The following is a 60,948-nucleotide window of genomic DNA, read 5'->3' as shown; positions in this document are numbered from 1 at the left end:
TTTCATTTATTTCCTTGTGTTTTATACATTGTTTATCATTATAGGCTTGATAGTGAGTATACCACGATAGAAACAATAATAATGGCTAGCTATTGTACAGTTATAAACATATGCTGTAGACCATCATAACAAAGTATTAAGATTTAACTCCATTACTGAATACCATACCTAATCTGCTTCAACTGTTGGTAAGTACATGTATCATCGACACCATCACACATGAGTAACTGTATTATTGTTATACATGTGGATACAAAAGGAATGTATACGTTTCTAATGAATTGTCTACTTTTCTTTCCTAGATTGCGAAAGTTTCCGGAATAAGAGTAGCTATAGTTACGCAATTATATATATGTACTCTTTTTTTAATTGTATAATCATTGTCCGCTTATCAAATGTTGTAACTCCCATTGCCATTCAACCCTTTTATTTAAGTATAAGTTCTAGCTTGATTAAATATACCATATATATCGGGCAAATTATATATCCGTCAAATATTCTGCCACTAAGCACTTGAATGTTTATTCTAAGTTTAAAGCGCGGTAGTGAGATATATGGGTCTCATATGAACAAAGATGGCGACTTTGACTGTTGCGCAGATCAACGAGTACGGACTGAGACGTTTCCAAGCTTTAATTAGGCAATTTTCATGTGATTGGAAGGTATTGAAGGAGTCACCGTCGGTAATCAATGCAAGTCGCGTCCAGGTCAAACCTCATACTTGTGATCTCCATTTGAAGAACGCATTGGATTTTGGGAAAATCAATGTTTATCAACACAAATGTCGCACATGCGCAGCGCGACGACTACCGCGCTTTAAATAATTACTTTTTTAATTAAAAAAAATTTTCTTGCAAAACTAACCAATACAAACTTGTATACTTGACTGTATTTTACGCCCATCCCAATTCATTCGCTTCATAATCTAATAATGCATTAACCGTCCTCAAAATTGTTATTGACTTTTAACAGGGTAATATATTCGATTAGTCTAACTGAACTGATTATGTGACCCTCAGCAGACTATAATTTGCTAGAATCGTATTTTACTTTACTATTTTCTGAAAACTGTTATTATGGCATTTCGAATCGTGTGTACTTAATAGGTAATTTATGTATTTAGTGAAATAGTTGCAAGTAGTTTGAAAAAACAAATGCACAATTAGGCGCAAATTCACAACTGATGACTTTGATGAATGACATATGAAGTTGTATGTATTAGTGTGCAATGATATAGTTTGTATTACGTGTTTTGCCTTCATTTTGTTTTCAGTTATGGTTTTCTTGAAAATTCATACATTATGTTCATTTTTTGTTATTTAAATGCAATTGAGATTTAGTTTTATTGGTGGAATCAATAATAGTAATATATCGTGTGTATGTCGGTATAACGATAATGACTTCAAGTAGTGTAGTTTATTTGATGTTTCCAGTATCACAAATGTCCGTCTTCACTCTGTATTGTTCACTAATGATGCAAACATACCACCATCCTTCCTAAGCAATTTTTGTGGTGTACCATATTCCACAACTCTGCCTTCACTTAGTACCAGTACAGTATCAGAGTCAAGTATGGTAGATATGCGATGCTGAAAAAATAGCATTATATTACTAAACAACCAATCACATTGTGGATGCAAAATAAATATGAACAAGTCATTCTTAATGGCCTAGCTTCTGCCAATAAAACAAGTTTCATTGACACTCCGATATCATGTCTTGTTGAAATAACAATAATATAAGCAACAGTCAATTACATATAACCTTGGATATAGTGGATATTGCCTTCATGTCCAAGAAACAGTAGATGGCTGGTTTACATTTTGTTCGGCCACCTTGAATCGAATCGTGGTTGATGATACGTTGAAATGTTATTTTAGAATTTGTGAAACAAAAATGACAGTCAATAAGTATCAAAAAGTAAATTGATGCGCATCCAATTACGTTTTGTCTTTATATTAACTCATTTGGAAGGGTTCAGTGCATTTTATAAACAACTCCAACAACTCCCACTTGAGCTGTGTGTATGTTATATTATTCACTTGTCTCTTACCGCTATTGTTAGAACTGTTTTATCCGAAAATGCTGTGGCAATAACGGCCTGTAGTGTAGCGTCCTGTTATGAATAAACAAATCGTCACAAAAACAACATATTTTCATAACATACATTGATGGTTAATTTCTGTATAATTTACATACGGAAAGTTACTCAGGACAAAATTAATTTTGTTACATATTATATTTATCCACACATGTTTCGGCCGCCAATTCAAATCAGTGACCTATATGAAATACGCGCTGGCAATAAACTGTAATGGTCGACGAATAAATAGTACTATTTGATATTGTTGTTGTTGTTATTATAGAGTATAATTTATGAAAAACGAAAACATGAAGTCATATTATATACATTTGCCATGACATTTGCCGACAAATAGTATTTTATGGACGACCATAATCACATTCGCCTGGACGTAGTATGTAGAGTCAAAACTCACTGTTTCCAAATCAACAGATGCAGTGGCTTCGTCCATGATAAGGATTCGGCTTTTTCGCAGGAAAGCCCTCGCCAGGCAAATTAATTGTCTCTGTCCAGTGCTTATGTTGTCTCCTCCGTCAGTAACAATTGTATCTGAAATCATTTTGAAACAGTATAAATGATTTCACCAAATACATGGCGCTATATTGAATACAAATACCGATACATAACTTGAAAACTCGTATCGTTTCTGGAAGAATATTTCAAAAAATCTAACCTAATTGTTCATTCATTTCAAGCACACAGTCTTTCAATTGTGCGATTTCAAGAGCATTCCATAAATCCTGGTCCCCGTACTTTTCTTCAGGATCTAAATTAAACCTATAATATATAACAATATTATTACCTTACCAAATATATTCATTTATTACTCACCGTAACGTATGTTTTTATAATATGTTTTTTTTTTCTTAACACATTTTAAGTTCAAACACGACTCTCCTGAATAGTTCTATGGGCGTGGCGATTCATCAGTGTGTGGCAGCGCCCTCTACTGTTACAATAGTACATTCAGCACAAGTTATGAAAGTATTGTCTTAGTCTGCTGCTGTTATTGCCTCTGTTGACGTAATCACCTCTGATTGAATACTGCATGAGATATTCAAAAGGCAACATATATTTACGCACTATTTGCAATTTTCATATGTATGTCTTTATGCATAAAATTAAAGACCTGAGCTGAATAACAGTTGGCTGAGTTTTATTGTAAAAACATTTATGGATGTTACAGCGAAAAATAACATGAAGTATGTGCTCTATTTTACGTGAGAGATCATGTGATCATAAGTTCAAAACAAGGGTTCTTATAGCCACAGCAACTTTAAGGTTACCATACTCATTAAAATAAATTAATGAATTGTACGGAAATAGTGAAACATAGTATTGGAATAAATAGCATTAGTTGAATATTTGGCATTATTTGTATCTTACCGTAGAGTGCCACAAAAGAGAACAGGATCCTGTGGGATAATAGACATTCTACGACGAAGTGTCAATACAGGAATAGTTGATATATCGATACCATCAATTACGATACGACCTGATATTGTAATACAAATTTATTATTATCAATTAGACATTCTGTTTGTTTCAAAACTCCAGGCATTTTTAAAAGATACAAATATCATGTGTAAAGTTTACCTTCAATGATATCTATCATCCTCAATAATGTGAGAGTGAGGGACGATTTTCCACTGCCAGTTCGACCACATATTCCAACCTTTAGAATGTGAAGGAAAACTATATCTGTAACTTACATCAATATGTTCACATGTTTTGTAACATAATCTGTGGTCGTTAAAATATTACCTGGATAGAAACGTTATATCTACAATGTAGGGTGCATCCATCTTTAAACATTACTCAAATTAACTGAAACCTGCAACTACAGGTACATAGAACGACATACATGTAGTCGAAACTACATACCCGTCCTTTAGGTCGAATATTATAATTCAGAATCCAAGTCTCTACGTTCTATTAAGCAATTATATTTACAAATAGTTCAGCCGCACATATACTAGTAAAGATTTATTTTTCCCATGCGTAAATTTCCACTATGATAGAAAATGTTATTTCTATTGTTGTTAAAAAGTACCTTTTCTCCAGGTATGATCTTGACGCTCACATTTGATAACACTGGGTCCAAACTAATAGCATAACGAGCCGTAATATTGTGTATGTTGATGGATCCTCTGCTTGGCCAATTATTAGGCGGAGAAACAGTACCTGATCACATGGTCACATATGGAACAGATAATTTGATGGTCAATCGTATGATATACATTGGTTGTGTTGTAAATCATGTATACAAATATTAGCTGAAAATGAGTATTTTCTACCTTCTAGTTTTTCCGGAACCATGCTGGCATACTCTAAAACACGTTCAATACCGTTGAAGTAGCTTAACGAGTCGATTATAAATATCAGTATCAAATTTAGCAGGTTTGTCCCCTGTAAGTACACAAGTATGGTGTGTTATATTATGTGACTTATGTGATCATTCCGGGTAGTTTCGATTGAGCCATCGCACCGTGAACAATGTGATTAGTGTGAGTGTCACACACAACACAGTCATTGGCTACATTTTGGTAGAAAACAGGTGTAACAAAAACAACTTACAATAGTCAACAGGTAAGCCATATACTAAAATGCCCATAACAGGAAAATAATTTAAACAAAGCAACACCCAGGATAGGTAACATAGTATCAGAAATCAAGATCTTCAAACGTTTAGTTGTGTGTGATTTGCTCCCTGTTCACAGCAGATTATATTATTATATTCAACCCCCAATTAAGAGAGATAATACTATATTATTGAACTAAATGAATGCTGTATTTCAACGTATGAATTTTGATCTTTTTAGTTTTTGGTGGATACCTCAACAAGGTACGAAAACTCTGACCTAACTGACGTTTTTAAGATGGCTCATCATCATAAACATGAGAAGAATCGACTTAGTACATAATCTCCCGTATGCATGCCAAGAGCTAGTACGTGTTTTCAAAGGCAGTGCAGTTAAGATCACAATGTCACAATGTCACTGACACAAAATACATAAAACCAGTTTCCGCCCTCAATATAAGTTCCATCAAGTGCATCATGTTCCAAAGCTCAGACATGTGGCACTTGCCATATATGACACGTGTGTATACTCACTATCAATCCAGTGGTGACTGCCATACCAACCGCACTAGGACTGATATTCATATTGATGCATGTTAATAAAGCACCAATTCCAAAAATTAAAAACAAGAATGCGCCAATAGTGTTCTATGAAAACAAAAATTAAAGATTAAATTGGTTTAATGTTTTTCTCAATCAATCTAAAACGTGATAAACGTAATATAATACCACAGAATATAAGGGTTGGGTAAGGTACTAAAAAATATAACACATTCAAAACATGTTGATGTAAGATAACACGAGTATCAACACTAGTTTGTATAAACAAAGAAACTGTAGTACTTACAACCCTCAAATTGAACCAATTCATTGCGGCAGCATAGTATAATCTGCATAAATTATTTATATTTATTGTTTCTAACATATGCTCCGTGAATCTCTTGTTCGCCCTATAAATAGTATATAACAAACATTTAGACATTTCATGAATAAATTGTGTGAACACATCACATATGCTGGCTGATTGCTGCAACCATTTTTTTCATTTGCATATATTAGCCCTCCTGACACATCCGCTTTATCGACATTAAGTGAAGTCATGATACATTACTTATTATTATTATTATGACTGAGAATAAGTAGGTTAAAGGGAAAATTGATTTCATTTGATTCAATCCACGAAAAATGAATACTAAACTATTTCATCAGCCCGAATTTGTTATGCTTAGTTTGGTCAAAATTACACATATTTTGCATTTAGTTTATGATATTAATAATTGCATATTGTTAAATACTTGAAAATCGGTCTTAATTTTGAAGCCCAGGATTTGTTTTTCGAATGTACCAGTTGCCAATTTCCAACAAGATGTGACAAGTTGTTGGTAAACTGAGCTCAATTTATGAACAACAAATCAGATAAAATAATCCAAGAATCTTTGAGACGAGCACAGAATGACAACCGATGTCTGTGTTTCTCGAATAAATGCGATATCACTTTCTCACTCAATTAATAACAACTATATACTGCTGTATGATTAAAATATACTATATATTTACCTGATTGCTCTTATCGTAGACAGACCTGTACACGTTTCACCAAATAATGACAAAACTGGTGATAAAGTGATGTTCTCCAATCGTTTCAGGTCTCTGAAAAAGTATATTGCCCCACCCGGCATTACGAGCAAATTATTCATAAATGAATCATCTTATTGGTGGATTAAAACATTTGACTGAAACGTTATGACGGGAAATTGTGGTTCGCTATATTGCCACCCCAGCAACACGAGTATTGTTTATAGATTAATCAAATACTGAATTTGTTTATTTCTCTGAAATCCATTTGACGGGGAAAAGTTATATATACATACTGACCGTGGTAAGCGGGAGCAGATGATAATATATACTACTGATATCACTCCAACGGGTATCATTAGAAGAATGGAATAGGGAGATATAATAGCATTGACTACATATGTCCCAGCAAGTACTGTAATAGCACCCAATAAGATATGTAGACATTCCCAAAATGACTAGAAGAAAAACAAATAAAAGTACAAGTTATAATTTTTAATGTCTTTGTAATATGGCAGTGATTTAATATTACTCTATTTTCCTTTCTCTTATTGTTTTGTAAGTTATTTTTATATGGACCCTGTCTGTAATCAAATAAATAATAATATTAATAGTCAGCATAGTGTTTAGATCTTGGGATGAGACCGACCCTTTTTGAGGTAGGTGAAATTTAAATTTGAACATCATACAACGCGGGGGTAACCACAATAGCACAACATGCAAAAATGTATGCGATACTTACTTGATCTACTGAACGCACATCAGCAGAGAATCTATTGAGAAGACGACCCACAGGTGTTGTTTCAAAGAATCTTATTGGTGAATATATAACATTATATAACAATTGATTAAATAACCTCTTTGCCGCTGATATGCAGAATATAAATAAACATGCATTCGTTATGGCGTTCATCATGATGTATAGACATATGACGATACTACATCGTGGCAGATAATATGTAACCACCATCTCTTGTTCAACCTTTAAAGAAATCAATAAATTGTTGATATGGTTGTCACATTGAATTACATTAAATAAATGGCATAAACATTATATGATCGTTAAAGGACGGTTATGAGGACGCTGAGGGTAGTTAATGGCCTGAGGTCGAGGGTAGAATAAACTTTCAATAAAGACTCCAAAACAGACCCCAAAAGATGGTACATTGTACAAATGTGAGTCGTTCAAGTATTGAAGGCCACAAATCCAAAGGAAAATTCAATATCTGATCATGAACGATGACTACGAGTGCATTGTCCGGCATACAATATATCAAATCATGGGATTTGAATAATTTTATTTCTTTTTCTCGTTTCTTTTTACGGAGAAACAAACCATGCAAATTCTGACCCACTTCCTGTCGGGGGAAAACTGGAGTTTGTGCTGACAAAACATGTTCGAATAATTGTGTCGGGCTTTGTTTCAAATATTTATTCATTAAGTTATTACAGGTGGATAATTCACAGTGCATAATCAGCTGATAAATATTTATTGCTACACTGTGAATGTGACACGGTATAAAATTCCTAGTAAGCCAATAACGGATGTGTACTTTCGAAATTAGGCAGTGATTTGAGTACTGTCACATCTACTGTCGAACGATTTTTTTCAGAATCGGTCAGTTTCTTTGTTACAAGCTATCCGCGTTTATTTGTTACATCAGCCGCATATGACCGTTTTTCTATCATAATGTGCGTTCGGTTCTCTAACGTCTGTGAGAGTGTCCTGTGACCTGTGATTACACATGCATTATGTCAAGTACATCGTAGGTTTGTAAACAATTCACGAAACTTTGGTGAAATCGACTACACAAACTAGTGAAACTCACTAAATTTGTGGTGTAATATAACCAACGGTCAATGTTATTTTCCCTTGAAATAAAGCTATGTAATCCCGTAAGCTTTTGCAAGCACGATCTTGTTCCCATATGGCCCTAAATTCAAACAGATTCCAAAATTAACCGTCTGTGTGAAGGAATTGTCACTCTACCCCACGATGGGGCCACAGTAGACACTGAACAAAAGCTCTTTTCTAATGAAAGTTAGCGGACTTATCAAACAATACAGATGAACCAAAAAGTAGTATTACAGTATTTTATAGTGAAAAGTGATGAGCATATAATAGAAATAACAAATATTCAAGAAGTTTTCAAAATATACAATAAAGAAGGAAGGACGACTAAGTCCAATAGAACAAGGAGAGGTTTATTTGGAAGCGACACTTCGATGGCCGACATTAAAATAATATTCACTAATAATAGTTAGATTACATAATGTTTTGTGACAGATCTTTTCATGTGTTATGGCATGTTTTAGGGATAATTACACACCTTGGTCTTATTGAGACTGTCCTGGCCAGCTTGTGACCAGTTGGATATCCACATATTAAGGAATACGTAAGTGACAATTTTCAGGAGTATCACAAGCACAAGAACGCCTACACGTGGTAATTTCAGAGCCCGGAGATACAAATAGACCATATACCATCCAACACCAACTGGTGAGCTTTCATCTTCAACAAGAGTGGCTTGAAAAAAAAAGACATACTAGATAGTTATTTGCGTATACGTTAATGAATTATATGATCATTGAACACTTGTATGGGCTTGGTTCATGTTTCACAGGATGGGTGCAATGTATATTAGTCACTAAGAGGGCGTTGACTCAGGGTTACTCACTCTCGCTATTTTAATCTGTGTTATATGACAGTGCTGTTAGATTTTCCTTTTCGTTTCAGTTTATATATGTCGATTAGAATATATCAACACGAGAAGCGATCATACTGCTATGAAAGGATCGTAATTCTGTGTGTGTGTGTGTGTGTGTGTGTGTGTGTGTGTGTGTGAGGGGTCTCGCTTGGCAGATATCGACCAATGGCTGCAGCCGTTGTCAGGAACACGTGAATGAATGTATCTTATATGTTAAACCATTGCGAGATTGCCATTACTGAGCACAATTAGTAAACAATGTATTCACAACTTCCTGTAATATTTTTAAAATATATATCTACCTTAAACATGCAACTTGTTGATCATAATAAAATAATGCACGTCGTGTGAACCAAATATTCGTACTTCTAATAATTTGTGTATCAATACTGTAGTGGTTAATTTAAACGTGTACCAATGATACGAACATTCTTGGTTGTCTGTTCTGTATTTATGATGATATAACATTACTTTAAGTACTCATGACTTATCCCCACTTGCAATTTTTCTATTGAAAATACACTTACGATGTTTGGATGCTTTAAGATCCTCTGAATATAAGTCTTGGTCCCTTTTTGTAACCAGTTCATTCTCATTTTCATATTCAGAAATAGTTGAAATTAATTCTTCCCATTGTCTGTACATCTCAATGTTATGCCTTCGTATTTCACATAAATTCCCTTTCTTTATTATTTGACCATTTTCCATGACCAAAACCTGGGAAACCACAATATAGTTATAAAAAGAACCACGACATTAAATTGGAGATTTGACACTAAATATTTAGCGGTTATTTGTGGGCAACTAAAAAATATTGCGTTGTGTAACCGGTTTTGGTGTTCAATAATTTCACAAGCAACGAGTGAGAATGTAAATTTTGAAACGTCATAACAAATCAAGCGTGGTATTAATAGTTTACCGCAAATACCCTATTTACCATATATAAACAGCTTCATTTGAAACACAAATTTCGACTTGGAACTGCGGCCGAGTGAACGGAATAACTTGTGGGATATATAATGTTTGTCTTATCCGTTTACTAGTACACACAAACGGGAACGACCGTTGCAACAGTATTTGTATGGTAACTTGGCATATATTGGTAAATGTGGTTATTCAGTTTGAATCGTTTGAACATAGTTGTTTATTGTTTAACTCGAATGAAAACATTGCTTTAAAATGGTGAAAAGGTTATGTTTCCAATGTTTCTGCTGCACTTAGTATGGATTAGGAATACAACGGGGGGGGGGGGGTACTTTTCATTAAAGAAAATAATAAGGAGAGGAAAGCTGGCGACCAAAAGACGATTACAAGTTTTGCCGCAGGAGATCAACATGTCGAAGGAAGCGAATCGCGCGATGACGCAATGGCGGGCAATGTTTTGCCCATTAAAGATCTAACATGAGAGCGATTTCAAGATTTGGTAAATTCATCAGAGAATATAATCCGAATGCAAGTAATGATGATCTCATCCTAAGTTAGTTCATGCAAATGTAATTTGGGCATTGATGACTTCCTGTCACTATCTTTGTTTCAGATGTCATTGCTGCCTTTGTTTTTTTACGATGCACATTGAGATCTTCACATTGAGAGCTATTTTTGCTGCTCGATCTGATCTGTGTTTCAGTTCAACTAGGCATTCTGACCAGCAAGCAAGCAGTTGTTCACCAACCCTTTTTTGAGTTTTAGGTTTTCTTTGTAGGTTTCGGTTTTGAGGTATTTCACACGAGGAAAGCTTTTTGCTGATGGGTGTTTTTTTTTTAAATAAATACTGACAGTTCCTGATTCCCAAATGGGATTGAATCATCATGCGACTTTCACAAAATGTATTGTTTAATATCATCTTTAACCATGAAGTCACTGAGTGATGATATAATTTGACAAGAGATTTTCTATTATCAAAAATAGAACTGAGTAAATATTGTGTGAGCTTCGAAAACAAATATAAGTTAGGGAAACGTGTTGTGGCTGGGGTTACTCGTAATAATTACTATGTTTGATTTTTAATTTTATTTTAATTTATGGAAAGTGGTTATAATAAATTTTAATCATCCTCATTCTGGTTACTCTTGCAATAATTTTTATAATGTATTTACTTAAAAATTGACTACAACACACAAGTCAAGTAAGTCTATAGTATGTCTATAGATTTTTCTGAAGTTCATTATAGATTTGTTGTGAATATTTCTTATTCATTCTACTTCTATTGAAAACTGTATGTATCTTTACAGTATTATGACAAAATGATTTTCATTATTCTTTATTCCAAAAATGATTCGAAATTCCAAGTCTATAGTTTTTTCAATAGACTTTCTAAAGTTCTTTATAAACATTTTGGATTGTAGATTGAATGAACTTTATACATCCTATTTCAATTGTAAAATGGATGTTTCATTATTTGAAAATGCCACTGAATCAAAATTGTACATACAATTATCGGTAATGGGAAATCCTAAACTTGATGTAGCACTTCTTGTTTGGCAATCATACATCACTTCAAAATTAAGATATACCTATTGAATCTGTGCATCAGTCCAGATTATCTATGTACGAAGTTTCATCAAAATCCAATGAGTGGTTCTTCAAATGTCAGTGGAACAGTCATGGAACAACTAAAACTTAGCCAATTTTCACGCTAATTATGTAACTAAAATGCACAGAATTTAACCAAAACGCACACCTGCTCAACAGGTTTCATCGAAAACTAACATATGGTTCTTGAGAAATCAGTGGAACAGACGGATACACTCACACGCATGCACACATACAGAGTGATTGAGTGATTCGCACACGGGAGTAAAAATGCGTAACTATGAAATAAAAAGTTGTTTAATCAAGTCACTTTATAATTGGTATATGTTAGTGAGAAAATATAAATACTTTTTCCACATTTTGTGAAATATTGGGGAAAAAGGTAAAGATAGACAATTTATAAAGTACCGGGGGCTAATTAACAAAATATAGATCAAAATTGGTACCAAATGCTTAGTAAAACGCATGGAATAAGTGATAGCATTTATAATTCATGAGAGCCAATCTGCTTTTGTAAAAATAAGTGGGAATATTGGTGAGATTGTGCGACTAGGTTAGCTTCAATCAAACACGAGCAAGATTCACAATGTAGTCTTATGTTTCACCCTCGAACTGAAATTGTTTGTGATAATGATAATGTGAAATATAATGCCCTCTTTTAATTATAGACATTTGAGAATTGGAATGCATTCAATTGACATTGTATTAAGTTGCATCTTCTCAGTGTGGAACAAGCTCGGTTATTAAACATCCGTGCGTGTGTAGGTGTCGGTTGGCAGAATGGACGCCACACTGGGGCATGTGGTAATTTTTAATATATAACATATAACCATATATCGTCGGTACATCGCGTAGTTCATGTATTTGATAAGTGAATCGTACGTTTGCGAGAACCACAGTATAAACATTTTCACAAACTCGCATTACCAGTGAACATTTAATTTAAAAGGCGGTAGTCGTGGCGCCACGCATGCGCGAGATTTATGGGTATCAAATAAACAAAGATGGCGATTTAGACTCTTGCGCAGATCAACAAGTACAAACTGAGCCGTTACAAAGCCTTAATTAGGTATTTTTTTAGGTGATTGGAGGGTATCGAGAGATTCACCGGCGGTAATTAGTGAAAGTCGTGCCAAGGTCAAAACTCATATTTGTGATTTCCTTCAGAAGAGGGCATTGGAAATATCACACATGCGCAGCGCGACTACCACCACCCTTAAAAACACTGCCTACTATAACTTCTCAATTCTCCGTCATTTATTTTTGTTTAAATTACTTACTTGATTAGCATGTTCTAGATACTGAATCTTGTGAGTTACAAGTATAACTGTACGCTGTTGCTCACGAAGGTATCCTAATATTGCATTCTCCATTACATGAGCACTCACGTGAACATCTAATGCTGATAAAGGGTCGTCCTATAAAAAAGATTATTCATCAGTTTCATTTTCAGTTGACAACAATGTCTTTCTCATTAAGGTGTTCATTAGTACAACATACATATTAACCTTGATATTGTATTGTTCAAAAACATAACAGATATTTTTCTATTTTCCGTTGCCATGGAACTACCGTGGAGCATACATATTAGGTGTAATGTATTTCGTGATGATCTTCAATAATGATTTGTAAAAGTTATATGCCAATTGCCAATTTAACAAAATAAATGGAATACCCACCAATATGACTACATCTGTATTGCTGTACAAAGCTCTCGCCAAACAGATTCTGTGTTTCTGACCCCCACTTACGTTGATACCTCTCTCGCCGATTTCTGTCATATCTCCTCCCGGGAAACTACGTAAATCTGCATTCAATGCACATACCTGAAGTACAGTGTTGTATCTAGAATGCACGAGTTATATTTCATAAGCTTTCACACAGCGTGTGTTTTTTTTCTTAGTTAGTTGGAAATACTTATACACATGCGCAGACATGGAGAACATTATTTCCCCCAAAACAACAATGTGTTGTATACTTTGAAATACGTGCAATGCGACCATGGGATGCGTGCAGTTTTCATGATATAAAATATCTTACCTCTCTCGAACATACGTCTCTCCAAATAATATATTGTCTCGTAGTGACGCATTCTGTAACCAAGCCTTCTGGGCAACATATGCTATTCGATTATCTCTCCTGTATAAATAAAACTCTTATTTAGCATGTGACTAAATACAGTGTAAATCTGATTTGAATTTCCCGCCTTGTATTATTTCTCGCAGTACGTAAAATGTGAGCGCTCTGCTGCATATTTTGTATATAATAATATATATAATGTGCCCGGGTCCACTTGGCTGGTATGGACAGGACATACAAATTCTTTTCACAGTAAATACACATTTACTCTCTATAAAATGCATTTGGAAAAATTAAATAAATCTTATTTTAATGAAACTTCCGGCAGATAGACTGTTTTCTCGTTCAGTTCGGAATTTTTGTGCATTTGATGTGTACAGTAGGGAAGTGGAACTTCCAAGACAAAAATATTTTTGTTTTTCGTGAATTCTTTTCTTGTCTGCAGGGAAGCCGTCATATCTGTTTGAGTGATATTAAACCTTGTTATGTTAACATACAATATCATTTATATAATTTTGTTTAGAAATCATGTATTATTAATCATATTTATTAAAACAAATATGTTTGGGTTTTTCACGCATGAAAGATGTCAATACGTAAAGCCAATATGTTAACACGTATCTTGTCAAAACTACAGATAATAACCTCATATTATATGATATGTGTGTGTTCATTACAACGTTCAAACGATTATAATGGTATATTTTTTTTACTTTTTTTCGTTGAGGTAAATCCAGAAGTGCCACTTAGATGCAATATTTTTCACTTTCACGGTCAAACATTTTTAGTCGCAACCGGCCATTCATTGATTTCTTGGTTATGACATGGCATTGTATTGCTTTCATTATTCATCACTAAGAACACATACAATAATACTAGAATTATTATTCAACTGTACATACCCATTAAATGTTACACTTCCTGATATTGTATTCATTTCCCCAAGAATTGCAGACACTAAAGATGATTTACCAGTACCAATTTTTCCAACCACAATTGTCAATGTTCCTACATTAAATACACGACAAAAAATGAAACTCTACAAATATATTTACAACTAACTAAATTGCCATTTATTGTTGATAGTCCGATTGTAATCACTGTTCTGTTAGTCAAAAGCAATCAGGTCTTACTGTTGAAAAATACTAATCTTAGGGTCGTAGACGTTATAATAGTGACCATGCTTATAAATTGTACGCACTACACATGATAATGATTATCAACATTCTCAATAAAAATAAGCCATTTTCACCGGAGATGGAGAGGGTGTGATTATTGATCGACATATTTGTCAAGTTAATAGGCATCCGTTCCAAATAAACTAAATTTAATCATTATATTTAATCATTAATTGATCCAAACCGTTATGTACGCATTCCCCCCGAGTCTAGTGCAATACTCCATATTAGATAATAGCTAATTGCGGTAGTATAAATAAAATCCAAGAACGCAAAGCAGTGGACGGACAAACAATTTGCACTACTGACATTCTGTCCACGCGACATGCACTTTAATTTATGTTTACAATGAACTGTTAACGTTGAAGTGTGAAGTATAATAATTATAATATATTACCTGTTTTAATTTTGACATTAATATTATTCAAAACAGCTTCATAAGTACTTCTCCCCCAGGAAAAATATCCATTAACTATCTAAACACAAACACATGAATTATGGTTTTATTTTAAACTGTTGGAAAATGATATATATCGCTTCTCAGTGCGTGCGATTATATGTTATTTCGTGTGGTTATAGCTAATTCATGATATCAAGTTTCCGACCATGACTGTGTCAATATTTGTATTATATACAAAATAAAACAAACTGTTTCAAAAAGGCTGAAATTCAAGATTCCTGTCTTCCATGACAACATCCAAAATTGTCTCCATTCACAAGTATTTTTCAACACAATTACCCGGTTGTTTTATATTCAATATTGTTTATCAAAATTATTGTCACATTTATGATACTTAGTTATAGGGATACTAGGACCTAAATACAACACTATTGAACAAGTATGATGTCTTTGACTGCTGAGAAGTTAAAGGGCGGTGGTCGTCGTGCAGCTGGTGTTCGAATTTCATGTAAATAAACAATGTATTTTACACGCGTTGTATACGTCGCTATGAGTCCCATATCGAACAGGACGCGGCGTGACGACCACCGTCCTTTTACATACTGGTCACTAAATTAGCAAATTTGATTGACTGATTGTGGCGTATTATAAAAAAAATACATACAATGTATGACATATAAAAGTATATCACTCACTTCTATTGCAACATCTGTTGCTATGTGTCCAGCAGTAGCAGTGGTTGGCAGTTGATTGATTTCATGTGTTGTCTGATAATTGTGCTGCTGTACACGTTGCACTAATGGAGTGGTTGGCTTCATTTCAATTGTATTCATTTCATATTCCTGTAAAATTAAATTAAATTACATTGAATAACAGTAATGAAACATATTTATATGTCTAACTTTACGATATTTGGAATAAATGCTATTCAAATTTGGTATTCACAATTATCTTCAGTTATACATTGATAACTTTAATGTACCGGATCAAATCAGTTAAAATTAAATTCATACCTCTGATAGTTCATGAAGGCAACCGCTATCCATACAACCGTCCGCTATAGACCTGTGCTCAGCATATCTTTCTATTTCCTCCACTGACAGAAAATGTGCAAGCCTTTTAGTAGCAGTTACCACTTCAATTGCGTATTTAGCAAACGGTGGCATGACAGAGAGTGGTTGAATTAGTAAGTTTGTCAGTGCTAGTGCCGTAAAAACTACGTCTGGTGTTAGAGGTTCTGTGTTGAGTCGTGAGTATACAGCAAACATCTGTTAATACAGAAAAACTGATATATTATATTATGGTCAATTGCTATATCGTGTTGTCACATTCGATGTATGTAGTTCATCTTTAATTTATGGCATTCTATCCAATTATTTTTTTTAGAAACAGGCTGAAGTGCCTTACCTCGAAATAAAATAAACTTTGTCATTCACTTTATTATGTTTATTATTATGGAGGCCATAAACTTACTGTCAATGTTATAACCCATGGTAGTCCCTGCGACAATACCCCTTAATAAAAATAAAAATTTAGATTAGTGAGATTGTTACTACGCCGGGCAATGAATGGAATTTTTTAAAACTTAGTATCACATGTGAGTATCGAGTGAGTGTGGTATATGTCATACAAACAATTAAAAAACGTGGCGAATGTTTGTATTTTCTTATATAATATTAGGTTCAGCTTTGTTTTGAATGCCTTCTAATTATATTATTTTCATTTGTGCTTAGCTGAGTAAGGCGTAATTAAGCTATGTGGTTTGGCCATCTCATAATGTGGACAAAATAATTCTCATTCAATGAGCTGGAAGAATACATCATGGACAATTGATGAAATAGGAACTTAGTTTGTAATTTTGTGCTGTTTACTAACTATGGAAATTTATGAAATTATTACCAGAGAGAAGAAAGTACATGGCTACTTTTGATGTAAGCTTCATTTCTTCACTCCGGGTATTTGTAATGTTAGAAGCGAACAATTCCTCCCACCCACTTAACTTCAGCAACTTAATGCCCTGTAATAACTCATTTGTTTTTTTCATACGAATATCAGAATGATGCTGATGAAGAAAAATTGTGCATGTATGTACTTGTGAATTTTCGAAACTCGGGGTCACTTACTTTTTTGGCAATGATTTACTTATGTTTCTATACATTACCAAAATATACATGATTGTATTATCATTACAGTTATAATTATTTTGTTACTATTATTATTAAAACAAAAAAATATTCACAACACAATATAATATATATCTTGTGCACGTACTTACCATTTTAAGATGCTGTAATTTGTGTTGCATCCGGCCTGCTTTCAATGCAAGTGGCATTATCAAAAGTCCAACACAAATACCAACAACCCCTGCTATTCCCATTAAATGAAGTAGCCAAATTAACACAATAGAAATCTAGGTAATTATAATATAAAAATATCGAGTTTGAGACATCATTGAGCCCGTACATTGCAAATTTAAGAAATGTGAACCTTTGAAACGTTTGCCAAACCAAAACATACATTTCATATCTAGCACGTAGTATCCTGTATATATCTGGGTCCTTGGAGATTTTTAAATTAAGGTAATTCAAGAATCAACGAATCAGGTATCAATATAGACGAAATGTGTGTGGATTACTAATAAACTAAATATAACAATAAACTAATTTAATTAATTAAGAAATAGAGAAATTGGAGTAAAATAGGTTTGCAATAGTAATCCCCTGTATCAAACCAATCAATCTCATATCACAAAAAATGAGTCTTTTTATATGTAGATAATTTTTGGTAAAATTTGACCTATCCGTATCAAATTCAAGACGACCTATGGCTCATACCAATGAGCATTTGGGCTTTTCCTTAGTAGTTCAGACATATATTTCACATTTATGCCTTATTGACAATGTTGACTCAAAATCAACTAAAATCAATTCATCAATCCTAATCTGAATGAAGTAGTTCTGAAACGGCTATATTAGTTTATATGTGACCGATCGCGAAAACTTTAACATACACAAGTGTAAATTGGATATACTTACTTGAATCGGATTTGACAACACAAAACCAAGAAACAATGTAACAAAATGTTGTATTACAGTTACATCAACAGACATGTGATTAATAGTTTTTCCGACAGTTGTATCGTCTGCTGACTGCTGTGGTAATCGTAGGGATTTTTCATAAACCAGATTCTGTTTTAAAAAAATATCCAATGAATTAGAATTAGATTCATTCGAATATGATAAGTGCATTCGTCTATACGTATAAATCAAGTCTGAACAATAAAATGAATTGTATAAGTTACACGCTTACCTGAAGTGCTGTTTTTAGTTGCAGGCCAATAATCGTAGATATACCATACAGGTATATATATAGTGTGTTTCTTATCACGAGAATAGTGAAGATCACAAAAACAAGTATAAAACCATTCGAGAAAAATTCTTCAACCGTAACAAAAGGAGAACTCTATTTAAAAAATTGTAAGAATTGTTATTCATTTTGAAAGTCAATTATGCCAGATTAATAACGAGTATTCCAGAATTCATCGATTCTAAATTGACTATTTATTAATAATTAATGATATTGCATCATAATTTTTTTTTATTATGTTGATTTCCCTTTGATACTAACATACTCTTCCACATAATAAATATTGTGTATACAAAGAATGAATAAAAAAAACCATGCCAAAAATATTCTACATTACTAATTCTTCACAAAAGAAATCAAAACGGGAATACCCACATCAAATATCAAAAGCCGTTTTTCAATATTAAAATACAAATCTTGAACACTTTATCACTTTATGCTAAACACAAAACAAATTCGAATACTAGTACCTCTGAAAATCAAACAATTATACATGTTTCAACATGCTTGACTGAGCTGTTCGTAGAATTGCCAATTTAAACATCTATATACTGAAGCTTTTACTGGGCTTGTGAACAGACAGAATTGCGATTGTGACTATAGCGTGAAAAGGGAAAATGGTAGGTTATCGTTCAGTTTTTGTTGGTTTTGGAACATACATTGGTGATGAAGTGTCAAATTACAAGATAATATTTCAATAACAAACATTTTGTGTCCAATTTAAACTTTTTGTTGGGGGGGGGGGGCGACCATCGAAAAATGTTGGGGGCGCCGCCTCTCCAAAATCAAGCTGAAAATGCAGGAAAAGGCGTTTCAGAGGGTATACATTTAAAGCAAGGTCGCGCATACGGTGTAAGTTTGGTGAGCAGATCTCGCCCCCCCCCCCGTGCAAAATTTCAGGCCGTCGTCTCTGTTTATGCAAAAATAAAATGAATAGAAAAAATCGCAAACCTTTGGACTAAAATGATTATATCTTAAAAAGTATAAATCTCATATATAATTTCATCCGATGTATTAAAAAATATAAACCCACATTTTTCCATTTCCCACGTGTGGCGATTAACTAATTCTAAAGCCAGACTAACATTGATTGGCGATTTAATTACGCGCTGAGTGCCGAGGTAAGGCACGAAAGGTTGCCTAGTAATGACACACGCTAACTATTACTACAATTATACTGATTAATGGGTTGGGTTTATGCCTTCAAGCATAAAGATGTGTCCAAAACGCATGCGCAAATAGTCGGGGACACAAGTGTTATCTGAAAAGTTTCTTTTGAAATTTGAATAACAAGCGTTATGGATTGTTTTTCAAAACTATAGGTTTCGTGAAGAAATTGTAAAGAAAGTTAGAAATTGCCATTTAGAAAATGCGTGTATGAAGTCTTGCCTGGCCACACCGAATTCACACTTTCACAGTTATGTTGACAATTGCAAAGTCATCGTTTCTTCGCTAAATCGATTTGGTTTACAAGGGAACATATTAGAAGCTTAGTATAGAAGTCTTTAGCATACTATTAAATAATACTAGATATGTGGAACAACTTACATATATCTTGATATCATTAGCGTAGTATTCTGTAGCATACATCACTATTTTGCCAATACAAGCTGGACCGATAAATGCTAGTGCAGAATAAATAGATCGTAACACACACACACTAATTATCATGGTATAGTGAGTTCGCCAGTACACCTTCCAAAGTGAAGGTACCCGTTTGCCACAATTTTGCTGTAACGAACAATTACATTTTAGGAAAATTGAACACGTACAAAAGTAGAATGTTTCGTTACTATTAATATTGTATATACAATTACAAGGTTTAATGGTTCTCAATATATTATGAATAGGTGTAGAATTAGAAAATGTCGACCAACTTATTCAATCAGGTTTCACGTGGCCATTTGTGGACTATAACATGCCATTTTTGAACTGATATCTTGACATAAATGCATTGCAAACAATAACGTATCAGGCAGATTACACGCTAAATATTAGGCTTGAACATTCCTACCTGTTCATATCTGTAAACTTTGTTAAATGCTTCTATCATACGTTTTCCTTCAAACTCTCCAGGCAAGCATCCCAGGTCGTCCAACACAATTGTTTGTCGACGCGATAGAGACACTAACCAGTTTAACCACCATATAGTTGCATTTGATAGAATGTTTACATATGACTGCATGTAATATAAATTTGTTTTCACGAAATCCTTCGGAAATCTTTTTTCTTCTGAGAATGGGCAAACAATCTGTGTACACAAAGTAAGTGTATCAAATACAGTGAATTGGTGAAGACGGAGTAGTTGTATTCAATTTTAGTTCCAATAAATCAGTTAAGGTTAGACTTATTGTGTTATAGCAATGTACTGTTTCGATGAACTAAGTGTACCAACATGCCAGTTGTAACAAATATGTTATCACTTATGTTATCGGCACTACTACATTTCCGATAACGCTGTGCTTCTTCCATCCATGTTATACCAGGATAGATTAACAAAAGCTCAACACTGGATGTACATATATGTGAAAAATAGCAATATTATTTATATGTAAATAATGAACTAAATGAAATATAACAAATAACATTATATATATATATGAATCGTATTACTAAACACAACAGGGTAGCATTAAACATCTGCTATATCACAATATATATTCAACTAATTAACGCAGCAGAAGTTCAGTGACATAACGTCACTAACTACCCGTTCTTTTATCCACGGTTACTGAAAAAGATTTAAACATACACTTCTTCTTTGGTAACCCAATACAAAGCTTTAGCCGATTGAAAAACAATGTTACGTATTGTTTCAACAATACATACGGTTGCTAACATTGCCTTTTAGTATGGTAATATGATTGTACATTCATTTTATAATTCCTTGTGTAACCACTGATTACACAGATAAAATATGAAATAAATTAAAATAATAGTAACCCAAGTTTAAGTAATACATTCAGCAATCAATTAGTATGCCAATATTTGAAAATTTTGATTTTACTTACAAAACAAATGTTCAGTACTTGAAGAAAATACAACTAATCATAACAAATTATTCCTTTCAAATATTTAAACTAAATCAAACTTTAGTCTGGTGTTTACAAATACTAGATGTGATCCAAACCAAAATAGAATTGTGATATATGTTCATATATTTGTTAGATATATTTGGGTGAAAACATACAAGACCCCCTTTAATAACCAGGGAACTCTCATAATAATCTTAATACTTGTGTAATATTGACAACACAATTTTGTTATTGTTGTTTTTATGAATTTTAAAACATTTTTTAAAACAAGTTTGCCTCCAGTTAGACTATACATGTTATATTATACATTTAAACAGCCATATTGCTTTCAATTACGTGTTTTTGTTTAATTAAAATACTTAAGACCAGATTATATATTATTGACATGCTTTCCCCTTTCATAATATTTTGGCTTGAATAAAATAATATTTACATGTTTGCCCAAGCTCATTAATATTTATTCTCGAAGCGTGGCGTGGTTGAGGGTTCTGAATCAGTATCCGCCACAGAAGAAATTTTTCAAATATGTTATATTAATCAGATATAAATGCCAAAACTCCGCAAATGTGATACGTAGCTATGAAAACGGACCAAAATATTTACAAACAAAATCAATCAAAGAAAGCTTAGAAAGAACTCCCGTGTGCTGAGAGTATTGAAGACACATTAAAAATTAATTCAAAATTACTTGTACATGAGATATTGATGGAAAAGCTGAAAACTAATTATGTAAATCGGGTAACTAATATGAACAGAACAGAACAAAATTATGAATTATTATGCTAATTAGAGAATTAATATTAATCAAAATTAATCATGCCTGTCTATTGTCCTAGAGCATTTATGTACCAAATTTTATTCAAATGTGATGATCAGTAATTGAGATATCAGTGTTAATTAATTATGTTAATTAGGTGATTAATAAGCATAAATATTTACCAAAAACTAATCGGGTTTCTGCATAGTTCTCTTTAAAAGTTTCATTAAAATTCAATTTGTGGTTCTTTATATATCAGTGGAACATTATGCAAATTAGGTATTTAATATCCAATTAAAACTAATCAGGTGTCTGCATAATCCTAGAAGATCTATGTAGCAAGTCTCATTGAAATATGATGATTACTCCTTGATATATCAAAAGCTGAAAATTAATTAATTATGCAAATTAGGTAATTAATATGTACTCATATTACCCTAAAAACTATCAGGTCTGTGCAGTGTCCTATGACATCTATGTACCAAGTTTTATTGAAATGTGATGATTACTACTTGAAATATCAAAAGCTGATAATTAATTAATTATGAAAATTAGCTAATTAATATATACTGATATTACCCTAAAAATATCAGGTCTGTGCAGTGGCCTATGACATCTATGTACCAAATTTCATTGAATTGTGATTACTACTTGAAATATCAAAAGCTGAAAATTAATTAATTATACAAATTAGGTAATTAATATGTACTCATATTACCCTAAAAACTATCAGGTCTGTGCAGTGGCCTATGACATCTATGTACCAAATTTCATTGAATTGTGATTACTACTTGAAATATCAAAAGCTGAAAATTAATTAATTATACAAATTAGGTAATTAATATGTACTCATATTACCCTAAAAACTATCAGGTCTGTGCAGTGTCCTATGACATCTATGTACCAAGTGTCATTGAAATGTGATGATTACTACTTGAAATATCAAAAGCTGAAAATTAATTAATTATGCAAATTAGCTAATTAATATATACTGATATTACCCTAAAAACTATCAGGTTTGTGCAGTGTCCTATGACATCTATGTACCAAATTCCATTGAAATGTGATGATTACTACTTGAAATATTAAAAGCTGAAAAATAATTAATTATGCTAATTAGGTAATTAATATGTACTCGTATTACCCTAACAACTACTAGTATCAGGTCTGTGCAGTGTCCTATGACATCTATATACCAAGTGTCATTGTAATGTGATGATTACTACTTGAAATATCAAAAGCTGATAATTAATTAATTATGCAAATTAGCTAATTAATATATACTGATATTACCCTAAAAACTATCAGGTTTGTGCAGTGTCCTATGACATCTATGTACCAAGTGTTATTGAAATGTGATGATTAGTACTTGAGATATCAGTGGAAAAGCCGAAAATTGATTAATCATTATGCAAATTAAGTAATTAATATTGCACAGATTTTTACCCAAAACTAATCAAATCTGCGCATTAGTTTGGAGCATCTGTGTGCCAAGTTTCATCAAAATCCAATGAGTGAGTTCCTTAGATATCAGTGGAACAGTCATATAACAGCTAAAAATCAGCTAATTATCATGCAAATTAGGTAATTAATATCCATGGATTTTTACCAAAATCTAATCAAATCTGCCCAGAGCATCTATGCATCAAGTTTCATCAAAAACTGATGTATGGTTCTTGAGATATCAGTGGAACAGACGGACACACACTAACTGCAAAGACTCCCAATTTGTGCTTCGCACACGGCAGTCAAAAAAGCTATTTGAGATCTGCTATTGAGATGCACAACACGAAAACAATGTGACTCACATTATCAACATTTATAATACATACAGAAAATACATTTGATTTTTCATGCGTGGTTTTTAGTCTAATTGATTCCAGAGCACCTCTATGATGAATTCAATTTAAATCTGATTTTTTTAAATATCAGAAATTGGCTATAATCGATAATCAATATTCATGTCTGTGGTTTACCCCGATGAATCAAATGGGATATTATAGAAATTAAGCAATTATTCTGCATACATGTAGGTCTGTATATTGTATATATAACGCAAAACTAATTGGATCATCACTTTGTGTTAGAGTATATATGTATCGAGAATCAGTGAATATGTACCTAGTTTAATTGAAATAAGATAATTAATACTTGCGATATCAGTGTAAAACCCGAAAATTAATTAATTATGGAAAGTAGGCGACTAATACGTAAAATATACCCTATTAGTAATCAGGTCTCTGCATAGTACTTTAAATATAAAAAGCCGAAATTGATTAATTTTTGTCTGTTCTCGAATGAATGGTCGTTGTCATGAAATTAATAATTCCATAGAATTACAACCGTCTTAACCAAAGCATTCTGTCCCATATACTGATACGGAGAGCGAAAAGCGGGAGACTGTTAAAATAAAGTTATATGTGAAGTTCAAATGATTGTCAACCTCACATTATGCGAACAGTCATTATTCATGATTAACCATAAGCTATTAACCATGTCAGACTATGGCCTAATAATACAAGATTCGTGTGTGTTATATTGAAGTACATAATTCAATATCCTTTGTAGTGATCATAAACGAATGCATACCTTTTTATGAAGCACATTAATTTCAACTGCTGCACAACAAGAATATAGAATAGTAGTAATAATCCCAATATCTAATCGCAAAATACTGTAATTAAAACCAATCGACTGTGACACTCTAAATATTGCTAATACTTCTCCAATAATAGCCATGATCCAGTAAAGTAACAACAACCAGACAAGATGAGGTCGATCCCAGTACTCCATATGATGGTAATACATTAAACTTATCATCAGTCCCAATAAAGACAACATTTGTGGAATATACAAGTATGGGTTGGTGACGTCATTTCTTGATAAATCAGTAAGGATTCCTTCTGCCACACTAAAGAATGATACCACTATAAGTATTCCTGATATTGACCATTTGAACGCGTGTCCTGGATAACGTAGTAAAAACTTGTAGTCATAGTAACGTAATTCAGTGAAGTGCCTCATAACGATCAATATACCAGAAGCTATTATTATGAATAAGATGTGTAGTACAATTCGAAGCTGCTGGACGTGAACCTGAGTATCGCAGCATATAGATGTAGAATTCATTAGATCTGCAAATAAAAATATTAATTTATTTATCAAATTTATTTTAATATTTTGATTCCATAAATCCCTCCAAAATATTATTACTTTTATTATTTTGGTAAACCCATTTATTTTCACTGGAATTTAATTTAACTATTTTGATGTTTCGAACAATTTCACTAGCTTTTAAGTTCACGAATGTGGCAAATACATTTTGTTATCATTTTACATGTTCAGGTGTTTTGAATTCAGCTAATTGTGCTTATCAAAGAAAATCAAACAGACCTAGCTCGAGCTGTCGTCGCGATCAGGTGACCATGCCATGTGATCAACACAGCGTAAACGATAAAACGCCAGATTTCCCTGGGTTTAGCGACTTTACTAACTGTAGATTTGCTCGTTCTATTTTCAATAGTTGCGATGATATTTTCAATAGTTGTGACGGTCGAAAACTAGTTTCCGTAATCCAACGTAAGACGTGTTTTTATATTTGGCCGTGGATGCACTGATAATCAATTACAAAATGTTTACCATTTCAGCCATACTGTATACATATACAAGTATCTGATATACGAAGACTGTTTCAACATGAACAATTCAGTAGATGGCTTTTTGCACAACTAATTTATTCAAATCCTCTTGTTTTTAAACAGCTATAACAACACACTCGTGATAGCATTCGTTTACTGACGGGATATAAAAAATGCACGTACCGTTGGCTATGTTAAACAGAGATTCACGTGTTGTTTTGTAAACGTAAGACACTACTTGTGTGTGTTATATCGTAGTCCCTCACCACTGAAGGGAGGGTCGTTACATGAATTATGTTTGTGCATATATTCACAGTTCTCCAACTCTGATACATGTATACGATACCACTGTAACGATTCCATTTTTGAAATTGTCATTTAACATTGTCGCTTCATTTCGAACTTTCTGTATTCACGTTTCTCTGTCTTTGTCGCACCTTGAAACAGAATATGTGTATCAACATCGATACGACATATTATGTCAACGTCCGACATATTATGTCAACAAGCCAATTTGTTATGCAAATACTGCCAGTGAGGTATCACCCAGCACTATACTTTATGTTATGAACAAACACATGGACATGGTTACCTGATCGCTAAAACCGTTCTCTAATGGAACGAGCGCGCTCTAGTGCAATGGCTCGACCCAGGTCACGAAAATAATAACCAGTGAACAATTGATGACCATGTTAAACATTACAGATAATTTTTACAAAATGGGAAAATGTACATGGACAAAAACTGGGCATATGGTGAATATACATAAATAACACATTCATAAAGTATATAGAGATGTACTCACTATCTTGAAATCTTGTGAAATTCGGTTGTTGGGATGGAAGCATTGCTAACATTTTAAATTGTCGGAGTAGCATCTGGTGAGTTAGTGCAGATGGTACATAAAGAGAGTGATATATGGCTACAGCCAACAACCAGCATATAAAAATAACTTTAAAAATACCAGAAGCATATTTAAAAATAAAACAATTGAAACTCTTCATGCTAAAATAAATGAACACCTTAGTAAAAATTGTATGCGCCGAAAATATCTGAATATTGTTTTATATAGTGAGTCTTTATTCACTTATTCGAGGCCATAGGCCCCTAAAAAGTTGTACAGCTTGCTTATTTGAAAACAAAATAATACTACATATGTACATTTACAATCATCATATTAATATTACAACAATTCTGTAATATCGCTCCTTAACTATAGGGCTTGAAATACAAAAGCTGCAAGCCGCATCAAAATATTGTTATTTTCTGATTTCATTAAGTCAATGAACTTATTAAAAGTAGGTGGGTTTTAACAGAAATACGGTAAGTACTTGTCTTTGGGATTTCTAAAACATGTACAGACTAAAAGAAAATGATATTCATTTTCAATTTGGTTCAAGTCACAGAGAGTACTATTGAATATTGAAGCAACTCGAAAACAATACAACCTACGACTCGAGCATGAATTACAAATCGATATAAATGTTCAATTGAATTCAACTTAAATAAATATTGGACGCATGATGCAGTGTGGTGTTTAATTGGAAGTGGTAAGTCTGTTGAGCCACTGTATATTGGCGATCCGCTCCGCTAGGATTGCCCTTATAATCACTTTTGTCGTTTTGTGTGTGTGTCTGTGTGTGTACATTTCCAGTGTTTTCACGTATGATTTCTTCTGTGATTTTTTTGGCTTGGCCGATTTCGTTCATATTTGGCAGGTAGGTCACACCTTCACCCTAGTTATTAGGAAAAATCTGGAAAAAAATTTTGGTCCACCGTTGCCATAGCAACAGCCAAAAAACTGATTTTTGGATAGCTTCGCGCCAAATGTATCTCCTCCTACAAATTTTAGATAAAACACTTCAGACATAGCTCATTCTACTCAGCTTGAGTGTGGGCACAAAGTTACTATTTGAATTTTTGATATCTGTTTTCATTACCGAGAAATTTGACCCCAAAGTTGGGGCAACTTTTCACCAACAACGGCTTTTAACTCCTCTGTGATTTTTTCGGCTCGGCTGGTTTTGTGCATACTTCACAGGTAGGCCGTGCCGTCACTAATTGGAAAACAATCCTGGCCCACCACTGTCATTGCAACATCCAAAAACTGATTTTTGAATACTTTCGCCCCAAATGTATTACCTCCTACCAGTTTTGTACACAGTCAGCTGGCATCGGTGTCGCTGGGTGTATATGATAAAGGGAAGTTGTGCAACCAAATTTGCCGAGTTCGCAGTTTTTCGCCAATAAAAAAATAACTAAGGCAACAACTCACGGTTTTTCAGCATTTTTGTAATAAAGACATTATTCTCCATCAATAATCCGCCCAAAACAGAAACATTTCTACTAATTCTTGTGTTTTTTCGACGTTTTTCGAAAAACCTACGATTAGGCTGCGAAAGTAGAACATTCCGGAGGGGGCGAAACGGAAGAGCCAAATTTAACGAGTAAAAATAGAACGCGTATTTTGACCTCTATGCGGTCATTGCCAAAAAGCCCTGCGTCCATGGCGTGGCGATGCTCTTCCGTTTCACCAGTTGCGTTTTTTTGACTAAAATTTGGGCAGTACTGTCAGTCACAAAAATTGATGAATAAATTAATAAACATAAAATATGAATCACGGGCTAATTCAATGGTCACCGAACACTCCACTGCTAAACAATCTGTGGCAAGATAGTAGCGTACTGTGTATTTGACCCAGATTTGACAAGCGTGGTACAGTTTTTTGCGCGTGTCCGTAATAACGCGCACAAAGGATTGTGGACAGAGTCCTTTATTTGCTGGCATGCTTGACTTTTGACTGCAGTTCTTTTTTATATTTGAGAGTAAATGCTTCTGATATGCTCTTAGGTTGCTTAATATCCGTCTGAAATTCTGGACTGGTCATATTTTTCGATTAGGAGTCGTATATGTAAATAACTCACCGTGACCAGTGTTTTGCATTATGAAGTATATTGTTATGAAGGTCAACACACTGCAATTTAGGTAAATATTTACCATTTCATTATTTCGCTTTCCAGCATTTACAGAAAAACGCTTCATTCTAGAAAATCCTATCGCAAAACGGTTGGAAATAATAAATGTAACAGCAGAATACGTCCTAGCACAGTCATTCTACAAGTAGAGTGACTGTGGTCCTAGTAATAAACTAAGTGACTTTTAAAGACTGAATGGTGTTTGCGAACCTCGTATTAGTTAGTTATAAACCGACGTTAGCTTCAAGTGTATGTCACACCATGGAAACAACCAAAAACATGTTGCTTGTTTTTGAGCGGAGCGGATCGCCAACCAGCCTACCGGCTTGTTTTGGAGTTTCCTACTATTTTGGTACCCGTGAACGGTAAAACCAAGGGTGTGTTTAAACCGAAGAACACAGACAGAATATTCACACTATTTAATCATAACATATATATTCTTTGTTTTTTAGTTTAAAGAAAACCCTCCCCAAACTTTAAAACAGAGAACAAAGACCACACGTAGATATTTAAATCTCTGCTTTAAATTCCAAGGATTTTAGCACACATAGCATTAACAATGACGACAAAATAATTGCCATTTAAATCATAATTTATTCATTTGCCACTTTACAACGAACATTGTCCTTTTTACTCACTCGTATGCGTCATTATACACAAAAATAGGTTACGGGACGATTGACTTTAGTAATCGGAATTTCCGAGAACACGATCAGAAATGTTACTAATGAAAATGTTTAATATGGATTTGCACGTATCTCTGAAATATGCACCAATTAAAACCGTTCAATCATAATATATCTGCTTTTAGTTATCAAAGGAGTCTTCGTTTTACATAAGACTACCACATACAAATATCACCAATGGAAATGTATTATACTACTAATGAATAATATGGACACAACATTAGGCTAGAAACTTCATATCAATAAATTGCTCATCACCATAAGTAGTCCAATTTGTATCATTTTATATTTAGGACATTGGTAGTTTAGGTCGTATTATAGGTACGATTTGGATGATGACTTCACGATGGGATATTGTGAATAAATTAGCATAACTGAAATATGTTCGAGGGAGTAACAAGGTCGTCGTGAATAAATTAGCATACATTACTTTTTTTTTTAAAAACTAGCATTGAAATCACGAAGGATTTTTATGAATTTATCGTAGAGGGCACTCACGTACACATACACAACCATTCACGCTGCTTACGCTAATAAATGCACTGCATTTTGAAAACTAAAGGAGTTTATTACACAAAGGAAAGGTAAATCTAGTAAGATACATGGAATATAACATTTTTTTTGATTGAGTAAATAATCGAAATGGATTAAAAACTGAATATTACATTTTTCTAATGAGTATAATTATAATTATATCTCGTAAAGTTTTTGATATATTCACATGGTTCAAATGTCTATCACGTGTGAAAGAGTCTACTACAGACTTCATAGGTTCCCTCGACATCTGCGCAGCAAGTAATACAAGACATATTGACCACACACACTATAGAGAATGGGGCTTGAATTATTTGATGATTGTAGAACTACGATTGTAAATTCTCCGTGGTATGGATCTTTCATATAAAAAGCACCCAAATGTGTCCGCCCCCGCTACTGTCATCTGTGTTTGTTATGAACGCTACAGGATACACTATCTAAGGCATTTGATCTCTAACACAAACGCTGAAGTACACATTTCTCGTGTACGGATCAGCCAACAGAATACGATCCAGTTGATTCGTGTTTATCACAGCTTGAAATCGGTCAATACATTTCTGTCTCTGTCAATCTTAATAACGTTGTCGTATTTAGCATGAATCAAAGCGAACACAGTCTTAGTCAATACTTGACTGAACTGAATCTCAAGACCAATCTTACCTTCTTGTATCAAATTGAGGTGATAATTGCTGACCGATTCGTCAAGAGTGAGGTTAAATGCGAAGATTGTGTACCCTTTGAGATACTCATCTCGAGTGTTGCCGTTGCCTTGGTCTTGCAATTGACCAATTGTATTTGTATCTGTAAACAGAGTGTAATAATCGATGATGCAACTTCTACTATCATCAGCTTTGCAGGAACTTGCTTGCCTCTAACGTTGGGGATGAGTGATGTGATACCGTAATTCTGGAAGTTGAATGGATTGGTTTCCGATTCGATGAAAGACACATTGGAAACCAGACCCAGGATGATCCTTTTGGGCAACTGACCGAGGAATATCAAATCTTTGTTTAATGAAATTATACCAGCAAGGATGGAAGCGATTTTCATAACGCAACGATCGATGGGGTATTTTGCCGTACCCTGTTTCAACTTTTCGGTTGAGCTGATCAAGCAGCACTGATTTTCACTTCAATGTAATTTTCAGTTTAACTTCCACCCCGTTGAGTAAATACTTTGGTTTGAGTTCCACGTTAGCATCATCATCATCAGCCCTCAGGTTTGCGACATTCATTTTTCAAGCGATGTCCTTCTCAAATATCACCGCACCGATCTCCATATTCCAATAGCGTTTTGATCATGGCTCTGTAAGAATAGGTGGGAGATGTGTCCGTAATCTGCTTTCCATTCAGGTAAACATCATTGATTGTTGGAGGAATAGTAGAGAGATCAAGTTTTATCTTTTCGCATTCACAGGAGTGTTCGTGTACAAAAGACACGATGTGCAGTCAAATATATCCAGAGAACTTCTCTTTTTACCTTGGAAGAAATGACACATCTCATTGGTATTCTTCTTATTTTTGATGGTGCGTCATTGCCTCGATCTTCCAAATAAATTGCTCAATACCAAAGAAGTAATTTGATGACCTACAGTCTTTGCTCTTCTTGAAGCCGCTTTTTTGAAGTTTTCCACTTGTACAACATCACCTAGAATACCCAAACCGGCATCGAGTGCTGGTTTTGCCACGGCTTTCAGACACTGTGTTAATAGAGGCTTGCCAATTGAGAAAACATACTTCAGATTCAATATCTGCGTTGCAGTCTTGCAACAGAAAATACAGATCCTCGTCCAATTTGATTCATGTAGTAATTTCTATAAACCCCAACGTGTGGAGTGTAAGGTCGATGTCTGTTCATTTTTTTTCCTCCTCACTAGCGAAGGACGAGCTTTGCAAAATGACACCATCTCCCCCGTATCTGACCTTATATCAATCTCCACAGTCTTGAATGTTGATGTTCGAATCAGGAGAAAGTATTGTTTGTTCTAAGTGTGATTGATGCTATCTCCGTGGGTTCCTTCAACGTTGACTATTCTTAAGAGAGGTACAGAGATGTCACCGACCATTTGATGTATGATTATATTGCAATGCATGTAGAGGGAATACGAACTTCTAACATCGGCAAGGTAGGGACTAGTGCGTCTTTCGTTCGTAATTGTTGTATTTGAAGAAAATCCTATCAGTTCGGCTAATCGACCCATCAAGATTAAACAAGCTCCTTCTTCGACCGCTATGGACACTCTTTGACCTTGAATTATATGTCATCAATATATCATCTGGCAAATCATTTCGATCAAGTTGTAGTAGGCTGCATTCAATTTCAATTCTCTGTGATCTCTCAGATTAGGTGAGGCATCGTAAAAGATCATATTTTCTTCATGTACGACGTTTTACTACAAATTTAGGTAGTGGATGTTAGCCAACCCTACTCCCCAGTTGCCATTTTGTCCAGGAAAACTTCAAGTGAGGCATTACTATGGAGCATAATACATGCAGATAAGTCAACGTATTGTTCTTCTGGGACATAATATCACCAACTATGTCTATGTATGACAACCATAAAGCTGACATGCTGCCATTATGCAGATATTGATCGTATTGATTCCAGAGTAGCATGAACCTTTTCATATTTTCTTGCTCTAGCATTGCATCAAAATTATTGTGACACATTTCATTATGTAGAACATCAACTTGCTGAATTAGCAAATGGATATGATGTATCGTGTCTGGGTTAGTTATTTCAATCCAAGGAATGAAACCTTTCCATGCAATACAGAGTAATGTTTCATATATATATTTGTGTATTTTGACTGCTCTATTTTACATCTTTCCATAAAGCACACCAGGATCTGAAATCTCTAGCATATAACGCCTGATCAAATACTATAACCATGTTTCCAGGTGTAGTTCATTTCTCATGATGTCTAACTGGTTCCGTTTTCCAAAAACTGTAGACATTTCAGTTGCAGGTACATTATTCGTTGGTATAAATCAAGTATAACATTATATCAAGAATGACACACATGTACAGTGACACTGATGATGTAAGTGACGGTATGCACGTGACAAAGAAGATACTATACTACACTATTCAGATTATCCAGGAGACAGGTGGGTACTTGGTACTGAATACATGTATAGATATCTTGTTCGATCACCAACGTCCAAGCTGTTAAGTTATTCCCTTTCTATTGATCCTACTTTCAATAGGGGCCAGTTTGAGGTGACCCCAATAGTTTATAAATTTTAGAGAATCGAAGAACGCACAACAGTACTATATTTTTAGGGCCAACAATGATCCATCAAGTAAATCATATTATGCTTATCGCAAACTGACTTCAATCTGTGTTTCAAAGTGTGAAGGTATCAATAAGATGAAAGGATTTGTGACTGACGGCGAAGCAGCACTTCAGCAAGCTTTCCAAGACCAATTGAAAGACTCACAGAGTTTAAGATAACTGTAACATAAAACTGTAACATAAAACTGGGAGATATTGGAATTAAACCCAGAAAAGATCAGCAGTACTTTATGTTCATAGCATTGGGTATTAAAGGAAAGAAGGATGGAATCCTTGATGCAATAAATTCTAGTGATTTACGAAAGCGCCTTGATTGTTTCGGAGTGGAAGTTGGAGGCCCATGAAAAAAAAAGATGTTGAATAAAGATTCCTCATACAAGCCACATTATTGGCCTTATGTAAACAGCCATTACAACATATGTTAGACGAGGTGAGAAAGCAGGCGGGACTGGCTCTTGACGTTAATGCTAAGCCCAAACGATGCTACACTAATACTTCAATGAATAGCGTTATTAACTAAATGCTCGTTTCTGGAAGACAATCCAAGCGTTCCAATACGCAGATTCACTGTGTTAAATTGTGCTCAAGTTTTATAGCTATTTTGTTGGCTAATTTTCTGTGTGTTGTCTTTAATTTACCAAACCCTTATGACGACATTAGCAAAGTAATAACGGTTATTATTATAATCATATGCAAGGCAGTATGAACATGTGATCACCAGACTTTGATGCGATACTATGGAAATAAAAGGATCATCATTCAGAAACACATACATAAATTGTATTTGACGTAATAGTCTGTGAGGTTGTGGAACCCATATGCATTTTTGGGTATAATCTTAGGAATTTTCAGGAAACATTCATTTTGTATCATCGAATTCCAAAGCAATTTTTTTCAACCGCATTGTGGGTGGCCATTTTGAATTGTATATTGTACTGTAACAGGATTTGTCTGCGTCTGTCACCTTGTGCCCATCAACATGATCGCCTTTTCACAAAAGAATGGTGTATGCCTTAGTGCAAGTAGGAAAACATCCAGACTGTAAATGTGAACAGTAAATCTATCTTTTGCTGCTTCTACTGCATGTAAGATCATTAATGTTTCAGCTTCTTCCTGTGAGCTTACACTGGGAGTAATAGTCTAACAGGAGAATTGGATTCCCATGCACCCCATAAAACTGAAAGCACCCCAGAGATATATACTTAAGGAATTTTGATGTTACCAGTGACAACAAATGTCATATATTAATCACTGCGTCGCCATGAAAATTGAGAAAAGTATGTATTATTCCAATTAACAAAAAATATCGGCATCATTAGTAACGTTCAAACAAAATCTAAGATTCATCCTGTTCATCCATGAGTAGATCCTCAGTTGTCTCTTCCTCTTCAATCAGATCAGCATCTTGTTGGTTGTAACAACTGTCAGCCCCATCATTGTCCAGAAGGTCAAGGAGTAATGGGGGAAAGATAGGACCTATTGACCATACAGGCTCAATCACCCCATCTTCTGTTTTCAGCCACCCTTTGTCTTTCGTCATATTGGTTTGGACGCTCAACGAACATGCTCAGCAGGCCACCCAGTGGTAAATGAGCGAGTCCTGGCAAGGAGGCAAGCAAACCATGTCTACTTTTGACTTAGAGTTCAAAGTTTGGTCCTCTCCCACCATCTTCTTGAGGAGTTTGCTCCTCACCACATTGACAGAAGTGTCACATGCTTGACCATACATTGCACAGGTGAAGACATCCAACTGTTTCAGCATCACTATATATATATATATATACAATATGATTACTACTGTAATTAATTTGAAACAGCACTTCTTTGTAAACATGAAATTGTTGACTTGCTAATAGAATTTACCTGAAAGCATTATGAAACTTTTTTTCTGGAGGTTCTTCACCTTGCCCTTGAAGAAACTTGTTCAAACCTCTGCTGAGAACACATAGAAGCCAAGTATAGTGGAACACCAATCCCTACCAAGTTCAACTCCCAGCTCACTGATGTTGATGATCTTTCGGTGTTTGCCTGTCCCGTTAAGGTATATTTTGTCAGAATGAGGTCATTTGCATGAAAATAGAGAATGAAAAAGATCTCTGTGTCAGGTGTACGCAGAACTGCAGACTTGAAACCAAGCTTCTCATCATAATGAAGATATATTACAATGCGAGTGTCTGTCTCTTCTTGATGTGATTGCAAAGATGGGATCTCCAATACTATGACCTGATTGTACTGAGCTATTGTATAAAACTAAACATTAACTTTCCCCTCTACAACAATGCCAGCTGTCTAGCACTTCTGCAGTCGTGTTGTAGCCTTACTGCTTCCCCTTACCTCCAGCATCAGCTGACATAGTAGCATCTTGTAGCAGATGTTACCAAATGTAGGGGGCAAGTTGATCAGGGCACGAAAGAGTGCGTTTCCATCTTGAGTGAAGAAGGCATCTTTGGGATATGGAACTCCATCTGTTCTATCCTTCATAACATAGTGCATCATGGTTGCCTTGTTCGTCTTGGCAAAGAACCCATCTGAAGTGCCAAGGCAGAGAGGTACAGGTGAGAGACAGTATTGCATCAGCTCATCCAAGTCAATTGGCTCATCAAGAAACTGTGACTTAGCCAGTAGTGTGAACGCCAGGTTACTCTGCTCTTGATACTGGATTAGCTGTGACAATAACATTTAAATACACAAACATAGTTTTTTTGTGCACATTTTATACCACTATACCCCATAAGACAACTAAAAATGAAAGACACAGTATTTAGTTTTAAATATTATCTTGTTCAAAATAACACCAATTCAAGACAGAAATGCTGAATAAACTTCAAATTTTCCTGCTCACCCAGTGCATCAGCACGCATCACATCTACCTCCACCTCAAGTGAAAAAGGAGCACCAGAATGCAATGTATAGAGCCTGTCATCCGCTGGGTCTTCAGGGACAGGTATTTTGAAGGGATTCAGAAAGCTTAGTATTGCAGCCCCAGTTTGCTACACTGCCCCTTCACTCTTTTTGATGTTAGTCTTCTCCAGGTCCCAGTGCTTGCCAGCATGTGGGCATTCAGGATCATCCACCATGTTACACATCACCAAGAACTTCTCAAAGTACTGGGTACGGGTTGATGTAGTGCGGCACCAGTGCTGGTATGAACGAAACATCTGGAAGATACCAAGGAGACCACCTGCAACTTTGACAGAACATGCTTATTCATAACAAGTTGTTGCATGTAATTAGTAGTAAATTTTACACATAATACTACTCTTCAGTTTTACCTGAGGATTTGGTAAACTTCATTAATGTTTCCTCCATTGTCTTGTCCACTGCACACAATGACCCTGGGATGAGAGACCTAGCAATCCATGGCTCCACTGTCTATGAGCTCCATGGCATTGGGATAACTGAGCTCCAAGTTGGTCATGAAAGCCTCAAACCATGACAGGTACCTGTGTATTTTTCAGAATCAAGTTATCAAACAAAATCATTAAATACCTGGAGTAGTTATGTCTGTCATATGCGAAAAAACAGGTTGGCCTTCTTCCCATTGCACACATGGAAGAGCGTCCTATTGCCATCAGACTAGCCGCTGATGGTCCATGACCGACACCCAGAAGACTGCAGTTTTCCCAAGGGGCCCTTTACGAACTTTGTCCTGGTAATCTAGATACTGCTGGATTATGCCAAGTGTTGAGGCATCCTGTAAAACAAGACTGAGGTTCTGGCGTGTGCAGAACTTGAACTTGAACTTGTTGAAGAGAGCTGCAGGAGAGAGCTGGATGTGCATTATCCCAATAAAAATCTCAGACAGCAACCTCTCTAGTGCCTCACAAACAGTCTTTATGCAGAACAAGGTCTTGGCATATGATTTTCCAGAGAGGACGCTTTTCACACAGCCACTGGTCACCAATTGAGCCTTCAACCGAACTTCAGCATACCCTGAACCTCCTGTGGTTGGTGATCATACCAATGTAATTCATGGATTTGTGAAATGGTCCAAGGAGGATAACATGATCCTTGAACTTGTCAGGATATTTTGACACCAGTGGGAGTGCCTTCATACAGACACCAAGATCAAAAGTATTAATGATGTACTTCTGACCCACTTCTCGTTTAGCCTCCTCTGATCTCAGTAGTAGTTTGTGCACTGTCTCGCACTGGGTGATGGGCTGGTTAATGGGTGTGTAATGGTAGATTATGGTAATCTAGTCAATGGTAGATTTTCTATCAGGTTTCATACCAGTTGCTGAGATGAAGCCATCCAGGTCAGGTATCTCCTGTTTACCCTTGCTTGAGATCATCCTGTAAAAACACAAAAACAGTTATAAAAAGCAGGTTTATAATGAGTGCATAATTATTGAATATGCACACTAAGCTTAATGTGAATGTCTCACCTACATAGAAGCCATGCAGTGTATTCACGGAAACTTCATCATCAGGAGGCAAAAAAAGATGCATTCTTTGGGAACTTTGGACCCTCCCCGTTTTAAATGGTGACATGGGGAAGAGTCTCTGGAGTATCTGACTTTAGATTCCTCTTCTTACTTCTGTCATAGAGAGGAAGAGTTCGTTCTGTGCTTGGTGTAGCACCAGGCATTATCTCCTGGTTTGAGCCAAGGATGTTTGTTGTAATCTTGCATTTCCATCACCACATATTATATGTTAGGAATAAGGTAAGTCGAATTAACATCTAATGCCTTTGCCATAGCAGTCTCCAGCTCTAATCCAAAGTCATAAGACTCACAGTGACCTAGTCTGTTCAAGATTGTTGTTAACTGCTTACTGCGGTATAGATGACGAATGGTTGTGCACAAGAACACATGTTTTGACAACTTCCACTGCCCATTAGTCACCGCGCTACAGACATCTACTCCAATAGAGTACACAAGTCGTTGCATCCTTTCAGACTTCTCCACCACAGAACCACAACCAGAAAACACCAGGCTGAGCAACCCATTAAAGTCATCAGGCAACTCCTAACTGCCTCAAGTACAAAGCTGTTTCCAATTGATAGTCACATGTTATTGCATCACTGAGGGTCATGCTAGAACTGTATACTAATCAGAATGAGATGCAACCTCGCTCCTTAAGAGCCACTGTTGAGAAGGAAAGCTTTTCCCCTAGTTCTTCATCCTTCTCAAGCCTTGCTTTAAGCTATAAAGACCTATACTCTGAGCAGCAGTGTTTCAAGCTTGTTCTGTGTCAGTATCCCTGTTGTACATTTTCTAAGTGTGGTTATATAATCACAAAAGAAGCGATGATAACAAACATCATGGAAGTGACCTGCAGCTGCAAATAGATCAATATCTTTGACTTTACGATACAGACAACTGGTTCCTATTGCTCCTGCCATTGATTCAATTTCCATTCTAACTCTTTTTTCTTCCAAGCTGTAAACATGCGGGTTGGCCTCTGAGTCTTTCCATCAACCTTGATTTCAATCTTATCACGGAAAATGCATTCATTTGATAGAAATTTGACATGATCAGCATTTGTTGACATTTGCTTGCGAGGAGAGTGATGTCTCTGTGATGTTGATGGTTCAGTTGAAGCATAAGCAGATTGATTCTTAAATCGATCTAAGTGCACTGTAAAGCTCTGGCAACAGCGCCATTGGTAACCAGTTGTATTCAAATAGAGACCCTCTAGACTATTCGCAGCAGGTCACATATATCTTTCATAAGATGCGGAGAATAAAATGGCTCAGCCAGTCTTGTGTCTTGAATCTTTTGTATATATGACAATTTCTCTGATGGCATACATTTTACAGAACTAAAAAAGGTGAAAGGATAACATCTGGTACCTTTGGGTTGTGTAGCACACATGTGAATGCAAAACATTTCTGTTTCATAGAAGGTTCAGACGCATCAACACTTAGTTTGCCTTTTTCTTTTAACCATGGTTAATAAAACCTGACTACCTACCACCACTCGTGCTAAACTACTATTAGTTTCTATTTAATAGTGCTAAACTGGTATTAGTCTCCATTTGCTAGAAATAAAATATGTATTAGTCTCTGGTTAAACTGGTATTTGTCTGGCTGAACTGGTTATATATTCATATAATACGAGAATAACAGTTTTGGAGACAATAAATCAGCAAGGTCAACAATGCATATGGGAAAGATAACAAAATTGCCTTAACTTTCGCCTAAATGATGTGAGCTTGACCTCCAATTGCTTTGGGGACTTTGTCATTCTATTCAGCACCCCAGAAAATCGATAGCAACGATATCGATAGCAACATCCTCGAAGTCAGCCTTGTAGGAACTAGGATGTGATACCCAGTGTTTTAATGAGTGCGGGTGGCAGCCATCTTGAAAATATGCCAATTAGGACCCCATTGGGAAATTTGTTTTCCCTGGTAACATCAAAATTCCTTAAGTATATATCCCTGGAGTGCTTTCAGTAATATTAGAATTTAGTTTTTAGGGGAGGGGGGGGGGTGCATGAGAACCCATTTCTCGTAAGTAAAACAGGACAGAGTGAGGGAATTTTTTGTAACAGTACTTCCCAGAAATGATTTGGTATCTTTGATTTTGGAACTATATTCTACTTTATATTCCATCAACTATGAGACATTTAGATATAGTGGGACAATTTATTGGCAGATTGTCCTGGGAGGTGCTCTAAAATAGTGATGATTTTACTCTTCCATTAAAACACTAAAACACATCTATACATTTCTGGGTTGGTATGCCACTCCGGCAGCACCCTCGGCTTTATTCAGGAAAAAAAAATATATAAACTGGATAAATACACCAAGTTAACAAGGGTAATTAATAAAAGAAATGATCAAGTAGGCAAGACTGGTTAATTAACAAATGGAAAGAAAATGTTTGTGCTGCTGTCAGTGGAGACAGTGCTGCCTGTTATACCCACATCCAAGGTCCTCATTAGCATAGTAGCAGAACCAGGTGCTACTGGCAAAAAATAAACAACGGAAAGACATTTTCGTTCTATTTTGCTTCGCTCAACCGAACTAAAATTGCAATTATCTAAAGTTGGAATGACAGAACCATCTGCTTTCATCAGTACACGATTAATTGTTGAAAATTCATTCTTTCCAATTATGTCTTCCAATTCAACTTCACGAGCTGATCTTGCAACAATAAGCAATTGTGACAATATCCCATATGTGCATGAAGTGCAAGAATATCGGATTTGGCTTGGAGTTTAATTTCTTAATTCCAAGAAAGTGTTTTACATTTAGTCATTCTGTCCCACAGATTGGTTTTTCCAAGTATCCTTTCTTCTATAAAGGTATTCAATGCAGACAATCCACGTTCACTAGTATAACAAATGTTTTCCTTTAGCGGTGTTGGTACTATTTCTTTAGTTATGAGATTGAATATGTTACAAGGTCTCAAAACTTGGGTCAGGTTTGTGATCACTACCTCTTGCCGTTTGAGTGTTGCCCGACTGAGGCAGTGATGTAAAGCTTGGTTTTGGTTGGAGGCTCCTACCATTGTCTCAAACTCATTTGAAATTCAGAAGCACATATGCAGAATTTTATCAGGGTTGATGTAATGCCGCTTATGGGTACTTGGCCTTTCAGCCTTTTGTTGGCCTGATCTATTCCAAGACGAGTGAAGGGAATATGGTTTGATGTATTCACTGTAAATCCATGTTACAAAAAAAATCAAGCCATGTGTGTTTCAGCACGTGTCATTTGTTTCTTTGTCTTACATTCCTGCATCATGGTTTGAGAGATAATTAAACATGATCTATGTAATTCCCGTCTCGTTTATTAGTTGTAGCCACTTTAGAAACCGGTAATATCCACTTTATCAATGTCATCAGTTCTACTGGCACACCACATTCACTGGTGCCAACAAGCGACCCTGTAAATACCTAAGGACACTCTTTCTTTGCATCGGTAATCAACCTTCTGATGATTTTTCCACACTTGAAGGTCGCAGTAAAATTAACAAATACATCGTGTTCTTCTCTGGTTATATCCACTGCCTCACGACCACTTTTCTTGGAAATGTAAAACACCAGGTAAATTACCTCTGTTTGCAGATATCACAACATTCGGTACATTCTCTGTAACTTTCACCATTAAAGCTCTGCGTGTATTTGATGTGCTAACTACATTGTGACCACGCATCATGTCTTCATATAGTGTTTCAACCTAAACTATAGTAATGTACTCCATATCAGCAGCTATGAATCTTATTGTGTCTTCCATATTCCTGACAGAAGCACTGCGTCTTTCCGGGCCTTGCACAAACTTGTGTAGTTTTACAGCTGGTATGGTAAACTATGTCTCATGCAAGAAAGTCACCCTCTGCAATGATATCAGCTAACTGCACTTTCCATATTTTATTGTTACTCGTCTCTACAATTTCTTGTATTTATTTACCACTGCGTTCACTCTGGCAGGCATGTAGAACTTAATTCACTTTGCTTGAATCTCACGGTTGAATTGTTCAGCTGTGGATAGCAAACATCTGTTATCAGTTAAACTTGATGTAGCAGAATGTTTCCCCTTTGCTTTTACTAGTCGTTTCACTATAACAGCTGCGATGCCACTGTGCTCTCCTGTCACTGAGACCTTCTTCTGTAAATCCTTTCAATCACTGTGCCACACTAATATATTCAGGATTACCTAGCTCAGCTCTCATAGTCACGCAGTGCAGAAATGTTTTGTATGTTGATACGTCCCTTACATTCTTAGTGTTTTTTTTCATTGTTTTTGCAATCTTGACATTTTATACTTAGACTGAAATCTGTTGGCTTGCACGTCGGTTGGAACTTCCCTTTCTGACTCCATTATATTTCTGTAATAAAATGCTACAGCTGTACAGCTACTAATTATGCAAGCGGAGATTCATGTCATGTGATGTGATAAGGTAGAATATGATTTTTTGAATATTCAGTGCTTCTCTGAATGAGCACATATGTTAGTATATATGCATCGCAATCATTCAATATCAGTGCAAAAAGAAATCAATTTAATACTAAATATATGATATTGTACTTGAACTACCTACCTTCACTAAAAAACAGAATGTAATATTTAGCATAGGTCAAAGGTAACTACACTTACTCTCAATATAGATGGGGCGATCTCTTCATTCAGGCTACTTTACTGATTGACTCTTTATTAGGCCCAAGAACTGTCGACAGTCTCTGATTTTCAAACGCCATAGGCGTTATAACGAAATGCCGAAGGCATTTTTCAAGAGAGGGCCGTAAGGCCTAAGATTATTATAGCATGTAAACGCCCTCATGCGGCATTACGTGGAAATTGCCCGGTGACGTTAAGTTCCTACTGAGACTCAAACTACTACTACTTCCTGTTTATTGGTGACCAGTTTCGCATCATTCATAAATACTTGAACGGCGTCTGTGATGTCTTCACTGTCACTCTTCGAATCACTGTCTTCGCCAAAAAAATCAGATTCGTCATCTTCTCCTCCTTCAGAGTTAGCTTCCCCAGCTAACACCTCTTGAAGTTTGTTGTTCAGTGATTGACTTTCAATTACTCCACCATCATTTGCGGAGTGGTATTCACAGCAGTTTTCGTTTCTTCAACCAGGGGGCGGAAGGGTGCAAAGCATGATGGGAAATACAAGGCTCGCGATTGACCATTCATACATGAGACGTCGTGAGCAGAGCTCCAGCTATAGTCAGCCATCTTTTTCAGATCTTTGTTTTTTCTCGTTTCTGGTCCTGATCACAACCCTGTGTCTCAATTTTTTAGGTAAAACATCTTTTTCTTACCGCTGCATTGTTTTTTTCTAACTTTAATGTTGGCTGCATTACGCAGATATAAATGTCTTTATCCGCTGTTGTCTCAAAATGATGTTCAAATAGTTATCTGACAATTTTTTTTCTGTCGTATCGTGCGTCCCAGAACCCCAGTACTTTTGTGTTACAAATGACAAGCAATTTATAATTATTACATACTTTTATTTTTACCATAATTGTTTGGCACGATGTCTTTTTGAGGCCACAAATTTGGAGGAAAACGCTGACGCGTAAACAAGGCAGAAGTGACTTGTGTTACTTTAGCTTTGTTGACATGAATTGGCACTGTTACTTTACTCTCCTACTCTTAGTTCTTGGAATTCCAAGACCTTATTCTCGATTGACTGCCAGAAGATTGAACACAAACATAAGTTTCACCATGGAGCTATCTTTTTTTAGCTCCATGGTTTCACACGCATATTAATTGATGTGTAATCGCAAATTTGTTAATTTAACGGAATTATGAGCATAGATGGATTACTTCCATATTTACGGAATTCCGAAAGTACAGTGACAATCAGTGATATCAAAGGATGTACAGTTGGCGTAGATGCTTCGTGTTGGCTCTACCATGGGTCTATGGCTTGTGCAGAAGAATTGTGCACCAACCAGCTAACAAATAGGTAATGATTAATAATAAAATAATATTCTCAACATGGTCTGTTTACATTGTGAAACAAGTTTTAAAAACATAAACATGTACAATAAATAATTATTTTATTCATCATTATAAAATATAAAATCTTGAGGGACAAGTTTTTCACAGGCTGTGAATACATGTATACAATAGAGTTTTAAGGATATTTGTTGAAGGACTGTAATTAACAGCTGTTGTTTGATTAAAGATAGACAGTACTAGTGTCTTTGATAAAACATTGTTTAAATATGTTATAGCAAGCAGAGCACTTCCTGTTGTCCAGCCATTTTATCCCTTATAACAGCTTACTTTTTGAACCAACACAAAAAACAGCATACCTATAAGCTATGGGATATACTCATAGATATTTAAAGAGGAAGATTTTCACATATTTAATCATCTACCCTGAATTATAAGACAAAAACTAACATTTTGCAAAGCTTGATGGGTGAAATCCAGACTAGACCGAGCCCTGGTTTGGTGATTACAATCTACATTAAGACCAAACATAAACACAAGCTACATTAAGACCAAACATAAACAGGGTCTAACACCTCCACCCAAAACATAGTTTTAGTGTTATTTTTTCTTATTTTTTATTCAATATACACAAGCAGTAAATTTGTCTGTATTGTTGCATCTGAATACTATGTACTGGTACCCATCAGCCTCACAAGAAGCCACAATATAATCAACCCTGGCTTGCTGTAGTACCGAAAAATGTAATGTTAAGGTGGTTATGAATACTGTTTATTTTTGAAATTGATAGAAAATCTAATGTCGATGATTCACTTGCCTGAATTAACTGGTTAACCATTTCCTTTGTTACAGTAACAGCCCTACCAAATGCCATTGTGGCTTGAAAAGACTGTCCTCATCTTTTTAAATCTAAAATAATAAAATAATAATTTATGAAGGGTTATCGGATAATTAAAGTGAAATTTCACTGTTTAGTGACAGTATATCTACATATATATCATCTGATTTCACAAATAAAACAAATAGTGAAGCAACAGGTGATGATGTTTATCTTGCAGACACTGATGACAATGGCAACTCAGTTACACCACACAAGCTACCATTTAAAGTAGTGGATGTGAACAGAACATCCAAGAGACAAGCAGTTTTAGAACATTTACACAAGGATAAGGCCAATTTACCAGATGTCAATGTTTTTTAAGGCCAGAGCCAGACAACCCTGTAGATAAAAATGCTGTTGTAGTAGTTGTGAAAACTGTTAGATTTGGTGAGGTTGTTTTAGGGTATATAGTTAGAGAACTCACTAAGTATGTTTTACCAGTTATCGATACTTTAAGATGTATAATGGAAGATATATTTTTTAAAGTAAACTGGGAGACACCAGGTTTCTATATGCGACTGTCCATTGTAAGGCAAGGATCCTGTGATGATGCCGTTGTCAAAAAATCATTGAGAGTACGTTAATTTTCTAAATTCAGCTATTAAGGAAATACTGTAAAACATGTTAAAGAAGCGACATGCAAATTGTAGTAAAATGATGTAATAGCGAAATGTTGTTTTAGCGAATCACTGTCATTGATTTCACAATGCTTGTCAGTTGTGCGTTTAAACAAATGCAGTTATCACCTCCGTAAAAACAAAAGTGCAATTTAATTCTGTTCACAATGATAAAAAAATAGTTGCGTTACATCCAGAAAATTTACCTTTTACATTGTACAATGTAGTACTAATTTCTGTAATACATCAGTATCACTTCATTTATTTATTTTCATTGAAATAATTACCTCAATGAATACGTTAATTTTTTTTTGTTAATTTACTTTTCAATAAAGTGTATCTATCATGTCAGTATGTTTTTTTTGTTTATTTGTTTACAAAGTGTGTGTGGAGAAATGAGTTGTTTGACAGCCATTTTGAATTTGCCTGTATAATAAAATCATTAGCGACGTCTTGGATTAGTGAATCAGTTCTCTCGCTAAAGACATGCTCGCAAAAACACATGTTCTACAGTATGCATTCTCAATGAGCTATGGGCGTCCATAGACAACTCCTACAAAAATTCTGAAACCTTTTGCATTGGAGATTGGGATTTGTTCATAAGTAAATCCACTAATAATAGTGTCTTGTTACGGCCGAGTTTGGGTCTAAAGTCGGATGACGGACAGACTGGAATCTATCCGTTGACCCAAACCAAAACAAGGGGTTCGCAACAAGAAACGACACGAACACAGGATATTATCAAATTCTATTATTGTATTTGTGTAAATAAATATAGTGCGCTCACGAGGTATCAAAATACATTAATTCAAATGAACAATAAATTCACAAATTCAGCATAATACAATAACAGTGTGGTAAAACACAAAATTAGACAACGCAAGGAAAATACATTTACAGTCGCCTGGAGTCATAAAATGATATGGACACTAAAATACCTAGTTTCAAAAGTCAATCTTTTCGACGCAAACATCGCGTGGCCTAATCTTCGGCTTGAACAATTGCGACGTGATGGCTGGACGGCAGCGAGTTCTTGTAAATCTTGCTGAGAGAGAGAGGATGCAGTTCTTACAAACGTCCGTGGAATGACATAGTGAAACTGTACATTGTCTTCAATTCAGCTTGACGTGAAACAATCTGTTTTTGAGAACTTGTAACTAAGCAACTGCGTGCCTCCACGTGGCAAGGTGTCGTTGATTAGCCATGTGTCCAGACTCTGATAATAGACGACTAATTGAAATTGACCTGTGACCTACATTTATAGTGGACAAAGACTCCTTAAGCTCCAGTAAATTCGATCATTATTAACGCCCTCTCGTGAGCGTCTATTGGCATACAAATAATACACGTCTATAAATATCAAATTACACAAAATGTGTCACATATTGCAAATTGAGTCCAAAAAATAGTGGAAAAATGTGTTTTTTCAGTTCATTTGGTCAAGGTCATGTGTATTATTGGGGCTCAGAAATTCCTCCAAGCGCTATTGTGACAGTTGATGGGCCCCAAATGTTTTCGAAAGTTTATTGCATGTGTATGGGTGCTATGCCGCATTGGGGTCTGAAAGTTACAGCAAAATCGCTTTCTTGCTTAGATATTTCTATATTATCAGAGTAATTTCTTACATGAATATTTATTTACAGATGTGTAAAACTTTTACATGTTAAGTGGGTGGAGGGGGAAATTGCTCTATTTCACGATGATAAGGGTTCCTTATAGTTCTTGCCCCTCTTTGCGGAAGCTGTCCACGATTCAGTATATCAATACCAGGGTCAGCAAAGCGAGAGATCTTGATTCTATCTAGCCTCTCTAGACGTTTCCTGGAAGGCTGATTAAAGTTTGGTCGAGTATTTTCTGTGTATCGTTCAGTTGGTCCCATATAGTAGTAGAATGGCAAGTTTTTACCAATACGTTTCTCATATTCGTTTCTCATACGCTGGACCCAACATATGATGAAGAAGAGATGTAAATGCTTCAACATCATCTGATGTCCCAGCTCTGGGATGTTCTGGTGAAATATTCTTAATTTTAGCAACCCTTCTCCTGAGTTCTGGACTTTCAATATTTGCAACTAGCCCAACAACAACTTCTCTTGTCAGACCTCTGATGCCTTTAATTGGTCTAATTAAAGAAACAAAATAATTTCACATACAGTTAATCCTGGTTCATTATAAAAAAAAATACACTTAAAAAGTAGCAGATACCAGGCCAAGGTCAAATTTACCTGTTGACATCTAAATTTGAATAACCCGGAGAATTGTCATAGTAGGGCATCCAGTCATCTAATAGGTACTTGAGCATTGCTCGATTGTAATCTCCCCTTGTTTTGTCATCTATTCCACGACCATCTGTATATTTATACCAGTTTAATACCAGTTCTGCAAACCTATAATAGACATTTCTTATCAATAAAAAGTTCATATAAATTGTCATATGAAACTTGTTTTAACATTCAACAATTCATAATTTTACATATTCTCACAAGTCACAATAGTTATTTGGTTGGTCAGGTGTCCTAGCAATTCAGCAGATCATTTTGAGGATACAAGTCTAATGAAAATTAAAAAAAAAAAGAACAGACCCTGCTTCCCATATACATGTATATAAAGCACATCACTCGGAAAATGTACTCATTTTAATTGTTTGTCCAAATCTGGCAGACAGTAGGACCACTTGCAGTACCATATTTGCTCTATTAGAATAGCATTTTCAATAGAAGCACATGTAAGCCAACAGTTCCATTGAATGTCTACTGATTCATCAAATATGAAATAAGAGCATGCACTACCAATGGAGCTAATACGGTATTAGTACTTTCACGCCCCCCCCCGCTCCACAGATTTGTTTGTTGATTATCAATCTGTTTTGACATGAGTATTTTTTATTTGATTTGTTACAAAACAATGGCTTATATGTAATCTTTAATGACAGCAGTGCTAAAAGGCATGTGTGTATGCAGCTGTGTGTATGTGACCATAAATGAACATACCTTTTTTCATTGATATATACTTTCTTTTGAAAGAAGCTGATTACACCCACTGAAAACATCCGTTCACTCTTGCCAGTCAGTGCAGTGTAAGTGAGACCAGTATGTGGGTCTTTCATTGCTTCAGCCTTCAGTCCATCTATAATGAAGAACAAAATAATGTTTTATCAAGTACAAATGGTGAATATAATATTAGTTCGAACTTTTAGATGATTACTGTCACTGCATATTGTTCTGAACACTAAAACGCAATGGTTTGTCATGCGCGTCTCAAGATCTTTACATGATTAGAACTTAGTTCTTAGTTAGTTCAAATCACTTTTATGAGGATGCGCCGTCAGCTAAAATGACATTCACGAGATGCATCATCGCCTGTGTCCGGACATTTCATACTCTAAATACCTAACTTTGCCATGTATTATATAGAAATATATAATATATACTATATAAAATAGATTGAAAAGCAACCGCATAGTCATCTATTTATATTCCGAGGTGTCCCTCACTATTATTATGACATCTCCTGTTGAGGTTGGTTTGACCCAACTTGTTCTAATCGTGCAACAATCTCCAAGGTTGTTTTGGTGTTTGGAACAATATGGCAGTGACAGGATGGTGATAAATAATAGAAATCAAATTTTGAACTAACCATCATCTAAAGTGAAATACATTCTGATAGTATTCACACTTGTCATTCTGGCAGCAGCTTTTGCTTCCATTATTAACTGTATTACAGAAACAGGGCGGTCATTTCCCATTGTTCGCAACGAGTTCCACTCACTGTGGTATAAAGACACTGAATTTAACCAGCAAAGAAAAGGGAATTTGTAAAATCAGATGACGCAGAGAAGCTGATATGAGTAACTACAGAGAAAAGATGATTGTCTGGCTGGTATCAATTTGCATCACAGGCATCTCTGAATGGAAAGAAAAATTACATGCAGGTACAGACGTGTTTCAAATAAATAAGTTTTATTATTGACTAAAAATACTACAAGTAGCTTACCAACAACAATCATTCCCATGGCCACCATATTTCGTTTAACTTGATTTTTTAGTTCCCGAATTGTCTTATCCTTCAGAACACCACAGGGAAGAATTCGCACAGGCAGGGCATAGGGTTTCATGTTCCGTAGCTCATCACTGATCATGAATATGAGAAGATGGCTCGCAGCATCCCTTTCCTTGGCAACAATACTTCGTAGATATAACTGCATCCTTCGTCGGAAGCTTGATAGCGTCAAATTTAACAGCCCATCACCATTTCGAACTGCTGCCAATATGTTTGAAAGATCTTGGTTGTCATTTTGAAGTTTTTCATATCCTTCTGCTTCCCAACCAAGGTCAAAAAGACTATCATTTGAGACAGCATACTGTTTTTTTTTCTTTTCATACAACAGCTTTGCGGTCTTGTGTTCACTTGTCAAAAACAACATATCGGTCTCCAGTGAAGCCAACATACATGTACAATCAGTTTTAACTGTATGCACACTGTCCCTCCCATCTTTCATGAAATTAGCTACAAGCTTTTGTCTCTCCATATAATGTTTATGAGCTTCTTTAACTTTCCCATCTCCCATATCAATGTCTTCTGTCCATTTCTTTGTCATTGATTCTCGCAAACCCTTTTTTATATCACATGCATCAGCCTTGATCCACCACCTACCATGTGGGTTACTCTCTTTTGCTTTCTGCAACATCTTTACCTATTCAAGAAATAACAAACGTAAACTATCATTTATGGCATAGTTATTGGAATAACTGATATACAATACCAAGGACAACTGCAAACATTTTTTTTGAAATATCGAACATGCATAAAATTTATCAAGCAAAAATTAATGCGTGCATAACAATATTTTATTTTAGTTGTGATGCCCATAATACAATGTGACCTAATAGACAATGTAGGTGGTCAAAGACTTATTTACTTGGATTGTAGTTTCTGATGTATAACCCGATCTGCTTATTCTTTTTCTGAGTGTTCTTCAACTTAAACCAACCACATTCATTTTCGCCTGTAACACAATCATGTATATATGGAAGATTGGTAAGTTATATACATACCATGAATCAAGTGACAAGAAAACTGTGGAAATATAATTTGCACAAAAATACTCACATCCATTGTTGTGATTCGCGTTTTATTTCGTTGTTTCTTAGTAGGTCTTAATTCATGTAATACTTGTAGTTCATGAGGTGACATGCCTTCGGCCAATTCTACTTCTTCTGCACATGAAATGCTACTCCATAAAGTACTCCTACTATGCTCCATTTCAGAAGACTGGTTTTGGTTTGAATCAGAAGCTATTTTCTGAGGAGTGGAAGTGGTTAACCCTAAAAAAATATTTAATAAATGAAAGAGTCAAACGAATACAAGCATGACTTTCTTTCCTAGAACAGATCCATGAATAAATGTAGTTTGAAATAAAGCTGATGTCTTCCCTAGATGAAAAACAAATGCCATAATTGACAACATGTGAATGGCAAAAAGCTACTAACATGATCTATTGTCTTACTAGTACAAGTAATTATCAACACATCTATCACTGTTGTACTTATAAAAACCTGACACTGTTTTGGGCAACATTAAAAGAAACAATGTGTTAATACAAACCTGAACAGTCTTCTTCAATGTCACATATATTCTCCCAATTACATCCCATAGCTGACTGCAGAGCTTTGCTGACAATGTCATTAGTATCAAGTGATGCAAATTCTAAATTTGATTCTGTCTGCTTGATTTCCAAGACTGTCCACATCAGTTTCTTCACGAGAAAAAAACTCCTAAATTCTCCTCCTGATCATTGGTTTCTGCACCTGGTTCTTCTTTCTCATCATGTTTTGACAAAGGTCCATAATGCAATGAAGCCCATTTTTCACCAAAGTGAGAATACATTGTTTCTAAGTACTTGCTATATTCATCAGGACATTTCACTTGGTCCACATAATCAACAGCAAAGAATCTGCAGTTCATTTATATTTGTGGAAATGGCATTATGTTCAAGGGCATTTTAGGACCACTGATGTCCTTTCTCATGGTTCCTATGAAATATGCCAGGTCATACAACGTGTTTTGTCTCATTTTCTCATGCAAGTTCTTAAAAGCATTAGCACTGACTTTGAGAAAGTCATGTGGTACAAAATCAGCTAACTCTGGATTTTGTTGGCTCAACTTCACATTAAAACATCTTGACAATATTTCCCATTGTTGTGCGTCGGTGATTTTACAAACACTTTCTACAATGGAGTAAAAGGGATTATCTGATAAGACCACATCATCATCATGTTCAACATCTTCTGTGTAATCTATCTTGAATGCATTCTCTACGGTCTTGAAATGTTGGCGAAGGTAGTTTAAACACCTATTCCTGTAAGCTTCTATAAAAAAAGTATAAAAATGCAAATGAGCATCAAAACTTATACATAAAACAAAACCTCACTCCCATTTAAAGCACATATTTTGGACAAAATTATCCTGTTTATAATTTATGAAATTAAGCTATCTACAAGTTTATGTATATTTTGTTTTGTAGGTTAACATAACCCACAATAAATTTGATAATAATGTTTTACTAATAATAGTATTATTGTGATAATTAGTACACTTAGAAAAATATTCAATAAGGGGTAGACATTGGTATTATTTTTTTCAATCATATTTTTGAATCTGATGAAAAATGAAATTAAAATGCCTTATGCCATATGACCAAAAATTCAGTGTAGCGCTCTGTCTTATTATAACTGCCACAAGATATTATGCCAGTGCGGGTTCACTATAATTGACTAAACATGAAACAGAAGTATGCTACAAGAGGAAGACTAAAACTGATCATGGATTGCATTTATTGTATTATTATACAGAAAACAGCTTAATCCCTTATTGAAAAAGATGTACTTGTTGGGCAGTTTTTTTAAAAAAAATGTTAAACTGACATAACTGTGTAGTGTATCATCAGGAATATGTACACGCCACATTATAAAACACAACAGAACAAATAACAAAAAGCTGTTGAATAAAACATAAAATACAAGAAGATAGCTTAAAACAATTATAACTATGTATCAATGCACGGTTTAGTACTGAAAGTAGCTTAATAGCATTGTCCGCCAGTTTTTAATAGGAAAAACAGCAAATACAAAGTACGTGGTTAACTCTTTGGCGACGATGCATTTTTCTAGATAACAATTCACCGTCCCACATAAACAACATTGCATGAAGTTAAAACTTAAAAACGTCCCTTTAAACTTCAAAAAGATTCTAATAACAAAGCTAGCTAAAAACAAACGAGTGACATTAACGTAAACAAGTGTAAATCCGGTCATAATTATTACTTACCGATCTCAGATGCAGCTTGTTGCGTAGAAAATAACATGCGTACTCGCGATTGATCAAAAGAATCACGTGACACCCTTCCGTTCCCTGTCTTCAACGGCGGTACACACGCGAAAGGAAGTTTCCCATAATGGCCGACGACATATTAATTGCGGAAGTGTGAATTATAAACAGACAAGAAAAATCCGGTCAAAGCAACAAAAAGACGACGAAAAGATACTTCGACGCCCGTCATAGCCATAACAGGAAACCACATGGGGTTTTTTAGTGCCTGTCAATATTTTAGAGCACTGCATTTTCATTGGTCGAATTACGTGGAAATAGTCGTCAATTGAAACCAATATTACAGTCTGTTGACAGTGATTGATCACTGTTATCATCATGAGAAAAAAAGGTATGCGCAATGTACTTGCTGTTGGGAAGCCACACTACGGTAGCTTTCGTTGTCGAGATCGCCAGAATACTCGCAATAAAGACGCAGCCGCTGTGACTTTTCGTGGAAAGAAAGTGGCAAGTTTAAAACTTGATGCAGCACGATTAATGGCGAATATAATGGACTTGAATTTAGCTGCAGATGGTTGTTACTATCTTAAACCAAAATGAAACCAAAGTCTGACGTGCCTGCAAAAAGAGTGCATATAAATGTGCTGTAAGACGAACACTTTGGCGAGGAGGGGCGGCGTACTCTTCGAATTCGTCTGAAAATCGATTTAGGCTTATTCAGGTAAAATGAAAAAAAAAAAAAAAAAAACGGTTTTGTCGGATACCGATTCACAATATGTTTGTGTTGAGAATTTACTCTGCATTTCCCCAAACCCACACATGAAAATAACTTACCCACAGCCGTCATTCCATTTCCTACCGTATTCTGCGCAAGTCTGATAATTAGTTTTGGAAGGTATTCTTGTGTCTCTAAAAGACTTTGAAACTCGTGGAATACTCGAGAAAATAAGTTTGTAAATAAAACGGCCCAAAGACAAATACGCTATATTGACAAACATTTCAACTGCCCAGTGTAGTATTTGAGTTGTTTGCTACCTGCAAACAGAACCGCCCACTTTGCATAATCCCAGCTGTAATGAATGACGTCACCGTTCGTTATCAGCACATACACTCTCAAAACACCATAAATGTCGATTCATGTTTTTTGCCTGAAAACAACCTTCAAGGTAATTTAATTACCACCAACCCATATAATTTTGCTGCTAAAACGGGAGTTAACCTTGATTTTAAATTTAAAATCATAAAAGTGCCGATTTCTCGGTGTTCAGTTTCTGGCAATTACCACTGACCTAATTTTAAATGGCGTTTCAGTGAATAGCGCTACGATGTCGCCGTTTGGCTTTTTTTACTCTTGGATATGTTGGCTTCATATAAGTATTTACATTTTTGCGAAATTCCATTGCGTGTTTTCACAAACCTCGCGCAAACCATCGATATACGCTAACTTTAACACCAAAAAACGTGCTAGAAATTTGTTATTTTCAGAAAGGAAAAACACACTTAATGTAAAAATAGAAATACGGATTAAAACTTCATGGCCTTTGCTTCAAAACAGTGTAAAGTTTTTGATCGCATGAATGACTGTAGAGATGACATTTAACATTTTATTCACAAGCTAAGGGCTTTCTAAACATATATAGATTGTATGATTTCTTGCAAAATTTATTCCGATTATAGGCGTTTGTTTACATTTTTAATGCCAAAAAACTATCCTGCTACCTTAAACAGTATGAGTATTCTGTCTTCGTTCTTCGTTTAGACACACCCGTAAACGCAATTTCTAATGGTGAATAGTTAGTCACAGTGACGCTAGCTTACAAGGTTTGAAATCTCTTGTCATCTGTTGTCAGCAAAGCATTTGATTTTCGAAAAGCAGATTTGTCGCAGATTCAAATGATATTAGTGCATCGAGATTTTCCGGTGAAGTTTCTAGTATATGATTCAATATTGATACCGAATATTTATTTGCTATTTACTTGATAACTACCACACCGACTAGTTGATAGTGCCGGATCGGGATGTTGCAGCGTATCGAGCCGTGCGTTCGATTCTGTCACATTGTCTTCATCAATTACATGTTTGTTCTAGTTTATTAACAGGTATTCACATTCCTTAGTTAAGCTTGTGTAGTTTATTTTAATTGTTAATCCTATAAATAAGATATTTACACAGTAAAACGAGAATAAAACTAAAAAAAATGTGCATCAGCAATGACATGTGACCTGTGCATGTGCAATGACCTTTATCGAATCACAAATTAAAGGTGACTTCACACTTGTAGGTACCGGAAATACCGGAGTGACTAGTTCTTTCCTGAAATTTTTCATTGCAAATAATATTATTAACAATAATATCGCAATATTTTGAAAATCACGTTATTTGTTGCAATGACATTTTTTTTGCTGTATTCTGCGGTAAATTTTCAAAACAGAATAAACCCCTTTAAGCTACAGAATATATTTACTGTGTGATTTTGAACATTCATTTTATAGTCAATGTTGAGGGTACACATTTTGAGCATGTTTCCTCAGTAAGTTGAACGTCAAATTGTCATAATATATAACATACAAGTAGTTCTTTTTGCTATTTTTTTTATGAGTCCATAAACAAATATATGGTCACCGTACTACTTTTGCCACAAATCTGGGACACAAATCTATGAAATCGGCACTTTTTAAGTGAAGAATATTTCCTCATATATCAAAATTTCGCAAGGTGACAAAGGGTGATAAATCATATATAGTAACCTAAAGTGTACCTTCTGTTGTCATAAAATATTTTAAACATTTGTAGAATAAAAATGTTTTTGTTTTTTTTAATAAGTTTTAAATAATGTTTTAACATGGTTTCCTATGAAAATATTTGTAAAAAAAACACATTTTTGCATATTTTATGACAGTGTATTATATTTCTCTGAACTAAAAGTTAATCACTAGTTCCGCAATGAATAGTTATGTATCAGTTTGGAAATACAATAGTGATGAGATTTTGACCTTTAGTAATGGTACCAAACTACCTTTTCAACTCTTGTCCTGAATCAGATTGTTGTGTTTCGCTCTTGATTTCTGATATAGCTCCCATAAAGTTCAAATCTGAAATGAGACTATGATACGTGGAGTACCATAAAGAAAAGCTGACAACCCACAGCATAATATGCAATGGTAACAATGATATCCTATGCTATAAATATGGATCACTGATAGTGTTCCAACAAGCATCCTCTCGACTGAGATAGCTCCGCTGTTAGCAATGTACATTTCAAATAAAGAACTGAAGATATCATCAAAACATGACATATGTGTATACTATAAATACTGTACTGCAGGTCGTCTTCGCCGGAAAAAGGTGAAAATCCGCGGCTTTCTCAGTCCAGATTTGTGTGTAAGAAGAATGTCAGTAGATAATTCTCATCTGTTGAAGATTTTTGTGAGAAGTTAACATCAGTCATAGCGACATCACAACAGTCAGTAACTTTAAATGAAGAATTCGGTGACGATGAGGATGAGAGGAATTCAGAATCGCATGACGAAGATCAGTCACTACTCAGTAACGATGATTATAATCATATGTCCGAATCACCCGACAGCAGCACTGTTGATTCAGGTGGCAACAACCTTGATACTACTGATGAATTTACACCGCCGTCGTGAGTACATTCGATCATGCGCTTCTATATCAATGTTTCAAGGCAATACCGTCACACCGATTGTCAATTGCAAACTTATATCGTTTATCCTGAGTAACAAAAAAATGTGCCAACCGTTTCGCTGTATACAGTATAGGCCATAAAGCTATCGTTATTATAAACATTTGATACATTTAATTTTTCTTAATCAAAATAGGTGTTAAAATTCAAATTGACAAAAACCGGAAATTGTATTAAGGCGTGAATGTTAGTTCTATTTATTATTAATGAGATAGTTCAACCAGGAAGCTGTAATGAGCCCTGGTTCAACATTATTTAATCAGCGTGTAAAAATGTCTCATTTTGATTATGCAAAGGGATGCAGTTGCTATGTCGTGAGAAGGCATGTACACGCCTTCACATATTGGCTTAGATAATGTTATGCTCTTGAGCCAATCATTATTTAATATTTAAATAGGAAGCTGGTGACTGGTTTTACGTTTGTAAGCAAAGCCCTAGTTTTTTGCCTTTCAAATTGAACTTTGTTGTTGTTAAATACAATTTTGTTTTTGTTCACTGTTCATGACTGATGACCATGTTTTTTTAAACCATGCAAATTTTAGGTAAAACTCATTCATGCCAATAAACTCCTTTATTTATAATACCATATGTATATACAGGTCAACAAGCATCCAGAGGCCAAGAAAAAGTGGGGAAAAAGAAGCTGCCAAGAAACTTTCTGTTCCAGCATTAACAAAGAAAAAGATGAAACAAGAAGTTAACAAACCAATAGAGTTAGACCAGATTGCCATAATCGTAATCAAAGAATGTCATGTTGGTGTGAAAATTGCAACAATTCAATGTAACAACATTCTCCATAGAGTTTTACAAACATGAAGTTTTAGTATCGTTTTTATTACACTGCTGTTAATAAGTATATGAAAAAGAAAAAACAAACAGACAACTAGTTGATCATGAAAACTCCGGTTTTATCTTGAATATCATTATGTAATTGTATAGGTTCAAAATTATGTAATCTGACATGTTAAACTTGACTTGACATTTCCCCCTAACTTTACTTCGTAACATCACGGCGGGTGTGGGATGCCAGCAGCAGATGCTTACCCTTCACATGCGCCTGGTATGACTCCCTTGTGGGGGTTTGTGATGTTCCGCTTCCAGACAGATGAAAATTGGGTCGAGAAATGAAAATGAATGAATACCTAGACGAGGCGTATCAGCCATTGATTGTAGTTTTAAATAATGCATCAAAAGGAGACTTTAACGAGTCAATGTAAGTTTATTAATAGTTTAATTTAAAAGATGACTTCAGCCTTTATAACTCAACCAAATAGAATATTTTCAAATTTGTGACTAGTAACATAGGCTTCTCTCAAACAATCAATGATATTGTTGTTTTTTATTTAGTTTCCTTACAAATGTGACCCAATTAATTTCACAGTTATAAGGCATACTGCAAAACATGAGGCTGATAATAATAAACAAATATTACTGTAATTATTTGTTTATTCCAGGTAAATGGATATACATATGATATTATACGTGCTCAACACTCATTTAAAGCCATAACCCAGTTGAGTGAACAATACCAACATACCAATCTAGATCTAGATATGCTGTTGTTTATGCTGGACAAAATGACATTTAGTGATAAAGTGCTACAATGTATTCTATTGGTTTTCTATATAGTTTCTTCCAAATATTAATATTTTTCAAAAATTGTTACATATATGCTTACTTATCCATCTTAGCTTAAAGCCTTTGATATTATGACTAGCTTCAGTCAACTTTGACAATCTATTATTCTGCCAACTGTTACATACATTCCTGTTTGTTTGCAGAAAGTTGACCCAAAGTGCAAACTACAACCCACTATGTGCAGGTTTTTGCAATGTTCGAAGAGGGAATTGTTAAAGAGCAAAATTAAAAGCTTGAGAGCTGTTCTCCACTCCACAGATTCCACATACAAAGTTTCTGGACATTTTAATTCTAACAGAAGATGAACAGTTAGCATTATTAGAACAGGTTTTGGATGGAGTGTCAGCCATAACCGAAATGGTCAAGAAGACAGCTTTCTCAAACAAGCGACCTGGCGGTCGAAATAGCTCCGCTGTCTTCATTATCATGGAACAAGAATCAGTAAAGTTTCATTATGGAGAGATGCTGCATGCGGAAAGCTCCATATTGGTGACACAGTGAAATTAAAGGATATCACGCAGTTGGTCAACATTTCACAAGGACCATTACATGTCAGTAAATTGTTTAGATGAATCAGAGGTAAGAGTACTGCACGACTATAAAAGTGCATTTTTTGTAATTTTCTCGCACATTTTATTACCTAATTGTTTTTGACATGTATCAGGATTTTTTTCTTTGATCATGTTTTTTTTCTTTCAACTTTGTTAACTGTTCTGAGAATGTACGTTTCCTGTATTGACCTGAATGACCTGTATGTATAGAATATACATACTGACCGGTTCCTTGTGCTTTAAAAAATACACATCATTTTGGTTAATTTATCAGAAACAATTTGAGTAATTTCTTTTAAAGTAAATACTAGTATAGATGGCTGGTGACAATTGACATTTCCACCACAAATTATGTCACAGTTGGCAGTATTTGGGTTTAAGTTCACGTAGACCTGCTTTTTACTTATTACATTTGCAATGTTATGACTGTCGTGCTTTATTACAGAGTAATTCTAAATAATTTAGAATTTTATCTGTATACTGTTTTGGTAGGTTATAGAAGAAATGTAGAATAGTAGTTATTTGCACAAACCTACACGCATGACTGTCATGGGAGTAGTATCCAACAAGAACGACCTATATAGCAAAGAGATGGGCATCTTTGTCGTATTTTGAGATAACAGTTTGTTGAAAGATACTTTCACCACCCAAAAAACTTCCAATGAAGGAAATACGGTATCTAGGTGTTTAGGAAAATTTGGGGAGTTACTATTCGTTCTATTAGGTCATTTGACAGAAGCACATGTAAATTGAAAATCTAATTTCTCACTAAATACCATATTTCCTTATTAGAACTATTATTGATTTTAGTGATCAAAATGCACAAGTTTGCAACAAAGATTGTGGTGTTCTGGTATTTATTCTACTACAAGCTCATTTGACAGGACATGTAAATTGAAAATCTCATTTTGAGCAGAAACGTCAAATACTTATAGTAGAGAAAATATGGTATATTAATAAGGTTTATAGGAATTTACTCTAGTACTAATGTTTGATGTGTATTGAATGTTGAAAAATGTTGGTGTTACTTTGTGTGTTCAGAAGCACAGATAAATACAAAATTATGTCTGCTTTAAAATTGAAATGTTATTGTTTTGACCTTAATACATTAACATGTTGGAGTTTAATGTTCTGTTAGCGTTTGTAGTTTATTACATGGATGAAGTGAGCTAAGTAGTATTGATTCGTTAGCATACTTCCCTGTAATACAATATCCACTGGTAGTCCAATATAAACCTGATAAATCTGGAAACTATTTGCTAGTATGCTGCTGATCTATGTACATCTTTCCAGGATTGCTTTTACAAAGGAATTTCTGTGATTTGTCTTGCCAAGCCATCGGTGCAGAATCTTTTTCCTGAGGAGTTCAAAAAGTCCTGAGCCAATTGAGATGGTAACAACTTATGAGAGAAGTGCTGGATCTGAATATGCTAATTGCCTTGTTTGCATAATAATGAACTGCACTATTGCAAAAATCAACTTCTTGAAAACCCCTGGTTTGATTTCAGTGATTTTGTAACAGTCTGGGGTATTCTACACCTCTCAAATCTGTTCACGTTTCTCTTGTTAACTCAGTAAAGCACCCTCACAAATTTCTTGGGTTTAATTTGTTAACTCTGTATAGCACCCAATCATGACTCCTGGTTTTATTTTTTTCACATCATACCAAATTGAAAAATCTATTGCCTTCATACAAGCACATTTACAATTTTTCAACACTGGGAACTGCGCAGAACAATCTGAGGAAGTAGATAAATGATCTGTAATACAGATGTCTCAATTATAAAACCATGTTATATAGCAGTGTGAGCTCCAGTTTGTTTTGGACATTATGAAATGGTTTTTCACCTGTACTTTTGCAAGTATGGTCAGAAAATTGCAAGAATAAATCTGTATATTAGGTAACAGTAAAATTTGAATGCAGTGATAACATGCTTTGATTCTCAGCACTTGTTGGCTAGAAGTGTAATCAACATACTGTTTATTTCCTCTATTGGAAGTGCATGTTCTTATGTTATTTGACAAAAGTGTCACAATATTATTTTGTTCTTGCAATAGAAGTAAATATTTTGGGTTTACATGCATTTCATTCTCCAGTCACCTAAACATTTTACTATTAGTAACAAAGTAAATGGCCAATACGGTACTGTATGAACAAGCGAACATTTGTCAACTTATCAGTTCATGGGTGTTCTGTTTGTAGGCTGTATGATCTAACCCTGTTATCACCATTGTCACTCTTCTCAAAATTTATGTAAAATTGAGTTTTCTTCGAAATTGTTATCACGACATTTAAACATGAAGTAAGAAATGAAGTAATACATTTTTGGCGAAAAGGGTTGAGGATCTGGGAAATGCCAGGGAAAATCTGGTATCTTATTTTTTTAATTCTATGTGGAATGTTGATACACAAAGTTTTGCTGGAAGTGCCTTCA

The 60,948-nt window shown here is 35.0% G+C and overlaps 1 protein-coding gene across 1 annotated transcript; it reads right to left on the bottom strand.

Annotated features, from left to right (window-relative positions):
* Positions 1–1,237: 1,237 nt before the first annotated feature.
* On the bottom strand, positions 1,238–33,022 carry LOC102809139 (ATP-binding cassette sub-family C member 9-like). Its single transcript, XM_085504897.1, has 27 exons — positions 32,954–33,022; positions 31,722–31,892; positions 30,791–31,001; positions 24,884–25,428; positions 20,517–20,753; positions 20,051–20,233; positions 18,446–18,598; positions 18,172–18,324; positions 17,412–17,546; positions 16,150–16,404; positions 15,832–15,978; positions 14,461–14,597; positions 13,520–13,618; positions 13,159–13,324; positions 12,760–12,897; positions 9,475–9,664; positions 6,222–6,372; positions 5,512–5,614; positions 5,199–5,312; positions 4,381–4,492; positions 4,137–4,267; positions 3,680–3,758; positions 3,470–3,578; positions 2,757–2,860; positions 2,499–2,632; positions 2,054–2,116; positions 1,238–1,589 (listed from the first exon to the last, which is right to left on the bottom strand). The coding sequence occupies exons 1-27, from the start codon at positions 33,020–33,022 to the stop codon at positions 1,452–1,454; spliced, it is 4,227 nt and encodes a 1,408-aa protein (XP_085361023.1). The 3' UTR covers positions 1,238–1,451.
* Positions 33,023–60,948: the final 27,926 nt, after the last annotated feature.

Source organism: Saccoglossus kowalevskii, chromosome 2 (genome assembly GCF_978046115.1).
Source record: "Saccoglossus kowalevskii chromosome 2, keSacKowa6.1, whole genome shotgun sequence".
Lineage (NCBI taxonomy): Eukaryota > Metazoa > Hemichordata > Enteropneusta > Harrimaniidae > Saccoglossus > Saccoglossus kowalevskii.
Note: the sequence above shows the minus strand (reverse complement) of the source record. Positions and strands in the feature narration are given on the sequence as shown.

Bases quoted from the DNA above. Each gene is read 5' to 3' on its own strand.
- LOC102809139 (XM_085504897.1), bottom strand. From the start codon at position 33,022: ATGGTTATAGTATTTGATCAGGCGTTATATGCTAGAGATTTCAGATCC. The intron at 31,893-32,953 runs GTAAAATAGAGC...TTCTGTTGCAAG, and splicing joins GGTGTGCTTTATGGAAAGAT to ACTGCAACGCAGATATTGAA. The intron at 25,429-30,790 runs GTAAGATTGGTC...TTTTATTTGCAG, and splicing joins CCTCAATTTGATACAAGAAG to ATCTAATGAATTCTACATCT.